Source organism: Brachyhypopomus gauderio, chromosome 6, assembly GCF_052324685.1.
Source record: "Brachyhypopomus gauderio isolate BG-103 chromosome 6, BGAUD_0.2, whole genome shotgun sequence".
Taxonomy (NCBI): domain Eukaryota; kingdom Metazoa; phylum Chordata; class Actinopteri; order Gymnotiformes; family Hypopomidae; genus Brachyhypopomus; species Brachyhypopomus gauderio.
This window is the reverse complement of record NC_135216.1, coordinates 27,723,519-27,793,932: the sequence shown is the minus strand read 5'-3', so window position 1 is coordinate 27,793,932 and position 70,414 is coordinate 27,723,519. Positions and strand designations below refer to the sequence as shown.

The 70,414-nt window shown below is 40.8% G+C and overlaps 6 protein-coding genes and 1 long non-coding RNA gene across 9 annotated transcripts in view; 4 read left to right on the top strand and 3 right to left on the bottom strand.

Moving 5' to 3' along the window:
• Window positions 1-19,302: 19,302 nt before the first annotated feature.
• On the top strand, window positions 19,303-30,618 carry LOC143516377 (uncharacterized). The gene is made up of 10 exons (XM_077007928.1): window positions 19,303-19,792; window positions 21,247-21,315; window positions 21,456-21,608; window positions 21,897-21,989; window positions 22,223-22,318; window positions 28,672-28,872; window positions 29,284-29,352; window positions 29,493-29,645; window positions 29,936-30,028; window positions 30,263-30,618. The coding sequence occupies exons 1-10, from the start codon at window positions 19,643-19,645 to the stop codon at window positions 30,365-30,367; spliced, it is 1,182 nt and encodes a 393-aa protein (XP_076864043.1). The 5' UTR covers window positions 19,303-19,642; the 3' UTR covers window positions 30,368-30,618.
• A 14,527-nt stretch (window positions 30,619-45,145) lies between these two features.
• On the top strand, window positions 45,146-47,029 carry LOC143516376 (interferon alpha-4-like). Its single transcript, XM_077007927.1, has 5 exons — window positions 45,146-45,280; window positions 46,140-46,223; window positions 46,322-46,474; window positions 46,621-46,710; window positions 46,820-47,029. Exons 1-5 carry the CDS (start codon window positions 45,146-45,148, stop codon window positions 46,907-46,909), a joined length of 552 nt encoding a protein of 183 aa, XP_076864042.1. The 3' UTR covers window positions 46,910-47,029.
• A 2,581-nt stretch (window positions 47,030-49,610) lies between these two features.
• On the top strand, window positions 49,611-50,700 carry LOC143516300 (interferon alpha-1/13-like). The gene is made up of 5 exons (XM_077007859.1): window positions 49,611-49,736; window positions 49,839-49,925; window positions 50,124-50,270; window positions 50,377-50,475; window positions 50,586-50,700. Exons 1-5 carry the CDS (start codon window positions 49,611-49,613, stop codon window positions 50,676-50,678), a joined length of 552 nt encoding a protein of 183 aa, XP_076863974.1. The 3' UTR covers window positions 50,679-50,700.
• Window positions 50,701-50,850: 150 nt separating this feature from the next.
• On the bottom strand, window positions 50,851-52,942 carry LOC143516301 (interferon alpha-4-like). Of its 2 annotated transcripts, XM_077007861.1 has the most exons (5): window positions 52,816-52,942; window positions 52,650-52,736; window positions 51,832-51,978; window positions 51,628-51,729; window positions 50,851-51,501 (listed from the first exon to the last, which is right to left on the bottom strand). In XM_077007861.1, the coding sequence occupies exons 1-5, from the start codon at window positions 52,939-52,941 to the stop codon at window positions 51,397-51,399; spliced, it is 567 nt and encodes a 188-aa protein (XP_076863976.1). In that variant the 5' UTR covers window position 52,942; the 3' UTR covers window positions 50,851-51,396. The 2 variants fall into 2 exon arrangements, with proteins under 2 accessions (XP_076863976.1, XP_076863975.1); XM_077007860.1 differs by having other exon boundaries at window positions 51,628-51,978.
• A 3,371-nt stretch (window positions 52,943-56,313) lies between these two features.
• Window positions 56,314-60,881, bottom strand: rdm1 (RAD52 motif containing 1). Of its 2 annotated transcripts, none has more exons than XR_013131986.1 (7): window positions 60,628-60,881; window positions 60,264-60,443; window positions 59,763-59,888; window positions 59,387-59,549; window positions 59,205-59,303; window positions 58,802-58,916; window positions 56,314-56,691 (listed from the first exon to the last, which is right to left on the bottom strand). XR_013131986.1 is itself a non-coding variant. In XM_077010248.1 (7 exons), exons 1-7 carry the CDS (start codon window positions 60,730-60,732, stop codon window positions 56,602-56,604), a joined length of 843 nt encoding a protein of 280 aa, XP_076866363.1. In that variant the 5' UTR covers window positions 60,733-60,881; the 3' UTR covers window positions 56,315-56,601. The 2 variants fall into 2 exon arrangements, 1 of the variants encoding a protein (XP_076866363.1); XM_077010248.1 differs by having other exon boundaries at window positions 56,315-56,691; window positions 58,802-58,881.
• LOC143517570 (uncharacterized) overlaps window positions 59,887-70,414 on the top strand; it is a 14,891-nt gene continuing 4,363 nt past the window's right edge. The window contains exons 1-4 of the long non-coding RNA XR_013131987.1: window positions 59,887-60,401; window positions 61,770-61,814; window positions 62,914-63,052; window positions 63,336-70,414. The exon at window positions 63,336-70,414 is cut by the window's right edge and continues 4,072 nt beyond it. This is a non-coding gene — a long non-coding RNA (uncharacterized LOC143517570). The remainder of the gene's footprint in view (window positions 60,402-61,769; window positions 61,815-62,913; window positions 63,053-63,335) is intronic.
• On the bottom strand, window positions 61,217-63,652 carry gh1 (growth hormone 1). Its single transcript, XM_077010250.1, has 4 exons — window positions 63,509-63,652; window positions 62,920-63,036; window positions 62,420-62,551; window positions 61,217-61,967 (listed from the first exon to the last, which is right to left on the bottom strand). The coding sequence occupies exons 1-4, from the start codon at window positions 63,521-63,523 to the stop codon at window positions 61,764-61,766; spliced, it is 468 nt and encodes a 155-aa protein (XP_076866365.1). The 5' UTR covers window positions 63,524-63,652; the 3' UTR covers window positions 61,217-61,763.

Below are 70,414 nucleotides of genomic sequence, written 5' to 3'. Positions count from 1 at the left end.
ATATCGTCCACAGTCCCAGGTTTGAGCTGCGTTCTGCGCTCTTGGGTCACAAAACCAGCGGAGGAAAAATCTCTGACTCGCAGCGCTGGATGCGGGGATTGAGAGGACCGTAAAAATCACGTGACTGATGACAAACGAGGCCTCGGATTCAGTGGGCTACGTCATCGTTTCGTTTTGAGTGTCACAACCACATAAAGCGGGTTTGAGCCAGAGTCCTGCACGGGTCCGTTTTTTGAGACCAGAGTACAGCACCCACCCACCCACCCGCGAACCCGTGGCTATTTCAAAATTAAATCCGTACCCGCCCGGACCCGTTAATATTCTACCCGTTACCCACCCGTGCCCGTGAAAAATCACACAAATCGAAAGTATTCCTATAGAGCACTTTATTTTTCAATGCGCCTCTGAAAAAAACGTCAGTACAACACAAAATAAAATCTAAGGTTGCTGTGCAGAAACAGTATTCCTATCTAAAAGTAGCAACTGGTAAACGCAAGAAAATTTATGTAGCCAACCGGTGGCATAACACAGCGCAAAACGAGAGGGAACAAATGCCAGTATAACAACTAAATAAAATTGCATAGGTTCACAAATCTATCCTAGGTTACTGTACAGTAACAGTATATCGTCCACAGTCCCAGGTTTGAGCTGCGTTCTGCGCTCTTGGGTCACAAAACCAGCGGAGGAAAAATCTCTGACTCGCAGCGCTGGATGCGGGGATTGAGAGGACACTTCGGGCAGTTGTTGCCAGTTTGGGGAAATCGTCTTGGTCAGGGGTGCCCACAGTTTGCAGCTTGCGAGCTACTTATAAGATGACCAAGTCAGAAAGATCTACCGGGGTGGCGGCGAACGTAATTTGTTGAGCGGGAGGGGGGGGGGGGGGTGGCGAACGTAATTTGTTGGGGGGGGGGGGGTGGCGAACGTAATTTGTTGAGCGGGAGGGGGGGGGGGGGGGGGGGGGCGAACGTAATTTGTTGAGGGGGGGGGGGGGGCGAATTTGTTGAGTGGATTGCAGATTGGCTACCGTGAATGTCAATCAAAATACAACCGGCAGTGCAGATGTGCGATTCATCTACTACTATTTTATGTGACGCGATCTACGCACATTCCTTCGCGATCGACCGACACTTCCTTCGCGATCGACCGGTCGATCGCGATCGACGTAATGAGCACCCCTGGTCTTGGTGTTCTTTCCACCACAAAAGAACATCGAACGATTCGTCCTTAGGTGGCTTGAGTTCGATGTATGCTGAAAGTTCATCCTCGTTTGGCTCAATTTAACTTACCCGCCCGCATACCCGTAAAATTGCGGTATGTGTAAAACCCACCCGTTTCAGCATCTATTTGCCCGTACCCGTACCTGACCTCTATCAGAACTCTAGTTTGAGCCTTGCAGCCCTTTGTGGGTTTTGAGTTGGTGTTTGGTGTTGTGAGAGGTGTGCATTGGTTAATTAGTTGGAGTTAGTGGTTAAAGGTCTGTTATAAAATAGATTATATCAGCTATTATTTATTATTCGTATTATTATAGATGGATTGATAGTTTCCTGTTTTTCAGTTCCATAAGCACTCTTGTACTCCGAGTTCCACAAGCAAAATAAGTATTTATTTTACGTGTTCAACATCACATCACTCAAATAATAATATTTCCATGTAAAACACACTTTTATATCCATTGGGACGTGGCAAAAATATTTTATTTTATACACAGACATTCCAGGTAATGAACCTTTTAGATGGAAAGCCCCATTGGTTCATGAAGCCTCGTTTTGCCATCACTACCATAAAGCATATTCAGCGAACGGCGAAAGCGTATCTAGACGCTTCGCTTTGCTTCACTTCACTTTCTGATTGTAATAGGTTGGGAAGACTGGCTGCACGGTCCCCGCGCACGCACGGCACCTGTTTACCTTTATAAAATAGGTAAGATTAAATCAAAATTTTATTCAGATATGTATTTATCTTCGTAATAGCCTGTCTTTGTTCGTTCTGTCATATTCGTTCTTTCTGAGTCGTAATGCTTATGTTACATTAAGTCGTAATGTTAAGCATACACGTCCACTGACAAGAAAGAAAATGTAGGTGATTTTAAGTGTTTTATAAAAAAGTTGTCCTCTTTTGGATATGTTTGTCATTTTTATCCTCCCCAAAAGGACAGAGAGACATCGGTTGTCTTTATCGATGGTGTAACGAGTATCCACAGACCGGAAAGCGAAAAGCGAAAACGATTAATACTCAGGGAATTTCAAACATCGCTTTCCTTTTCTAGTTCTCGGGATTAAATCTAGGATACGGCAACATGTCTCCACAAAAAAATATTCAGCCAAGAACGGCGAAAAGCATGAACGCCAAGATGAACACCAAACACGTGTGGATTTGCCTTTTTCTTGTATTTTACAGCGTGCAGCGCCAGTGCGCCGCCTGCAAATGGATCAAGAGCGGACAGTACGAAATGAAAAACGAAGAGAGTCTGTCACAGCTGAAGGAAATGGTGAGACTACTGCATTGAGCCTTGTAACTTCAAATATGTGAAATGTAAATGTTATGTTAAATGATTGGTAACTTTAGAGTTCTTTTAATAAGAGATAGCGCCTGTATTGCGTATGATATTGCATTTAGGAATATTTACAATGTGTCTGGCAAACTTGGCTTTAGTAAAGCTATTCATGAGTTCAGGTTGCTTTGTGACTAGAACTTAGTCTATTAACACGGAGAGGGCAAATGTATTTAATGCAGTGGCGGGGAGAGCTTTCTCGAGCTTATAAACCGTTTCCGTTTACATTATATGGAACAATTAACGATGCAAACCGAACGCTCTAACCTTATCAGTGTTGACTGTGTGTTTTATTAGCTCCGGTATTTGCACTTACTGTGCTCGGAAATGGCACCGTTATATACGTGGGTTTTTATCCTGCACGCGCTTAGCTACTGGAACTGCGCGAGCGGCTGCACGTGGATGAAGACACAAAAGAAAGGGTCCATCAGCAATTTTCACATTTTAAGCAATAGCTCAATTTCGCATCTTGAGCTGGCGGTAAGTAAATATATACTGCAGATCTGTAGTAAAAACAGAAAAAATTGTGTTCAAATAAAAAAAAAACATTTAAAAACCTAATATTTAATATTTACACGATTTACTTTCAGTGCAAAAATGCTATACGTGACGAGGTTGCTTTGTGACTAGAACTTAGTCTATTAACACGGAGAGGGCAAATATCGTTACTGCAGTGCCAAAATCTGACCAGAAAGTTGCAGTTATACCTGATGCACCTCATAACATAAAACGTACAAGTGGAATCTAGGTTAAAAAAATCTTAAAGTTGGATGAGTTGAGAACTACTGCATGTATATTGAATATTCCCATGTTACAATGTTTTTAATATCTCTTTTTTAGGGGGGAGAGCTTTCTCAGACACAGAACAGCACGATGGTCTTTGTTACTGTATCATGGCTGTAATGAGATTTCGTTGCTTGGTCGCGTCACTTCAAACACTAAACCACAATATAATAACACTTACCGCTTTTTTCAGAATCTTCTTTAACTTTCTGAAGTGTTTTCTAAGTGTCGTCTTGATGGATCGTTGTTGTTTTGTCTGTGGGTAGGTTGCGGCCTGTTGTGAGAGAGCCGTTTAATATTACTGAAAAGCAGGCGACTTTGTGCACTATAAAGTTGTGCCTATACACCAGATGTAATATCAGTCTAATTTACACGGGAGTAACAGCCCGGCTCGTGTTCGGTCTTGTATATATGGTACATTCAGTGCCGGCTGTTATGTATTGGTTAAACTTACATTGTTGTTACATAAGTCATCCTGTAGATGGCACTAGCATTGTGTTAGTTCAGGTGAACGTTTCAATAAAAGCGTAGAGTTCCAATGTACCTCTATGCGGTGTGAGTCACATTATTGAATGCAGACTTTGCACAATGTTTTTCTGTATGTTGTCTTAGTGAAGACATAACATATTTGGCGACGAGGTGTTTGAATTGCTTTTGGACCCGACAGAGTGAGTGATCTGCCTCAAAACAATTTTTTTAAGGGATGTTACCGCCCGGTCTAGGTCAGACGGTAACAGAGTGTAATTAATGAAACGGCTCGTTGAACGACGTTAAAGGAGGAACGGACAACGACTTAACCAATTCAAAATGATGTGTATTTGACATGTAAAGACAAAAGATGAAACAAGCATGGGCTTAGCACCGCTGACTTCAGGTAGGCCACGCTGAAAAAGGAAAAACAAACGACAAAACGACAAAACAAGCAGCGGCCTACCCTACCTGGTGCTAAGCACTTTTTGAAATTATAACAACAACATACAAGGAAACACTACATAATTGACACACAGTTCGTCACACACACGAACAAGGGCAGTATGACCACTCTTAACATCCGTAGCTGATGTATAACAATCTCTAAACATCCGTAGCTGATGTATAACAATCTCTAAACATCCGTTAGCTGATGTATAACAATCTCTAAACATCCGTTAGCTGATGTATAACAATCTCTAAACATCCGTTAGCTGATGTATAACAATCTCTAAACATCCGTTAGCTGATGTATAACAATCTCTAAACATCCGTTAGCTGATGTATAACAATCTCTAAACATCCGTTAGCTGATGTATAACAAGGGAGAACAAGACGAGGAGAGGCTGCCACTCTCTCCCTCCCGTCTGCACTTCCAGGAAGCCTTTTGTAGCTGTTGTCAGGCACCGCCCAGAACCATGTGACTTCGTTATCCCGGGTGCACCTGAAAGAAATCACAACACCACACATTCCACAACTCATCACGCTCCCGTAGACATTATATCAGGACCTAACACAGGACCTAACAAGGGAAAATTAAAAAGCAATTAGCACGGCTGCTACGATTGGCCACATTGAGGTTTTTGATGAAAATATGGAACAATGGACCACTTACACTGAAAGATTTGAACATTTTGTGGAGGCAAATGACATCGAGAGTGCGAAGAAAGTGCCTGTTCTACACGAGGCTGAAGTTGGTTACTTATTCGCAGTTTGGTTTTCGTTTGGTTACTTATTCACAGCTCCGTATTCGGCGGCTGAAGTTGGTTACTTATTCAAAAAGGTTATGTTCACGATGCGTGTTTGCTGCGCACTTTATTTAAAAGCGATAGATTAAACGTTACATTAAACGAGCGTAGGAGCAGACATTTAAGAGGTTATTGTTTCCCATACTGATTTTGTGAATGTAAAAAATAAAAATATAATGAAAGCATTTCATTTGTAAAATGGTTTCTATTTCAAGTCGTTTCAATTGTATGCAGTTTGTACATGGTGATTGAATTCGTCAAAATTTCTAACGTAAGTAAACATATTCTTAGATTTGAAAACTAAAAACACAGAAATGCTGTTCTAGAACACATAATCGGAAGAAGAAATACCAGCACACAACATGGCATATTGAGCAGTGGGCATATAGGTGAGCGCATTTTAAAGGGGCAGTTTCAGAGGATTATTGAAAGCCTTATTGATGGTGGGCCAGAGAAATAACAAATGCATCATGAAGAACAGGTCACTCCCTAAGAGAGGAACCTGATTTTAGCCTGATCCAACATTATTTTATACATTAAATCTAACTGGAAACACAGCATATTGAGTAGTTAAGTGCACAGAGAGCGCACTGAAATGGTTCAGAGGGGCAATTTCAGAGGTGTGCTGTATGCCTATAAGGCGTCGGGCCAGACAAATAACACATGCATCATACATAACTAGTTCCTATATGTATGAGCAACCTGGTTTTGGCCTGGCCCAGAATCATTTTATGTGTCAAATCTAACTGGAAACATGGCATATTGAGTAGTTAAGCGCACAGGTGAAATGGTTCAGAGGGGCAAGTTCAGAGGCCTGCTGTATGCCTGTAATGTCTTGGGCCAGGCAAAACTCAATTGTATCATACATAACTAGTTCCTTTATGTATGATGAACCTGATTTTGGCCTGGCCCAGAATCATTTTAGCCCTCAAATCTAAATGGCAAAATGGCATATTGACTAAGTGCACAGGTGAAATGGTTAATGAGGTGGATTTCAGAGGCCTGCTGTATACATGTAAGGCATTGGGCCAGGCAAATAACATATGCATCATACATAACGCTTTACTATATGTAAGAGAAACCTGATTTTGGCCTGGCCCAGCATAATTTTATGCTTCAAATCCAACTGGAAACATGACACATGGAGTGGTGCGCACAGGTCAAATGATGCAGAGCAGCAATTTAGGAGGCCTGCTGTATGCCTGTAAGGTCTTGGATCAGGCAAAACTCAAAAGCTTCATAAATAACACGTTACTCTATGTACGAGAAACCTGATTTTGGCCTGGCCCAGTAACATTTTAGCTCTCAAATCTAACTGAAAACGTGACACATGCAGTGGTGCGCACATGAAATTGTTCAGGTTGATTTCAGAGGCTTCCTGTATACCTTTAAGGCGCTGGGCCAGGCAAATAACATATGCATCATACATAACAGGTTCCTATGTGTAAGAGAAACCTAGCTTGAGCCTGGCCCTCAGATCTAACTGGCAATATGGCATATTGTGTAGTTTTGCACAAGTGAAATGATACAGTTCAATTGCAGATGCTTGCTGCTATATTCCTCTAATGTCTCAGGCCAGGCAAAAGTCATATGCATCATATTAAACATGTGCCTATCTATTGGATAAACTAGACTTCAGTTTGTATAATAGTATTACTAATGCAATTAAAATATTATATAATGTTAATAGTGCAGTCTATTAATATTGTATTTAGAGAAATTTCAACTACATACTAGTAGGCCTTATTCATTCATTCATCACACAAATGAATACTCCAACATAGAAACCAGGTTTCTCCCTAAAAGAAAATCATCATAACTCCAAATTCAATTTCCATTGGTAAATTCAAAGCTTGTTTCAGCTCTGGCCAGGAATAGCCCTTTATTCTCAAGAATCAAGCTAGGTTTCTCTTACACATAGGAACCTGTTATGTATGATGCATATGTTATTTGCCTGGTCCAGCGCCTTAAAGGTATACAGGAAGCCTCTGAAATCAACCTGAACAATTTCATGTGCGCACCACTGCATGTGTCACATTTTCAGTTAGATTTGAGAGCTAAAATGTTACTGGGCCAGGCCAAAATCAGGTTTCTCGTACATAGAGTAACATGCTATTTATGAAGCATTTGAGTTTTGCCTGATCCAAGACCTTACAGGCATACAGCAGGCCTCTTAAATTGCTGCTCTGCATCATTTGACCTGTGCGCACCACTCCATGTGTCATGTTTCCAGTTGGTTTTGAAGCATAAAATTATGCTGGGCCAGGCCAAAATCAGGTTTCTCTTACATATAGTAAAGCGTTATGTATGATGCATATGTTATTTGTCTGGCCCAATGCCTTACATGTATACAGCAGGCCTCTGAAATCCACCTCATGAACCATTTCACCTTTGTGCTTAGTTAATATGCCATTTTGCCATTTAGATTTGAGGGCTAAAATGATTCTGGGCCAGGCCAAAATCAGGTTCATCATACATAAAGGAACTAGTTATGTATGATACAATTGAGTTTTGCCTGGTCCAAGACATTACAGGCATACAGCAGGCCTCTGAACTTGGCCGTATGACCCATTTCACCTGTGTGCTTAACTACTCAATATGTCATGTTTCCAGTTAGATTTGAGGCATAAAATGATTCTGGGCCAGGCTAAAATCAGGTTCCTCATACATATAGGAAGTAGTTGTGTATGATTCAATTGAGTTTTGCCTGGCCCAAGACCTTACAGGCATACAGCAGGCCTCTGAACTTGCCCCTCTGAACCATTTCACCTGTGTGCTTAACTACTCAATATGTCATGTTTCCAGTTAGATTTGAGGCATAAAATGATTCTGGGCCAGGCTAAAATCAGGTTCCTCATACATATAGGAAGTAGTTGTGTATGATTCAATTGAGTTTTGCCTGGCCCAATACCTTACAGGCATACAGCGGGCCTCTGAACTTGCCCCTCTGAACCATTTCACCTGTGCGCTTAACTACTCAATATGCCATGTTTGCAGTTAGATTTGACACATAAAATGATTCTGGGCCAGGCCAGAACCAGGTTTCTCATACATATAGGAACTAGTTATATATGATACAATTGAGTTTTGCCTGGCCCAAGACATTACAGGCATACAGCAGGCCTCTGAACTTGGCCGTCTGACCCATTTCACCAATGCGCTTTACTCAATATGCCATGTTCGCAGTTAGATTTGAGGGCTAAAATGATTCTGGGCCAGGCCAAAATGAGGTTCCTCATACATAGAGGAAGTAGTTATGTATGACACAATTCAGTTTTGCCTGGCCCAAGACATTACAGGCATACAGCAGGCCTCTGAACTTGGCCGTATGACCATTTCACCTGTGTGCTTAACTACTCAATATGTCATGTTTCCAGTTAGATTTGAGGCATAAAATGATTCTGGGCCAGGCCAAAAACAGGTTTCTCTTACATATAGGCACTAGTTATGTATGATTCAATCGAGTTTTGCCTGGCCCAAGACATTACAGGCATACAGCAGGCCTCTGAACTTGCCCCTCTGATCCATTTCACCTGTGCACTTAACTACTCAATATGCCGTTTCCAGTTAGATTTGAAGGCACAAAATGATTCTGGGCCAGGCCAAAACCAGGTTGCTCATACATATAGGAACTAGTTATGTATGATGCATGTGTTATTTGTCTGGCCCGACGCCTTATAGGCATACAGCACACCTCTGAAATTGCCCCTCTGAACCATTTCAGTGCGCTCTCTGTGCACTTAACTACTCAATATGCCGTGTTTCCAGTTAGATTTAATGTATAAAATAATGTTGGATCAGGCTAAAATCAGGTTCCTCTCTTAGGGAGTGACCTGTTCTTCATGATGCATTTGTTATTTCTCTGGCCCACCATCAATAAGGCTTTCAATAATCCTCTGAAACTGCCCCTTTAAAATGCGTTCACCTATATGCCCACTGCTCAATATGCCATGTTGTGTGCTGGTATTTCTTCTTCCGATTATTTGTGTTCTAGAACAGCATTTCTGTGTTTTTAGTTTTCAAATCTAAGAATATGTTTCCTTACGTTAGAAATGTTGACGAATTCAATCATCATGTACAAACTGCATACAATTGAAACGACTTGAAATAGAAACCATTTTACAAATGAAATGCTTTCATTATATTTTTATTTTGTACATTCACAAAATCAGTATGGGAAACAATAACCTCTTAAATGTCTGCTCCTACGCTCGTTTAATGTAACGTTTAATCTATCGCTTTTAAACAAAGTGCGCAGCAAACACGCATCGTGAACATAACCTTTTTGAATAAGTAACCAACTTCAGCCGCCGAATACGGAGCTGCGAATAAGTAACCAAACGAATCTCAAACTGCGAATAAGTAACCAACTTCAGCCTCGTCTGTTCTACTCAGTGTAATGGGTTGTAAGACATACGGTCTGCTGCGTAGCTTAGTTGCACCGGATAAGCCAGGTGACAAAAGTTACGACGAAATAAAAACAGTATTACAGCAGCATTTTTCTCCTAAACCTCTGGTAATTGCAGAAAGATTTCGCTTCCACAAACGGAATCAAGAGGTGGGAGACCATTTGCCAGTATGTAGCAGTGCTTAAAAAATTGTCTGAGCATTGTGAGTTTGGCGATCAGCTGGAAGATGCACTCCGAGACAGATTTGTTTGTGGATTGAAGAGTGAAGCTATGCAAAAACGACTGCTCACGGAGGCTACACTCTCATTTTAAAAAGCAGTTGAAATAGCAGCATCCATGGAGACAGCGGCTCGAGAGTCACAGCAGCTCAGTGGATCACTGAAGGTAAATGCTATCTCACTCTCAACAATCAAAGTCCCAAATAAATGCAAACGATGTGGAAAAATAAATCACAACGATGATGAGTGTTGGTTCAAGGATAAGAATTGCAATTCATGTGGAAAAAAGGGATACATAAGTCGTGTTTGCAGATCTAAAAAGACGTCAATTAAAGAAAGCAAAATTAAGCCCAAGCCTACCAGAGACACAGGCTATACCAAAAATAAACGTGTACATCGGGTGGATGCTGACAAAATGTCCAGTGATGACACAGACTCAGACCTGGCTCTGCATACAGTTTCTCAAGCAGGAGAAAACACACGCATCACAGTAAAACCTGAAATTGAGGGTACCCCTTTTGAGATGGAGCTTGATACAGGGGCGTCAGTCTCATTGATCTCAGTAGCTAAGTATAAAATGGCACTGAACCACTTATCACTACGACCAACTGATGTAGTATTGAGAACATACACAGGTGAAGCATTGTGTCCACTAGGAGTTGTTGATGTTCAAGTGAAAATGAACAAGCAGACTGCTGTACTTCCTCTTTATGTTGTTCAGGGTGAATATCCATCATTTTTTGGTAGAGAATGGTTGCGTCAAATCAAATTGAATTGGAAAGAAATAAGATCAATACAAATGCGTACGCTGGATGATGTGCTGCTAAAACATGCAGCAGTGTTCTCTAAAGAGCTTGGAGTGATGAAAGGCATTGAAGCAAATGTGTCACTGAAGTCTGAGCACAAAACTAAGTTTTTCCAGCCAAGAACAGTCCCTTATGCTTTACGTCCAAAGGTTGAAGCTGAACTGACCCGTCTCACTGAAAATGGAGTCCTGTCACCTGTACAGTATAGCGAATGAGCAACTCCAATAGTCCCAGTGGTGAAAAAGAATGGAGCAGTGCGCATCTGCTGTGATTTTAAAGTGACAATTAACCCTTTTCTCCAAATTGAACAATACCCAATACCACGTATTGAGGATCTTTTTGCATCTTTGGCAGGAGGACAGCGTTTCAGTAAATTAGACCTGTCCAATGCCTACCTGCAAATGCAAGTCAATGAGAGTTCACGGAAACTCCTCACAATCAACACACAGAAAGGTCTTTTCTGTTATAATCGTCTTCCTTTTGGAATTGCCTCGGCTCCAGCCATTTTTCAAAGGGCTATGGACCAGATCTTGCAAGGGCTACCCAATGTCCACTGCTATCTGGATGATATATTGGTGACTGGCTGTACTGATCCTGAACACCTACAACAGGTATCACCAAATGGCGGACCGCGGTCCGGATCCGGACCCGAACGCCGTCCTGTCCGGACCCAATCACATTCCTGATTAACTGGATACGGACCCAAATGCCAAAAAAATTTTAACGGGAGACTATATTTTAAAACCGGAGAATTTATTTTCAGACGAGTGTTACGTTCACCACCCATTTGAGTGTTACGTTCGCCCCCCCCCCCCCCCCCCCCCCCCCGAATGCCCTGTTGTGTAAGGGGACACGTTGGCACTGGTCTGTGGAATGTGAATCTGCTTTCAGGAGGGCAAAGGAGCAGCTTGTGTCACACAATGTATTGACGCATTATGATCCACAAAACAGCATTCGATTAGCATGTGACACTTCACCCTATGGTATTGGGGCAGTAATCTCGCATGTGCTACCAGGTGGAGAAGAGAAGCCAATAGCGTTTGCATCACGAACACTCAGCAAAGCAGAACAAAATTATGCACAAATTGAGCGTGAAGCTTTGGCAATTATTTTTGGTGTGCGAAAGTTCCACCAATATCTATATGGACGGAGGTTTACACTTCTCACAGACCATCGCCCCTTGACCACCATCTTTGGAGCACAGAAAGGTGTGCCTTCCATGGCAGCAGCACGCATGCAAAGGTGGGCTCTACTTTTGTCTGCACATAACTACACAATTGAGAACAAAAAAGCAGCTCATCATACCAATGCTGATGGTCTCTCGAGATTACCTTTGCAGGTGGAACACAGAGACAGACAAGACACTGTTGACATATTCTATCTAAAGCAAATGGAAACATTACCAGTCAGTGCCACGGAAATTCGTCATGAAACACAGGCAGACCCAATCTTATCTGCAGTCTTGACATTGGTCACCCAGGGAACAAGAGGATTGAGCAATGCCAATACCAGTAATTTGTCACCATTTATCTCCAGACGTAGTGAGTTGTCAGTGCAGCAAGGATGCCTAATGTGGGGCATAAGAGTCATTGTTCCATCTATACTGAGACAGAGGGTCCTTGAAGAACTGCACAGTGGCCATCCTGGCGTGGTGAGAATGAAAGCTATAGCTCGTAGCTATGTATGGTGGCCTGGTCTTGATAGTGACATTGAACAGCAAGCAAAAGGCTGTCTATCTTGTCAGCAGATCCTGAAAATGCCATGCCAAGCCCCTCTCCACCCATGGGTCTGGCCAAGCAAACCATGGCAACGGATACACATAGACTTTGCAGGACCAACTAAGGGTAAAATGTTCATGGTGGTGGTTGATGCTCATTCGAAGTGGCCGGAAGTGCAGATTATGGAGTCCACAACTACTGACAGGACTATTCGTGTTTTGCAGAATCTCTTTAGTCGCTATGGAATTCCTGAAGTCCTTGTCAGTGATAATGGACCTCAGTTCACAGCACAAGAATTTGCCACATTTCTAAAAGCCAACCATGTCAAGCACATTCGCTCAGCTCCGTATCATCCAGCCACTAACGGGCAAGCTGAGAGGTTTGTGCACACTTTGAAAAATGCCCTGAAGTCCTCAAAATACTCTGAAATATCTCTTCAGCAAAGGTTGGATACCTTCTTATTGACTTACCGTAATACTCCACACTCAACAACAAAAGAGTCTCCATCCATGCTTTTTCTGGGTCGACAACTACGCACTCGTTTGGATGCTGTGAAACCAAGTGTTCTGTCAGCTGTGAGGCATACTCAGGAGTCACATATCCTTCGCAGGGCCACATGTTCCAAACAGAGACAGTTTGCAATTGGTGATGTTGTGTTGGCTCGTGATTACAGAGGAGGAGCTAAATGGGCAAAAGGAGTCATTACCACCCAAAGCGGACCAGTTTCATACACGGTAGATGTTGGTGCAACAGAATCTTGGCGACGTCATGCTGATCAACTTCTACATCATCAGAAACAGATTACTTCAGAAAAATCTACAGAATCTGACACAGTCGTATCATCTAGCATGTCCATCATGCCTTTTACAGTCCAGACAGCTGCTGAGACAAGTTCATCCCCAGCAGCTGAAGAATGTACAATGTATGTCCAGTGATGGGCCAAGTGAGACAACGCCTACTGATCTGAACTTACAGGATGACTCCCTTGCAAAAGAGCATATCAGACGTTACCCTACACGAGTTATTAAACCACCTGATCGTTTGAATCTGTAGTAAACTGAAAGGGAAAAAAACCTTGGACTGTATGTAGTTATGATAATGGACCATTTCTTCAAAGGGGCAGAATAATCCCCTGATTTGGTTTGAGGCAAGGGACAGTCTACTCCCTACCTCTAGATTAGGTCAGATATATAAAAATAGATAAAATTTGTGTACATTTCTAGTAAAGTGGGAGGAAATGTTATGTATTGGTTAAACTTACATTGTTGTTACATAAGTCATCCTGTAGATGGCACTAGCATTGTGTTAGTTCAGGTGAACATTTCAATAAAAGCGTAGAGTTCCAATGTACCTCCATGCCGTGTGAGTCACATTATTGAATGCAGACTTTGCACAATGTTTTTCTGTATGTTGTCTTAGTGAAGACATAACACCGGCCCTGACCAATGTGGTGCCCTAGGCGAGATTTTGGTTGGTGCCCCTGTATCATCAAAACATTGTGTTGATTGTGTCACTATTAAAGAAACAAATAAAATGCAAATGACTTAAATATTACCATATAACAAGCAATAAATATAAAGGTGTTGCACAAAAAATATTTTAAAACTATTTTACATAACGTAGTGCAGAGAACAACTTTTAAATATTAATAATAAATAAAAATAAATAAATTAAAAACAACAACTACCACCAGTGCAAATCAGGGCAATTTGCCTACTGCAACATTATTATTTCAAAAGTGCATCCGCAATGAACAGAGGAGTAGTATATATTTATTTTAAACTAAGCTAATCATAGCACCTACTAGGATTGGGCAGTATGATGACAGTGGCGGTTTTCACTAAGATCATACAGAGGGGAAAAAGCCACAATGACGATTGAGTGTTAGTTGTGAGTCAAGCGAGCTGGTTTCAAAGAAAAACACAACAGCTACAGATTGGCAACATTTTGGATTTGTTTCAAATAAAAATGAGAGACCATTGGAGCACGCCCCCACGATTCTAATTCGATAATATGATTGGTTGATAAAACTGCCAATCTATAATAAAAGCTCTCAATGTAAAAGGGCCTTTTTCTCTTTTACCTAGAAACAACGGTGTGAAATATTCTGATTGGTTGATTTTTTATTTCACCGCTGAGGTTTTTTTCAAGCACAAGTACGAAAAGTGGATTTGAAAGCCGATTTATAGGAAAAATACAAATTATTGGTGAAGCGTTATTAACATATATTACATATAATAGATAAATCATCCTTTTTAAGATCAATTAACCTTCAGAGAAGGCGTTGAAGTCCCTGACGGTATATATATATGGTATATATGGTATATGGTATAGTGTTAATTCACCACATATTACCATTATATCACCTGTTTTTTGACGCCTTTCTTCCTCCAATTTTCTCCTTTTACTACCCTGGGCACCAGAGGATTTCTGCCTTTTTGACATCTTTATGAGATGTCACTCAAAAAAAAAAACCACGCATGCACGCGAGCGCCCCCCTGGACAGCCGGCGCCCCTAGCATTTGCCTATATCGCCTAATGGAAGGGCCGGACACCAGGGGCGGACTGGGACAAAAAATCGGCCCTGGCATTTTTGGACCAGACCGGCCCACTCACACTCGATAACGCTTTTCACACTTTTCAGTTTTTTGAATGTGTATACCAACAGTTTACACTCTTTAAAACCGTGTACCCTAAGCCATGCCATGAGTTTACAGGAATTAGTGAGAGTGAAATTAAATAATTTTTAAATCATTAAATACTTTCAAAAAGTTTTGTTTATTAACAGTATGAAAATGCATATTGAACCACTCCATCACAGTAATGAATGCAGCATTCATCCAACTGGGTGTGCCTATGTGTTTCAGGGAGGAAGACAAGAGAAAGAAAGAATAGAGATGAAAAATAAAAGATCAGATGCTAACTCTTCCAAGAGTAGTACTCAATAAATTGTGAACTTACCCAGTCAAAAGAATGAATGTATGTTTTTTTTTTATCTCAACATAAGGAATTAATTATTGTTGTTTTATCTGAAAAACAGACACACAGCTGCATTTGCATAATACTGGCAAAAAAATTGTCATTGTAAAAAATAAGATTTTCTTTAATTAGAGCCTACATTTTCTTTAGCCAGCTAGGCTAAATGGCCCCAAACACATCCAGGAGAAAAAGTAGCTAAACCTAGGCTTACAAGTTAAACAATCAATGGCCTAATAACAAAATCAGAAAACTGCCCAGTAACTCAGTTTAATTGAATGGTGGCTTTAAAAATACACCTAGAAATACTGGATTTATGAAGATTTGTGAAGAGGCACACAGCAGCATTGGCATATGGCACAGGCAATAAACAAAATTGCCATTTTAAAAAGTGTAATTTCCTTTAATTTCTGTACATTGTCCCTAAACACCTCCATAAAAGCTACCAAACATTTCCCCTTCCTACCAAGCATAGCCTTAGCCTAGCCTACTACTCACCCCACAAATATTAATAGTATAATAATGAAAATAGAATGCTGCCTGCTGAGTGACTTAGTACTGTTTTTGTTGGTGAATGGAGGTTTTAAAAGTGTTCTCACATTTAAGACTATTTAGTTCAGAATGGAAGACATAAAAGTACTAAAATAGGCTTATTTTCTCATTCAGTCAGTGTACACAAAGTCTTATAATAGAGGTAAGGACGTTATTCACTTATTTTACCTTTTGCATTTACAATACAAACTAACTCGGCCATAGAACATTAGCCAAAATGATTTTATTGATGTTTTATCAATTTATCAGATTTGGCAAAGGGTTTGGTTGCTTAACCCTACTCATTTTATAGCTGCTCTGAAAGGAGTCAGGCTTACCGCACGTTCAGTACATGTTTCTGTCCACTGGCCACCGTCACCACTGTCATCAGCCACGGGAGCTGATGAAGGCCCTGCTGTGGCAAACATTTGAGTAATTTTTATACATTTGGCAGCGTTTACTTGAAGTTCAAGCTTCTTTTTTGTCGTAGTTTCTCTGCACCTCCTTTGCGCTTTTTCTCCATCTCAGATACTCACATACGTTATGTTAATCAACGTTAGATTGCACTACGCACCGGCGCATGGAGGAGGGGGTGTTTGATGATATGATTGGTACAGCTCTGTGTCAGTAAAGAAAATAACCAATGGGCTGCATACCAGCGTGTTTAAGGACCGGTAAACTCTCGCGCTGACTTTTTTTTTGCCAAATGCATTATGCAGGCAGCAGGAGCATCGCGAAAGGTGTGTTAATGTGATTCGCCAGACAAGTGTCAATCAGCCAGCCTCCATCTGAATCGGCCCACTGATCTACTTGTTTTATGGGCCGGTCAGACCAATATATAAATAGATAAAAAAAGTGTCAGGACTGTCGGCCCAAATAGCACGTCGGCCCACCGGGAAAATGCCCGGTATGCCCGATGGCCAGTCCGTCCCTGCCGGACACCGAATTCTGCGACCGTCGAATTTTGTGACCGCAGAGGGCGCTATTTCGCAGTTTCAGTTAGTTTCAGTTCACAGGCACGAGCGCTTTACGAATGCTGCGTAAGCTACGCCGCCGCGCTTTCTTTTCTCGTTTTGCTGCTGTCCACGAGCCAAAATATGAGAGATGCGTGTATTTACATTTTATGTCGTCTGTTAACAAGAATGTTTCATTACAACATTTTTACACGTGACGACAGGAGTAAAGTCAGCCAATACATACGCCTGACAATAGCAAACTTTTCATAAGTAAGTTATGTAAGCTGCTGTCATTTGGACCTCATTCCGAATGGTAATTATACACTTCTGAATAAAATGTTTAAATATAGTCTACTAAAACGTTTTTAAAACGACCTTTTAATATTTTTTGAAGATACATTAAAGTCACAGATCCAGTTGGCAGCTGTCAGAATGGGTGACCCCTATGCCACGGTCAGTCTGTCCACTCCATTCATGAATGTTTTTCTTTGGCTAACAGGTGAAGGGATGGTAAGTCACCTGTCTGGTTATGTTTTTGTATACTGCGGCCGTTGTGTTTCTCTGGTGTATGTTCCGTTTGTCTTTTCGTTTGTGTTTGTTTTAATCATGAATCTCCGTGTTGGCTATGTGACCCTGGACCGTGACCACGATTCTGTTTATGGATTTGTCCTGAATAAATCTCGCTTTTCTCAGCATGCGTCCGTCTCTTAATCGCTCTACAACGCCTTGTTCGGTGGAGAATTTGGTGCAGTTTGCATCTGCTAGAAATACAGTAATGTCTGAGGGCTATCTTCAAAAAGAAAAACAATAACCAATATTAATCAGTAGAGTTAATACAGTAAAACTGAACATGGATGTTAGGGATTTGTCTTCATTAAGTAATAGGTAAAAATAAGCGAATGTAAAAGTCTGCTGTCAGCTGCATCATCTTGTCTAGAACTGCTTAGCTGACCCTGATGGTAAATGTTGGCAGCAGAGCTGATAATACTGACTTAAACATGCCGTAAAGTAATACAAATAACAAATGTGCAGAAAAGTGTATACAAGTGTATTCAAATGCACTTAAGACTTAAACTGAAATAAAATTCTTATGAAGTCAAGACTAATTATTGATGAATATTTTGCCTATGTATATTATAAAAAATGTGTCTGGCTGCAGTAGATCTAAAATATTCTCATCAATCACCTTTAATTAAATTTGACTATGTTCAGTACTGATAGAGGTTGCCTCAGCCCATCTAAAGCAGGTTACCTACCATTATGTGCACCGGTAAATTGGCAGTTCATGACAAATTCTCTCTGAGTGTGTGTCTCTCTCTGTTCAATAAAAAGCAGTTGTCTGAGTGTGTGTGCATGAATGTGTGTGTGCTTGTATGCCCAGTGGTGGATGGTGCTCTGCCACTAGGGTCTGTCCTCTCTCCCCTTCCTGCACCCCATTCAGTCCCCCAGGGGGCTGTGGATCCTGGTAGAGAGTACGCTGTGCGCAATTGGCTGCCGCTTCTCGCCGGTGTGTGTGATTGGTTGTCTGATCTGTATCCTGAAAGGCGCTATATAAATTGAACATTCATTCATTATAAATCAGTAATATAGAAGACAGACATATTTATATCGTGTCTAGGGACGTTCAGGCCGTGATCTGACGTGGAGGCGCCAGCAGATGAGGATCAAGTTCAGATGATTTTTTAAATCAGAAAACGATGGATTATACGTTTACTTCAGCTAAAAAAACCGCTAAAAAATTAAGTTCCTAAGATAAACAACAAAAATAATAAACGTAAGAAATATCAAACAATAAATCACCAAATTTATCGTGTGAATTTGATTTTAAACTTGTAAAAGTGTTAAAAGTTCACTAAAAGATAGCTGGCTACATCTGTTTGCATAAACGATTAGACGCTGTCTACTCTTCTGAGCTGCCTAACCCTAATCTGCACTTTCTTATGCCGTTCAGAAATAAGTAAAGAAATAAATCTACACCGACCAGCTAAAACACATTTTTGTGATTGGTTCAGAGAGAATGGAGCAAGTTTTAAATATAACATTCGCTTGCTTTGTGGGTGGCAGATAGTAATTTATTGTAATAGTTAAATGTAATTAACATACGACAGCGTACTCTCTACCGGGATCCACAGCCCCCTGGGGGACTGAATGGGGTGCAGGAAGGGGAGAGAGGACAGACCCTAGTGACAGAACACCATCCACCACTGGGCACACAAACACATGTAAATACACGTATCTCACATCTTTTGTTTCGCGGACAGTAGCAAAAGGAGAAAAGAAAGCGCATCGGCTTACGTGGTATCCGTAAAGCGCCCGTGCCTGTGAACAGAAAGGGCGAAATAGCGCCCTCTGCTGTCACAGAATTGGCCCTGCCGCCAAACACGCAGAGAGCAGCTGACGCAACACGGTGTCAGTTACGTCAGTGATTTACGTCAGGGAATTCCCAGCGTGGGGAGCCTCTAGCACTTTCATTTCACTTTCTGATTGGGAAGACTGGCTGCACAATCCCCGCGCACGGCACCTGTTTACCTTTATAAAATAGGTAAGATTAAATAAAATTTGTATTCAGTTATTAATTTATCTTCGTATTAGCCTGTCTTTGTTCGTTCTGTCATATTCGTTCTTTCTGAGTCGTAATGCTTATGTTACATTAAGTCGTAATGTTTAAGCGTACACGTCCACTGACAAGAAAGAAAATGTATGTGATTTAAATTGTTTTATAAAAAGGTTGTCCTCTTTTTGGATATGTTTGTCATTGTTATCCTCCCAAAAAGGACAGAGAGACATCGATTGTCTTTATCGATGGTGTAACGAGTATCCACAGACCGAAAAGCGAAAGCAATTAATACTCCGAACCGGGAATTTCAAACATCGCTTTCCCTTTCTAGTCTCGGGATCACTTTCTAGTCTCGGGATTACATATAGGATACGGCAACATGTCTCCGCAAAGAATATTCAGCCAAGAACGGCGAAAGCATGAACGCCAAGATGAACACCAAACACGTGTGGATTTGCCTTTTTCTTGTATTTTACAGCGTGCAGCGCCAGTGCGCCGCCTGCAAATGGATCAAGAGCGGACAGTACGAAATGAAAAACGAAGAGAGTCTGTCACAGCTGAAGGAAATGGTGAGACTACTGCATTGTGCCTTGTAACTTCAAATATGTGAAATGTAAATGTTATGTTAAATGACTGGTAACTTTAGAGTTCTTTTAATAAGAGATAGCGCCTGTATTGCGTATGATATTGCATTTAGGAATACTTACAATGTGTCTGGCAAACTTGGCTTTACTAAAGCTATTCATGAGTTCAGGTTGCTTTGTGACTAGAACTTAGTTTATTAACAGGGAGAGGGCAAATGTCTTTACTGCAGTGCCAAAATCTGACCAGAAAGTTGCAGTTATACCTGATGCACCCAGGGCCGGAGTGGGCCACTTTTCAGCCCGGGAAATTCATGTCAAAATCCGGCCCAAATTTTTTTTCCCTCCTAATCGGTCCAAACTAGAGATTGACTTGAGTCGGCCCATCGGGAATCCTCCCGAATCTCCCGATTAGCCACTCCAGCTCTGGATGCACCTCCCCAGCTGGCACACGACCGACCTTCAACGTTGAAATGTGGTTGAAATATAGTTGAAATACTGTCCGTTGTTGTTTCAACGTTGAAACAACGTTGAATCAACGTTTAATGTTAAATGGTTGCGCAAACGTTGAACTATTAACGGTGAATCAACGTTGAATATTAAATGGTTGCGCAAACGTTGAACTATTAACGGTGAATCAACGTAATATCTTCAACATGCCTTTGTATTACCATTTCAAGTTCAAAAAACACATACAATAAAAAAAGTACAAACATCTCTTTGGCATTGGCTGAGGGTTATGAAAGAGGTATTAATTATTATTAGTAGTAGTAGTAGTAATAATAATAATAATATAATTTTTATTTATTTATTAATTCGTCCAAAAACGTCGTCAAAAACAGGCAGGTATTAACCAGGAAGACAACATCAAGCAATGAAACAGTTTGAAATGTTTTGAGGCAGAAACAAAACTTCGCAATGACAAATCAACAGGTTTAGGGCAGGGCAGTCGTGGCCTGGCGGTTAGGGAACTGGTCTTGAGACCGGAGGGTCGTGGGTTCGATTCCCAGACGCCGTGACTGAGGTTGTGTGGTGGTTCTCCGAGATTAATTTTACAGAGAGAATAAAAAAATAAATAAAATTGTTCTTTTTTCATTGTGGCATATGCCTACAGTTGTTTTTGTCCTCTCTCCCATGCAATTTTGAACATCATGAACGTGAATTTTATGGTTTATTCAAGGTTGAATGTATGACGTTGAAACGACGTTGGCTTATCAACGTTGAATCACCTTTCAAAATCGACACATAATCCAACGTTGATTCAACCATCAAATTCGACGTCGATTCAACGTCGATTCAACGTTGAAATGCCTGCTGGGTCATAACATAAAACGTAAAAGTGGAATCTAGGTTAAAAAAATCTTAAAGTTGGATGAGTTGAAAACTACTACATGAATATTGAATATTCCCATGTTACAATGTTTTTAATATCTCTTTTTTAGGGGGGAGAGCTTTCTCGATCTTATAAACCATTTCCGTTTACATTATATGGAACAATTACGATGGCCCAGGTAATCAACAATTTTAACAAATCAAGCACAGTCTGAATGGTTTTCCACAATTACAATAATGTTAAAGTTGAAACATATTTGGAGAAGCTCTTGTAACTTTTGATGTTCTCACACAATCAACACAATGTATTCTGCTACAGGCTGAAGACCAGGTGAGGTTTCTGGCTGAAGTCACAGTGCAGATCGCCGAACTCTTCCATGCCGATTTAGACGCTGTCAATTGGGACAACCGAGCAGTGGATAATTTCCTAAACATCCTCAATACCCGCCAGCTGAAAGAGCTTAAAAGCTGTGTAAGTGTTGAATAGAAATATTACACTGTCAAATGTAAACCACAGTCTTTGCCACTCCACATATATATACTGTAGATACTGTAAATACTGCGAGCTCATCATCAGTGTATCATGTCTCGTAGTCAGACCAGAAGTACCGTTAATGTACCATATATACAAGATCAAACACGAGCCGGGCTGTTACTCCCGTGTAAATTAGACTGATATTACATCTGGTGTATAGGCACAACTTTATAGTGCACAAAGTCGCCTGCTTTTCAGTAACATTAAACGGCTCTCTCACAACAGGCCGCAACCTACCCACAGACAAAACAACAACGATCCATCAAGACGACACTTAGAAAACACTTCAGAAAGTTAAAGAAGATTCTGAAAAAAGCGGTAAGTGTTATTATATTGTGGTTTAGTGTTTGCAGTGAAGCGATGGAATCTCATTATCAAAGAGCCATGATACATTAGCATCCTGTTGGTCTCCTGTTTTCCCACGTTGCCTCATGTCATTATTTATTCACTCGTAGTTTTAATGAGTAGTTTTTGATAGGAATGGCAAATGAAAAGGAAAATGAAGATACTCAACATACACACATATTAATTATTATAATTTGTTTTTGCAGAACTACAGCGCTGATTCTTGGGAGCAAATCAGGGGACTAGTGCGTTCCCACCTCGTGCGGATGGATATTATCGCTTCCAACCTGAGGAGACTACTGGCACACTGAAACGTTAAATGATGACCAATTAAAAAGAACAAAAGGACTATTTTAAAACAAAATAAAAAAATTCCAAAATAACAAAATATGTATGCAAAAAAGCTGTGCAAACTCAAATACTGACTGTCTATGTATTTATTTTTATGTATTTATTTATCTATTTATTTGAATTAATTATTTGTCATTGATAAGCTTAGATTTGTATGTTTGTATGTGTTATTACGAAGTGTTACAGAATTAGTGCGTGTTGATTTATTTATTAATTTATCTATTTAATTATTCAAGCTTTATTTTATGTTTATTAGTATGTGTGCATGTACGTTATTTTATATCAATATGTAATTTAGCATTTCATCAAATCTTATGATTCAATTATCTGAATTATTGTTAATAACAATTTCTATGTATGTTATATTTTGTTGTAATAAATGACTATTTTTCTATTTCTTTGGTTAATTCTATATTTATGTATTATCATTTGATGTTTACTTGATGTACTTCTTTAGTTTAAAAATACTGTCCCTGGTGACAGGGTAAAAACAAAAACTCTTTTGTTACACGTTGCAATGCGAACCCGCACACAATGCATGTAATGTTGAACAGGGAAGACCCAAATGCCAATCACAAAATAAAACAGTGAACTGAAACCTCCGCCAAAAGGAATGCGGGAAAAGCGCCAAAAGAAAAAACCTCCGTGAAAGGGAAGAACGGAGGAAAACTCGAAACAGAAAGAGAAACCAAAAAGATAGCGGAAAACTCAACGCGAGGAAACCAAAACAAAAGAAACGAACTGAAGACGCCAGGAGAAGTAGCTGGCTCTCAAACCACAATGGGGAGCAAACGAAAAACCCTTCTCAAAATAACAAACAAAACTGGATAGAGAAATAATAGGGCTGGAAAACTTGAGAATGGCCAGAAGTGGCGAAGAGGTGAGCGAACTCGGAAAATGACAGAGAAAACAGCAAACACATTAAGTACAACGAGGAAACATGGAACGCAAGGAGAGGCTGGCTGAAAGCACGTAGAAACGGCAACAAACAACTCAGCAATGAGACTGCAGCCGTCCTCCTTAATTGACATATAAAGCGCAGATGGCGCACACAAAAACAGACACTTAGCTAGTTAGGTAGCTATTTAGTGTGTATCTGGTGTGTACCGACATACAGCAGCGAAACGGGTTGAGACAATTATATCACAGTCCAAACCAGGGGCGGACTGGGGAGAAAAAGTGGAGTTCCTGACAGACTGGCCCACTATATATATATATATATATATATATATATATATATATATATATATTACACATAGTGGCTTTTAAATAGTCCATCATAAGACCACCAAACAAGTTGTTTTACGCAAAGTGCATCCTAAAGAACAACCTACAACTCTAACGTGGGTATTTCTTCCTCTTACCTATTTCTGGTGGTTAGTGGTAATCTAAGAATTTCAATAGCTTAAAAAAAACAGTGCCTTTAAGACCGCCACTTGCGTCCGTGTTAACCGTGTTAAGGTCATTTGTAGATGGTGCCTTAGACGTTGCAGAGGCGACAGCAGTACGTTTAAAATAACATGTTATCTACAATTTAAACTGCTGTATGTTTTCGTAGTACGGCCCGGAGTTTCTGGGACAAGTTGGTTTTTTTCTGATCCGGTGCATACCGTCAGCCCGCATCAGCTGGCCCAGTCCGCGGCCGCGGTCCAACTCGTTCATGTGTTTACAGGCCCAGTCCGCGGCCGCGCTGAGCAGGTTAGTCTGACTGGAGCGGGAGAGGTAATAACACCGTTAAACAGCAGCGTGACTACGGGCCGGGGCCGCAGTGTGTGGCAGTGGCTCCTCCACGGGCTGAGTTAAACCACCGGCGGCCAGCGGCCCACTAACTAGTGATGCGCGGATCGATACTGAAATATCGATTCCATCGATACCAGGTCTTTATGTTCTAAAATCGATTTTCAAATCAAAATATCGATACTTTTGATACTTCAGTCATTTGAGGTAATACAAAGCACTAACAGGAACACTGTGGAAGTAACTAAAATATTGAGATCTTGTCTAAATGATATGCGGTTGGTGGGAACTACTTTTTCTTCCGCCTGGGTCAGTGCATAATGCGTAAGTACTGCGGCACGCTCACACACACAGACGCTCACTCAGTCTACTAGGGCGCTGTACTATGGCGGAACGCAAGAGAAGTCATGTGTGGAGCTATTTCAGCCCCACAAACAGCAAAGATGCTGTTTGTGATTTGTGTAAAAAATCTATAAGGAGTTGTGGCAATACAACAAACCTTGTAAAACACCTTAGGGTAAACCACAAGGCCCAATATGAGGCTTTCACGCTTAGGCGGACAGAAGAGGAGAGCACTGTGTCAGATGCTGCTAATGCTAGGGCAAGACAGACATCTCTAGCGGAGTCCTTCGGCTTCGGTGCCGCAGGCAGACACTATCCAGGTACAGAGGGAGAAAATGTGAAGCCTTAAGCAGCACTAAGCGCTGTTACTGTTAAGAGTTGTTCAAATCAATACCATAAATATAGTTATGAAGTAAATAACGAAATTAATACGATTCAACAAAAAGCTGCATAAGTTTAGCTTAGAGTAAAAAATACGTGCATCACCGATTATTTATTCAGGAAAGGTTTGCTAACGAATTGATAAGTATTTATAATTGATAACTATAAATTATTTAAAGTAGATTACATATACAAGGTGTCACTAAGTTATAGTAATTGTGATAAAACAGCCATGGTGAACTTTCAGTGAACATTTCATAAAATGTATCTATTATTATGTACAGTCAGGCTAATTTGCTGTTAAATGAACATATAAAAATGTAGGTTTTGTCAACCTTCTGCAATTATTGTGGCGTTTATTTATTTAACTAAATATTTTACTGCCAATTTCAATTTCAGTTACACAGTATTATAAAACAGCAAGTATTTAATTTGTTTTGCCCTGTGATTTTATATTGTTTGAAGATGATTCCCCAAGAGCAGCAACACTCACAAGATGCTTGGGACAGATGATTGTGAAGGATCTCCAGCCTCTGTCCATAGTGGAAGACCAAGGTTTCCAAGCATTTGTGAGACCCTAAATATCTTTCCCCTAAATATAATCTCCCAGGAAGAAAAAAACTGACAGAGACTCATCTTGTTAATATGTTCGATGAATGCAAAGGCAAAGTAAGGGCGTCTTTGCAAAATGCTTCTAGTGTTGTACTGACCACTGATATGTGGACTTCAGTGTCCACAGAGGCATATTTAACTGTAACATGCCATCTCATTGAAAACTGGCAAATGAGGGGATTTGTTTTGGAAACCCACACTTTCAAAGGGCAGCATACAGCAGATAATATCTGTTTAACACTTAAACGAATCACAGATGAATGGGGCATAACTGACAAGGTTGTTGCAGTTGTGACAGACAATGGTGCAAATATGGTTGCTGCAGTGCACAAGGCTGGATGGAGGCATCATCCATGTTTTGCACATACACTAAATTTAGTTGTAAAGGACAGTATAAAAACTGTCCCAGAAGTGGTGAAAGTGCTGGAGAAATGCAGTGCGATCGTGTCCTTTTTTCACCACAGCACACAGGCCACACAAAAGCTCAGGAGTATTCAACAACAGTTGAAAGTGGCAGAGCACAAGCTAATCCAGTCAGTAGATACCCGCTGGAATTCAGTGTTTTACATGCTGGAGAGGATATGTGAACAAAATGAAGCTGTGACCACTACCCTATGCCTTTTAGGGAGGAATGCACTGTGCTTAAATCAGGGAGAACTATCCCTCATCAAGCAAACAGTTGATGCATTAAGACCATTTGAGGAAGTGACACGGGAAGTTTCGGCTGATAAGTATGTTTCAGTCTCCAAAGTTATTCCACTTGTATCACTCATTCACAGGGCTGTAGCAGCCTGTGAGTGTCAAGGTAGCTCACTTGCTGCACAACTGGCACAGCAATGCCAGCGCAGATTCAGGGGTATTGAGAGCATTTACTGTCTAGCTGCCAGTACATTTCTGGATGTTAGATTTAAACATCTTGGATTTCGAGACAAGGACAATGTGGAAGTCATGAAAAAACGTCTCCTCTCAGAAATGCAGGAAGTGTATCAGACAAGACAGGCAGCTCCCACTCTAGCCCCAAGCTCAACAGCTACTGTTAGCTCTTCCCCATATACTTCCACTTCAGGGCCTTCTACTTCAGAGCCTAACCAGAGTCCTGCCCCCTCAGGTTCAGCTGTATCAAAAGGAGGCATATGGACTGATTTTGACATGCAGGTTTTGTCAGGACAACATCACAGGTCAGCTGCCAGTGATGTACTCATTGAAATACGTCGGTACTCAGAAGAGAAAGTGATTCCCCGGGATAGTGATGCACTGGTTTGGTGGAAAGAACATGAACCAACCTTCCCAGCCTTGAGCAAACTAGCAGTGAGATACATGGGAATTACTGCCACTTCTGTCCCAGCAGAGAGAGTCTTTTCAAAGGCAGGAGAGGTTCTGAGTAAAAAACGGAACAGACTAAAGGGGAAAACAGTAAATATGATATTGTTCCTCAACAAAAACCTGTAAATTAAGTGTTATTTAGATATTCAGTATGTTCATGTTAATGCAATATTTCAGGAGTTCTATATAATTAAACACTAATTTATTTTAAATGTTTTATTATTTTACTTATTTATTTTTTTGCATGTTTGAAAACAATTTGTGTGAGGGTTCTCTGTTTTTTCTGTTGAATTAGTTCTGTTATATTGTAAATGAGGCTGCTACCTCAATATACTTTATTTAAAATAAATAAATAACTCTTATATCTTATATATTTTTTTATGATGCTATGACTTGAAATACACTACTTTTTTTAGATTTACGAGACACATTAAGTGTAGTTGCACAAGGTATCGGTATCGGATCGGTATCACCGATACCAGCCTGAGTTTTACTCAGTATCGGATCGGAAAGGAAATCGCTGGTATCGAACATCACTACCACTAACCCATCGGCCCACCGGGGAAATCCCCAGTAGCAATGTATGCCAGTCCGCCCCTGGCTTGCTTTGTGGGTGGCAGATAGTAATTTATTGTAATAGTTAAATGTAATTAACATACGACAGCGTACTCTTTACCGGGATCCACTGAATGGGGTGCAGGAAGGGGAGAGAGGACAGACCCTAGTGACTGAGCACCATCCACCACTGAGCACACAAACACTTGTAAATACACGTATCTCACATCTTTTGTTTCGCGGACAGTAGCAAAAGGAGAAAAGAAAGCTCATCGACTTAAGGCCCATTCACACCCCACGGTAATTACGGATACGGACCCTTTCGTCCGGTTCCGGAGGTCGTTTCATCCGTCAGTGGGTCCGTTGCCAGAGCGCTTACGAATCCGTAGCAACGGAGCAATATAAACCGGAAATCAGGGGGCAGTAGAGAGTCAGAAGCATCGGAAGTACACCAATTCGGGAAAATCAATGAAGAAGAGTACTGGCCTTTAAAAAATGGCGCTCGAGTTAGAAGAGAAACTTTGCGAGTTGGTTAGAGGCTACATTCTGCTACGGAAATTTGACTATCCTGCCCTCTAGAGGATGTATTTTAAAACATCATAACAACGTTGGAACCGGAAAGAGGTATAGTGGCCCCCTACGGAGGCTACGTTTGGTACGGACGGACGAAATTCGTCCGTGTCCGGAGGTATAAAGCAGGCTTTACGTGGTATCCGTAAAGCGCCCGTGCCTGTGAACAGAAAGGGCGAAATAGCGCCCTCTGCTGTCACAAAGCTCGACTGTCACAGAATTGGCCCTGCCGCCAAACACACAGAGAGCAGCTGACGCAACACGGTGTCAGTTACGTCAGTGATTTACGTCAGGGAATTCCCAGCCTGGGGAGCTAGCACTTAGCTTCATTCCGCTTTCTGATTGTAATAGGTTGGGAAGACTGGCTGCACGGTCACCGCGCACGGCACCTGTTTACCTTTATTAAATAGGTAAGATTAAATAAAATTTGTATTCAGTTATTAATTTATCTTCGTATTAGCCTGTCTTTGTTCGTTCTGTCATATTCGTTCTTTCTGAGTCGTAATGCTTATGTTACATTAAGTCGTAATGTTTAAGCGTACACGTCCACTGACAAGAAAGAAAATGTATGTGATTTAAATTGTTTTATAAAGAGGTTGTACTCTTTTTGGATATGTTTGTCATTTTTATCCTCCCAAAAAGGACAGAGAGACATCGATTGTCTTTATCGATGGTGTAGCCAGTATACACAGACCGGAAAGCGAAAAGCGAAAGCAATTAATACTCAAGCGAACCGGGAATTTCAAACGTCGTTTTCCCTTTCTAGTCTCGTGAATAAATCTAGGATACGGCAACATGTTTCCACAAAAAATATTCAGTCAAGAACGGCGAAAGCATGAACGCCAAGATGAACACCAAACACGTGTGGATTTGCCTTTTTCTTGTATTTTACAGCGTGCAGCGCCAGTGCGCCGCCTGCAAATGGATCAAGAGCAGACAGTACGAAATGAAAAACGAAGAGAGTCTGTCACAGCTGAAGAAAATGGTGAGACTACTGCATTGAGCCTTGTAACTTCAAATATGTGAAATGTAAATGTTATGTTAAATGATTGGTAACTTTAGAGTTCTTTTAATAAGAGATAGCGCCTGTATTGCGTATGATATTGCATTTAGGAATATTTACAATGTGTCTGGCAAACTTGGCTTTACTAAAGCTATTCATGAGTTCAGGTTGCTTTGTGACTAGAACTTAGTCTATTAACACGGAGAGGGCAAATGTCGTTACTGCAGTGCCAAAGTCTGACCAGAAAGTTGCAATTATACCTGATGCACCTCATAACATAAAACGTAAAAGTGGAATCTAGGTTAAAAAAATCTTAAAGTTGGATGAGTTGAGAACTAATACATGAATATTGAATATTCCCATGTTACAATGTTTTTAATATCTCTTTTTTAGGGGGGAGAGCTTTCTCGATCTTATAAACCATTTCCGTTTACATTATATGGAACAATTACGATGGCCCAGGTAATCAGCAATTTTAACAAATCAAGCACAGTCTGAATGGTTTTCCACAATTACAATAATGTTAAAGTTGAAACATATTTGGAGAAGCTCTTGTAACTTTTGATGTTCTCACACAATCAACACAATGTATTCTGCTACAGGCTGAAGACCAGGTGAGGTTTCTGGCTGAAGTCACAGTGCATATCACCGAACTCTTCAATGCCGATCTAGACGCTGTCAATTGGGACAACCGAGCAGTGGATAATTTCCTAAACATCCTCAATACCCGCCAGCTGAAAGAGCTTAAAAGCTGTGTAAGTATTGAATAGAAATATTACACTGTCAAATGTAAACCACAGTCTTTGCCACTCCACATATATATATACTGTAGATACTGTAAATACTGCGAGCTCTTCATCAGTGTATCATGTCTCGTAGTCAGACCAGAAGTACCGTTGATGTACCATATATACAAGATCAAACACGAGCCGGGCTGTTACTCCCGTGTAAATTAGACTGATATTACATCTGGTGTATAGGCACAACTTTATAGTGCACAAAGTCGCCTGCTTTTCAGTAACATTAAACGGCTCTCTCACAACAGGCCGCAACCTACCCACAGACAAAACAACAACGATCCATCAAGACGACACTTAGAAAACACTTCAGAAAGTTAAAGAAGATTCTGAAAAAAGCGGTAAGTGTTATTATATTGTGGTTTAGTGTTTGCAGTGAAGCGATGGAATCTCATTATCAAAGAGCCATGATACATTAGCATCCTGTTGGTCTCCTGTTTTCCCACGTTGCCTCATGTCATTATTTATTCACTCGTAGTTTTAATGAGTAGTTTTTGATAGGAATGGCAAATGAAAAGGAAAATGAAGATACTCAACATACACACATATTAATTATTATAATTTTGTTTTTGCAGAACTACAGCGCTGATTCTTGGGAGCAAATCAGGGGACTAGTGCGTTCCCACCTCGTGCGGATGGATATTATCGCTTCCAACCTGAGGAGACTACTGGCACACTGAAACGTTAAATGATGACCAATTAAAAAGAACAAAAGGACTATTTTAAAACAAAATAAAAAAATTCCAAAATAACAAAAAATGTATGCAAAAAAGCTGTGCAAACTCAAATACTGACTGTCTATGTATTTATTTTTATGTATTTATTTATCTATTTATTTGAATTAATTATTTGTCATTGATAAGCTTAGATTTGTATGTTTGTATGTGTTATTACGAAGTGTTACAGAATTAGTGCGTGTTGATTTATTTATTTATCTATTTAATTATTCAAGCTTTATTTTATGTTTATTAGTATGTGTGCATGTACGTTATTTTATATCAATATGTAATTTAGCATTTCATCAAATCTTATGATTCAATTATCTGAATTATTGTTAATAACAATTTCTATGTATGTTATATTTTGTTGTAATAAATGACTATTTTTCAATTTCTTTGGTTAATTCTATATTTATGTATTATCATTTGATGTTTACTTGATGTACTTCTTTTAGATTTAACCAATTTAAGAGAACAGAATTTATGGATAGATAGATTATGATGATGATGATGATAAATAGATTGAAGCTACAGTGAACAGTGCGATGTGCGGAGGAGATCCACATTCCCCCTCTCTCTACGCATCTAGATGAAGGTAAAGATCAAGTTCACGTTACAAAACAATTCAATTCAATTTTATTTATAACACAAGGGTGGAAAGTAACATAAATTACATTTACTCACATTACTGTAATTGAATACTTTTTATGAGTAATTTGTAATTTTCTGAGTAGTTGAATTATGTAATTTTTACTTTTACTTGAGTACATTTTGACCCAAGTAGTTTTACTTCACTACATTTGAACCCCCTCACATTACTGAGTAAAAAAATATTGATGGTGAAAAATTAAATGCAGGCAGAAATTTAAACTTCTGAGTCCCAGAACTGAAGGCCAATTGCGTGGCCTTGCCTTGCGCGCACCCTTTCCATTGTCTCATAATCAGGTCATAATCTGGTGCACTTTTTTTCCAAAAGGATGAGATTGTTCTATCTTTAAATCTTCTATCTATCAGGTTCTGTGGGATCCTGTGGACATTTTATTGTGAAAAGTGGAATCCTGCGGGTACTGTATTTTGAATAGTTGGATCCTGTGAGCGTTTTAAATAGTCGAATCCTGTGCGCATTTTGTTTTATTTTGACATGAGGGATCCTGTCTTCATTTTATATTTTATTTTGAGTTGTGGCAACCTGTGGGCATTTTATTTTGAATAGTGGGATCCGGTGGGCACTGTATTTTGAATAGTTGGATCCTGTGAGCACTTACTTTTAAATTGTGGGATCCTATGAGCATTTTTTAATTTTTGATGTGGGATCCTGTGGGCATTTTATTGTGAGTAGTGGAATCCAGTTGCATTTTAGTTTGATTTGTGGCATCTTGTGGACACTTAATTTTGTGTGCATTTTGTTTTTTGAATAATTTATCATTTAAATTTCTTTATTCTTATCATAGTGTTGCCCGTTGAACAATAGGACTGAAAATTGTTTGCACTTTATGGTACAGGTTGTGACTGTCCTTGTGCTGTGAGGAAGTATGTTCCTGAGCCCAGCTGATCTTTTTGCAAGTGTGGATGTGCACTTAAATACACTTTGAAATCTATTAAAACAACTTGTGCTGAATTTGGTTCATGATTCATCCATGCATTAAATAACTGAAAGTAACTAAGTAACTTTTACTCAAATTACATTTTAAATGAAGTAATTTTGTACTTTTACTCGAGTAAATTGTGAGAAGGGTAATTTTACTTTTACTCTGAGTAGATTTTAGGCAAAGTAATGATACTTTTACTCAATTACAATTTTCAGTACTCTTTCCACCTCTGTTTATACAGCACCAAATCACAACAAACAGTAACCTCAAGCTGTGTCAGTGTCTCCAATTAACAGCAAAACCATGTATTCTGGGACAAATACAATAATGGGATAAGGGAGCTACAGTATATGGCCTTTAAGCAAACAAAAGAAAGTATAAATCAAACTCTCTCACTGCATCCAGCAGTAAATAACCATGTGCACACAGAGTTCCATTGAGCAAATGGATTAGTGTTTGCTGGCCGGTATTATTCTGTTATTTATTATTATTTATTTTGTCTTCGTGTGTACAATATGCCCGGTAAAAGTCATTCACAATAGCGAACTGGTGAAATTCTCAATCCGCTGCAGCGCCAGGCTGCTGACTAGAACTGTTCTGAGTTAGGCTAGCATAGAGTATAAATTGTGATTTCAGTCTTGAACTGTCTTAAACTGATATTAGCAGGTGGCTAGCGCTCATAACGTGCTGCTTAATTGCCGCAGTAAACATACTCAGTTCAAACAGAAACAAAGTAGGCTACAATAATACTCAAATACCCGTCAATTCACCGACTTTGATGTAATGTGAGACGTGGCCTATTTGACTAACATTATAAGCTAACAAACATGCTAACAAGTAACGGTAATTTGCTGAGAAAAAAGTGCCAGCCGAAATGGTATTGAAATGGTGTCTCCTGATACCCCTCACCCATGTAGAAACTCACTTAAATCAGACATTTTCCGTCCACAGGTTGGTTCACCAACTGCACGCCTCTACATGTCTCTGTCATTAAGCTGATGACTTCTAAGTACCCACAATTCCGAGAAAAAGTCAGAATTGTGAGATTAAAGTCAAAATTGTGAGATTAAAGTCACAATTGTGAGAAAAAAGTCAGAAATATGAGATTAAAGTCAGAAATTTGAGAAAAAAGTTTTATCTCCAAATTCTGGCTGCCCTTTTTTAAATTTTTTTTTATAGTGGCCCTAATCTTCTTCTGTAGAAAACAGTTGACAACAGCTGAAAATTTCACTTGAAACAGGTTAAACCCATTTGAGGGGGACTTCACTAATGAAAAAAAGAGAAAGTGATGACATAGATACTTTACAATAAAATAAAAGAGAAATTAAAGAGAATGACATTCTTATCTTTATGATGCAATAGCCACAGGACATCACCTATATTTATCTGGGGCGAGTTTCCCCAAAAGCCTCAACCCACGTCGTACTTAAACTCGTTTGTAACTCTACGAGTGGTCTGACCCTGTCGTAACTCGCTAGGTTGTTCCTAACCATGAATTTCACGCTCAGTTCTGTCTGAAAAACGATAGAGGCCGCTGATTATCCCTTTAAAAACGCTCCGAACTACGCACGCTTGTGTGTACAAACCAGTGACTGTATATATAATGGACGGTATGTCACCGTTGACTCCCATTGTGAACTTTTGAAGCCACCAAGATGGCCGCACGGACACCGCCATCTTGGATGCGCTTGCGCAGTAGATGAAAATTGGAGCCAGAGCATGCGCATTAGAACCGGTAGGCAGGACAGTTTCTCCGCCAGAGACCGTATCTCTGCCCCAACATTCGTTAGGATGCGCCCACCAGTATAGACACTTTTGACGTTTTACAAAATAAACAAAGGTAAAAGGTTTGAATACTGCTGTCGAGAGTTTTGATAGAGTTTTGCTATTGAGCGCGTTCTCGTTTGAGCGTCTGGTATTAGATGTCAACCAACGCAGACCCTTTCAAAGTTTGTATACAAAGATGACGTCACGAAGATGCGCGCGCATATTGGCAACGGAAGTGTAGCATTTTATCATTGACTTGCGTTAGCATCAGCGCTGTTTTTTTTTAATATGTAGTGTTGTTCAAAATAGAGATGTCTGGTTGTTGTGTATACGGCTGTTCGAACCGTTATTCGTCGGATAAAGGTTTAAAGTTTTATCGAATGCCATCTGGATTGCGTCCATTTCAGAGCAATAGGAGACGGCTATGGCTGCAGGCTATTAACAGAGTGGACTGGACAGAGGACATCATAAAGAATGCCCGCGTCTGTAGCGCCCATTTCATTTTAGGTCAGGTGGATTTTCATACATTTATTTAATTCAGGACGTCTGGTTATAACTCTCAATTACTCGGCGAGGGCTTAAAATGAAAATGTGCTTGTCCGAAGTGCTATTGCTAACTAGCTAGTGCAAGCACTTTCGGATTTCACGTATGTATTTCATACATTGTATATGCATTGTCTATTGTATATACACATATGAGATTTATAATTTCATTTGCCACGTTTATTAAACTGAGTACAGTAACAAATAAAATATTTTTCTACAATATATGTCTCTGTACTTTTTTTTTAATCATTGTAGCATGTTCACCAAAATAATCACCTCATTTCATCCAGTGACTTGTAGGCGCGCAGTTTCTCTTTAGTGTAAACGCTAGGTTTCTCAATCAAATAAGTAAAGATATCTGGCCACTGAACTGGAGGCCATTCTGACAAATCATTCTCCCATTCTAATATTTTGTAAGGATCTGGAAGAATTTCTCCTGTCGGCAGGGTGAGTTTGCTCATATAAATGATACGATCTTGATTATTAAGCTGACTGACGTAGAGACTTACAGTAGATTCGGCTATTATTGAGAGACTTTTATTTTGAAAGATCATTATTAAATATCATTAAATATCATATTAAAATATCATTGTGTGAGGATAATAGTGCAATAATGTCTTGCTACACATACATACAGTGCTTGAAAATAGTAACGTTTATTATCTTGTTTATATGGTAAAGAATTTAGATCTGCACTGTGGTCCCATGGGACAAATCTCCACTTTCGTTGCCAAAATGCGCGCGCATCTTTTTGGTGACGTTGCTCATGAAACCGTCTATTAACTGTCAATCACCTTATCGCCACACCCCTTTAAATAACACTTAATAACTTCTATAAAATCTGTTTATCGTGGAGAGATATGCAATGGGGTGTGTAAAAGTTTTGTTTCTCAGTAGAAAGCCCTTTTCTTGTGTTCAGCAATGAGCGGAGGGTGATGGAGGAACACCAGTACTAATCCTTAATAGATGGTAACACTCTGCAGAGAAGTGTGTGGTTGAGAGATCTCCCGGAACAAATGAAGGAACAAACCACTCTTGCAGTAGAGAAGTTTATTCGCACAGGCAAGCTGTACCCCAAATGTTCCAAGATGAGTGGGCAGTCCTCTCATTTATACATACACAGACCAGCCCTGTGCGTGCAAGCAACAGGGTGGGCTCAAGGAGGCTAGTCTAACATATGTAATCTATGCTACCATATGTGGAAACAAATACATTCTTCTTAACCATTGGAGGGGGTTTACTTCTCAAGCAGGTTGAACGACAGCAGTGCATAATTCATACCTGTACAGCACAATGCACAGGAAACACCTAACTGCAGACAGGAAGCACCTAGGTAGGAGGTGATAATGTTCTCTGGTACACACACAGAACATACAGAGGGGGGGGGGGGTGTGAGACGGGGTGTCAAAAAGTCACAGAGAACATTGGAGGACAAAATGTTCCTTCAATCCCCTCTTTTGTGATTGAAATACAATAAGATCACAATACAATTATTCCTCATACAAATACAAATACAAAGCAGGTCCCCTCTCAAGATTCAGCACTCTGCCAGGGTTTCAGGAGCGGATGATGCATGGCATGAGGGCGAGCTTGTGTCAAGGCATCGACCATAGCCCACATCCGATTCATCAGACACCTAAAAAGACAGGGACCACAACACAGCAACAGCAAAACAACGATAATGACAGGAATTGCTATGGCAATATAGGGAGTCATCCAGCCAAACAAGGTTCCCCACATAGGCCAAGAATTTTTTCCTGTTTCATTTCATTTTCCGGGCTCTATCCCTCTTCAGACAAATCAGCTCATTACCATTATGCTTGTTACACCAACGAGTCGACTTAAAATCTAGACAGCGATCTGCTAAGCAACCCTCTGCCACTGCCTGAAGTGTGTCAGTCTCGGAAGGGACGTCAGGACTCACTGAAGACGTGGAGGTAGTGGGCATGATGTCACACACATAGCATGACTCATTAGTGGTCAGTCGGGCGGTCAAATTAGCATATTGCCAGAAGCTATTATCATGTGGAAAAGCGATAACAAAATTACACATCAAAATAAGCCAGAGTAGGCCCATGATCATAATCGTACTCTGCAGGATCAAATGGCATCCCAAAGGCGGGGGCTCCCTAGAGCCATCAGGTTTTCGGGGTATACGTACATAGCGTTTGATGCACGAGACTGTAAGAGGGCTCCACTCCGGAAACTCTCCCCAATAATAATACGAGAAGTCGACACCTGGTACTTGTGAGGGTTCCAGCCTCAGGACACAGGCACCAATACTCAGAAGACTCACTACCACGTTCTTGACAAGGAACAAACCACTCTTGCAGTAGAGAAGTTTATTCACACAGGCAAGCTGTACCCCAAATGTTCCAAGATGAGAGGGCAGTCCTCTCATTTATACATACACAAACCAGCCCTGTGTGTGCAAGCAACAGGGTGGGCTCAAGGAGGCTAGTCTAACATGTAATCTATGCTACCATATGTGGAAACAAATACATTCTTCTTAACCATTGGAGGGGGTTTACTTCTCAAGCAGGTTGCACGACAGCAGAGCATAATTCATACCTGTACAGCATAATGCACAGGAAACACCTAACTGCAGACAGGAAGCACCTAGGTAGGAGGTGATAATGTTCTCTGGTACACACACAGAACATACAGAAGGGGGGGGAGGTGTGAGACGGGGTGTCAAAAAGTCACAGAGAACATTGGAGGACAAAATGTTCCTTCAGGGTGTTATAGAATTGACAAAATATAATTGCTCAAAAAACTTATTTTACGTGTAATAAAAATTCAAAGTTTCTCGTCCGGCCCGTTCTCTTACATGTGAATGGACGGGGTTAAAAGTTGTACTGCAGCCAGCCACTAGAGGGCAGCTGACACAAGGAGGCTTCACTTTTCACTCGTGTCGTCCAGTATGCGGTCTCTGGTACAAACACGAATCCATGAACAGTTAAATGTACTTTTGAAAGCGTAATTGCGTCACATAAATTAGATCCAACGTCCTTAGTTCAATACTGCGCATTAATATACATACTAAATTGAAATTATTGTTTTCACGAAATACAACATATTAATATACACATATAAATGACATAAATGCGGACGCTCTTTTTCTGTCTGGAGCCTTTGGCCTTCAATAGAAATTAACTCCTCGCTGCATCTACCTTCATTGTCGGGAACATGTGAAGGTCTTTCAATATGTTGGTCAGAGGAAGGGCCAGAAGATGGGACAGGACTGTTGGAGGGAAAAGAAGGTTGCACAGGGGATGCAGGTTGAGGTGGGGTAGTCGGGAACTCATTTGAGGCTACATCTATCCCCCCAGTGATAATTTGGGTTGCAGTTGGGCCCAGTATTCGCAGGGCTTTGTCCTCTTCTGGTGTGAGGGCTGTTGTAGATGACTGACCCCCACCAGTCTTAGCCCTCTCTTTACTAAGAGACTTTGCATGACTAGAGAAGTTGTGCCATTTTTTGAGTATGTCCATTGCAGATCTGTTGTATGCACTGCAGGCACTTATTGAGTTTTCTATTGGAAGAATAGCAGGCTCTTGTTTTCTTCAATTTCTTCCAGCATTTGTGTTAGTTCGTCCTGAGAAAAAATTGTTTTGCGTGGTCGGTTTGCCATGCTGCTCGATTCCTTCTAAAAGTTATTAGAATAGATTAATTGCCTATTTATAGGTAGGCAGTGTTAATTTCGTTGACGAATAATTTTCGTCATAGTTTTCGTCAACGAACCTTTTTTCATGACGAAAACGAGACGATAACTAAATAAAAAACTATGCGAAGGGATAAAAACGATGACGAAATTAATGGACATTTTCGTCAACGAGTAAAAACGAGACGAAAATATTGGCCAGCGACGACATCTAATCAGACCTGATTTAGTTTAGTGAAAGGTAGGGATAAGTTAAGAAGAGATCCAGCTGTAACTACTTTAGCGTACACGGATAGGCGGGACAAACCGGGTAACCGTCCAATCAGAACTAACGTCTTCACATCGCACAGAACCTGGTAAGAACACACCAGCCTGTGAACTGTGGCCACTCATGAAATTCAACTCGATGTTAACTCGACAATGTCAGCAGGGAGAAAGATGAGCGGCGATATATGGACACATTTCTCCTTTGACTTTGAGAAAAAGAATACGGTGTGTAAACCATGTGGGACGATGATGTCGGGAAAATACGACAAATGAAACGACATCAGCGGTCTATGGCATTGTTGTTTTTACGGCACCCAGTTTTATATACAATGTAATATGCATTGTTCATAAACTACATATGCTTCTACATATGCTTTTCAGGTAGATCGGACCTACTGGTCATCAATGGTTTATTATTGTTATGGGGTGGGTTTCCCGAAACGTTCGTAACTCTAAGTACTTCGTAACCTCGTACTTACGAATATTCTTAAATTTACGAGTGTTTCCCGAAACTCTTCGTAACTTACGTCGTTCTTATAGTCGTTCGTAAGTTAAGAATCTCCGGACCCATTCGTAACTCACTAAGTACTTCTTAACTCGAAGCTCTCGTGCAGTTCTACTTCAAAAATGATAGAGGCGCTAATTTCACTCGCGTGGGTTTTAATCACGGCATTACTACATTTGCGTTTATGTGTATAATTAGCCTAGTAGCCTATTTTCTTTTGAAGTATTTACATCGCATATACCACAATGTGTCAACAGAAATCAAATATACTACTTTGAATTATTTAGCATTAGTTTATATCTTCCCAATATTTAATTAAATCTCTCTGTTCGTCATCGTGCAGTCAACAGCGTTTCAGACTCAAAATTAATGTATTCTTTGCAAAGAAATGGATACAAGTTGGCCTATTAAGCTTGTTTTAACTTAACCAATAAAATGGATTGATTAATCCGCAGCACATATAAGTAACTTGGATTAAGGCTAGCAATTGTGCTTGTGTGATGAACATGGCAGCTCTTCAGAGTACTGGCTTTGAATAGAAGACATAATTTAAGAAGACGACGTAATCCACGAAGCAATGTAGTTCGTCTGAATACAGAATTTTGCCCTTAGCTCCACGACGCAGTTACTGACCGCCCTCCGATTTTATGCCACAGACTGTTCTGCAGACTGTTGGTGATGCCCACGGACTAAGCAAAGCTGACATAAATGTGTGCATGCTACTAAAGCATTGCTTCGCCATGCAGCAAAAAGATATATATATATATGTATGTATGTATGTATGTATGTGTGGTGTGTGTGTGTGTGTGTATATATATATATATATATATATATATATATATATATATATATATATATATATATACTAGCTGACAGTGGGTATCCACTCTGAAGCTTGTATCAAATCCCCTGGTGTCCCTTCAGTAGCTGTGGGGCCCAGTATCCCCAGTGCCTTCTCCTCCTCATCAGTGAAGGCACTTGTGGACATTTGACCTCCACCAGTCTTGGCCCTCTCCTTTCTGAGTCCTGCCCCCTTATTTTTGACTTGACTACAGTTTTTTTTGTTTTTTTCTGAATTTGATGAACTTCCTCGAGCTATTGAAAACAGTAGGCTATACTTTTGTTTTTGGCCCAGTTCACTCGACAGAAAGTTTCATTTTCTCTGCTTGTTTGCCATGGTTTTGAATAACGTGTGAAAGGTTAATTGTGTGCCCTATTTATAGCCTTGATAAAAGCCTACGATCGGTCAGAATTGCAAAGGTAATAATATGTTCTACTCATTTTTTCCTTATACTTGAAATGTCAACACTTATTAGTTGTTAGTTTTTATGATTGTCATTTTGCCAATGATGCTTTTGCGGCGTAATTATGAAAAAATGTATGTAAATCGGTGGTTCGGTTTTCGACTAGCGGAGATTTTCCAGTGCAGATGCAGAGGCGGAGTCAACTAAGAACTACTTAGAACTCATTCGTAAATTTGGAGACTACGAAGGCTTTTGGGAAACACTCGTAAATTTGGCGTTCTTAAAGTTACGTCGTTCTTAAAGTTGTTCGTAACTTTCTAAGATCGTTCGTTATCGGGAAACCCACCCATGCTCAATAACTATAAGTTCAGGTCAAAAAAGTTGTTTGGAAATTTGTTTTTGTATATATTGCAAATACAAACAATAATATTCTGTAACTGGTTAATAAATGTTTCATTTTGTGCAAGAGTATATAATGACTATTACACCATATATATTTTAGTCAACTAAATTCTTTGAATAATTAGTCAACTAAATTCTAATGATAATTAGTCGACTAAAACTAGACTAAGACTAAAACAAATCCAAAGACTAAATTATGACTAAAACTAAATGACATTTTAGTCAAAAGACTAAGACTAAAACTAAATCAAAAATTGCTGTCAAAATTAACACTGTAGGTAGGCTTGGCATGCGATGGACAGCATTTACAAATTAACTTTTTTTTACATACATGTTGTGTAAATACTTTTTGACCAAGTCAAAATGATCTAACTACTATAAAAATGCAAAACAATTTTATTTCTTCTATATTATCATTATTTAAGTTATTATTATTACTATTTGTATAATAGTAATAATAGTATATTCTTTCTTTCCTTCCTTTTAGTATAAATAAAGTATTTTATTTATTTATATTTATAAAGTATTTAAAGTATAGCTAATTGTAGCGAGAAACACTCGCATTCTGCAATATCCTTCCAAAGTTTCTGGGTCAAATCCTCGTCCATGGCTTCAGAGCGCCGTGTAACTGTATTCCTCGATAGCTGAGCTTTGATTGAAGATAGAATTTCCGATTTGTTTTTTAAAGTCTCAAGGAACAAGGAAACAGCGGCTTCAACAAATGCCTCTTTTATCATCTCTCCGTATTGGAAGGACTTCTTTTGATTAACAATTAAATGACTCACCCGAAATGATGCTTCAGTGGCCGCCTTCGCTTTTTGTGGTCAAATGTGAGTAAAATGACTGCTGTCCGAACATCTGGGATTTTAATTCACTTTTCTCCTTCTCAGCTCGCTTTTTAGAGGAAAGTCAATGTCATAGTTTTTATGAACAGTCCGAAAGACTGATCTTAGAAGTTTTACGGTGTTATTAAATCTCTGTGGTATTTCTCAAATTGTTGTTTTCGTAAATATTATTTTATAACTCCAGATATTAGCAAATTCAGAGTTGACCAGCACAACCATGAGAATATAACCAACGACTTAACCTACAAGAATGTGCTGATCTGTTTGCAAGAAGCCAATTAATAATATTGTAAAGCAGTAAAAACACTGAATGGTGATAATTTGTTGATCTGTATTTAACAAAAATGTATAAATAAAATGATTGGAATAGTATTGAATGTTTACTTCTGCTTATAAAATGCCAGCGCCATAAGGTGAGTAAAGTAAGAGACCCCTCTAACAGACCTACTGGTCCCTGTCTGGCCTTTCAAGGGTGAAAAAACAATCTGGACCAGTACTTTCGAGAAAAAAGCATAATTCAGGATGAATGGATCGGGCTGCCGTTTGCAAGCTACCTCTTTGCGTCAGATGTGTGCGGGGTCTTTTGCGCTATGTAGCAAGTACGGCACAGTGCTATTTTCGTAACGTGGTGGTCTCTGTGTTCAGTTTCATGACATGTTACAATAGAAACTAGTCAGAACTACCGAACCACCGTGGCGTCCTCGTGGCAAGTAACAATTATGTAATTATGCCCCACACGCGTTGGCAAAGTTAAACGCAGAAAAGCGCGTGCAGTTCCGCCCACCCACATGCACGTGCGTCACACGTTCGTTTTCACTTCCACTTCCACCACAGCATGGCAACCTGCAAAGGGATACTTAAAACACCTATCTATCTATCTATCTATCTATCTATCTATCTATCTATCTATCTATCTATCTATCTATCTATCTATCTATCTATCTATGCACACAAATTGTACAGATATGCTGCAGAAATAAAAACAAACTTACATATAAAGATAAAAATGTGAAGAAAATGTTAAAATCAGTTTTCTCCTTTCTTCATTCATGAAGCAACCTTCCCATCACTGGTCAGGATTTGTGCTTATGCTTTATTTGGGTGAAGTGGACCGTTTCAAATCGAAAACGTTTTTAATCTATATTAGCTGAGCCACTGCGAGTATTTAAGGCGTGTGTTTCATTTTTTGAAGAACTTTAGAATAGACTTAAGCGTTGTGACACAAGGGGAAGACAACGTGCGACAAGAGCACACTTTAAATAGCGCTTTAATTCAATGTGTGCTAAATAGCGCTAGCACGCGTCGTAAACACTTAAAAACACGCAGCTACACACCCAGGCGAGACTCTGACACAGAACAGCGACAAGCACAACATGGACACACACTAAACACTTTAAAATAAACAAGACCCAGGTGAAACACATAATGAGAACGAGACAATCAACAGGTGCGACGGATGAATGTCCGTCTGTCTATGTTGTATGTCTGTCTATGGTTATTTGTGCTTCTTGGCAAACGTCTAACTTGAAAAACACTAGGTAATGATACTGACTCCTGTAGTTTAGTAGTAGTCTGACTCAATGGTGTCTTGAATTCTGGCCTATCTGTACTATTTCCTAGGATGTATTCTGTGATCAGAAGCAAAGCACTTTGTAAGTCGCTCTGGATAAGAACGTCTGCTAAATGCCGTAAATGTAAATGTAAATGAACACACGCACATAAAACCACACACAAAGGGCTTTACCGTGGCAAGGGTGCATTTCTAAATGAACAAATGAACAGATAAATAAAACCACAAATCAACAAAATGTATAATAATAACGTAAAATACTGAACTAAATCAAAAGAAGCAACTTGGAGTCAAAGGAGATAAATGTAATATAACATTTATGGAAGAATGTTGTGATGGAAAATAATTGACATGTGAATAAAAAAATATGTACATTGCTTCTTCTCATTCAGCAGGTCAGTGTTGTTCTTAGGAAACAGAAGATCAGGAAAGCTGTTGGACTGGATGGTGTGTCACACTCAGATACAGCTCTCACCCATCCTCACAGACCTCCTCAATCAGACCCTGACCATGTCTGCTGTGCCGGCCAGCTTCAAACCCTCTGTCTCCACACCGGTACCTAAAAACAGGTCTCCTGCCTGAACGACTACAGACCAGGGGCCCTAACACCTGTAGTCATGAAGTGCTTTGAGAGGCTTTGTCTTCAGCATCTCCAAGCTATGACTCACGCCCTCCAGGTCCCCTCCAGTTTGCATACAGAGCCAACAGATCTTTAGATGATGCTATTAATCCAGCTCTCTCCTGCGCCTTGCAGCAGCTGGACGGTCACAACACTTACGCCCGCGTGTTGTCTGCAGATTTCAGCTCTGCCTTCAACACCATCGTCCCTGACCTTCTGGATAAACTAGGACATATCTCTCCTCTGTATGAAGAAGGCCCATGCACCGTCTGTTCTTCCTGCCACCGCTCAGGACGTTTGGGCTGCCACAACCAAATGTGTAAATGTAAATGTGCCGTATTTTTGTCAATTGTGATTTTTACACCGCAATTGAAATTTGTCCTCCGCTTTTAACCCATCTGTGCAGTTAGAACACACACACACACACATTAGTGATTACTAGGGGGCTGTGGATCACACGTACCCAGAGCGGTGGGCAGCCCTAGCCCGGCGCCCGGGGAGCAGTTGGGGTTAGGTGCCTTGCTCAAGGGCACCTCAGTCATGGCCTCAGGCCTGGGAATCGAACCCACAACCCTCCGGTCACAAGACCAGTTCCCTACCACCAGGCCATGACTGCCCAGTACCGGTCCAGTTCTACACAGCTGTAATGGAGTCCGCCATCACATCCTCCACCCGCGTATGGTTCGACTCTGTGTCTCTGCACATCAAACGCAAGCTACAGCAAACAGTGCGATGTGCGGAAGAGATCAACACTCCCCACCCTCGAAGATCTCTACGCATCTAGATGAAGAGGAGGGAAAGATCATGGCTGACCATTACATGCTGGTCACTCTTCAGCGGTTTCCATCTCTGACCCGGACCAGCCGCTACCCCCACAGCTTCTGACCGCAGGCCATCATCCTTCTACACACGGACCCGTCTCACACTTCCCTGATTAAACTTTAATTTTAAACCATAACACTTTCACTTTATCATACACTTTGGTAACTTGTACTTGCTACGTAATAGTGCCATTGCACATAAATTATATTTATATAATTTAATGGATGTAAGTAAGTAAGTAAACTTTATTTATATAGCACCTTTGATGTCTGCTCGTGTATTTTGTATTTCGTGTTTCTTTTACTCTCTCATCTCTCTCTCCCTCTCTTGTATGTATATAGTATGTATATATATATATATATATATATATATATATATATATATATATAATATATTGTGTTTGTGCGTACACCTGCACGATGAAAAGATTCTGATTCTGATTTTGTATTAACCTTTTTTATAACTACGTTAGAAAAATGCAGTGAAAACAGTTGACAACTGTCAAAAATTTCACTTGAAACAGGATAAACTAATTTTAAGAAGTAAGGGGACTTCACTAATAAAAAAAAAAGAGAAAGTGATGACATCGATACTTTATAATAAAATGAATGAAAAATTAAACAGAATGTGATGACATAGAGATTATGATGTAATAGCCACATATGACAACAATAAGCGCCCATTGAAAAATAAATATTTAACAATGTAACTTTACAGTACAGTAGTTTGAACATGCACGTTTTTCCCCCAATACCCACCCCCCCCCCCCCAAAAAAAAAAAAGTTGTAATAAATAAAGACCCAGGACCGGTATTCATTCACAGCATTTCAGACGATCAACGAAGACATTCATTAATTGTTCATAAACTGCTTAACATTTTAGCACATACTAGGACTCAGTAATGGATGGGCTGAAAGTGTTGAGCGTCGTACTGGCGGTGTTCAGTTTGGTGGACGCTGCGGTGGTTCCATGCAAGTGGACGCAGTTCAGACTTGAGTACTTAAACGAGAAGAGCGTTGAACTGCTGCTGAACATGGTGAGGCTCTCTCTATATATCTCCCTCTCTCTCTATATATATATCTCTCTATCTCCCTTTCTCTCTCTCTCTCTCTCTATAGTTCTCCCTCTCTCTAGCTCCCTCTCCCTCTATCTCTCTCTTCCTTTCTCTCTCTCCCTCTCTCTCCTCCTCCCTCTCTCTCCCTTCCTCCCTCTCTCTTCATCTCTCTCTCCCTTCCTCCCTCTCTCCCTCCCTTTCTCTCTCTCTCCTCTCTCCCTCCCTCCCTTCCTTCCTCCCTCCCTCCCCCCCCCTCTCTCTCCCTCCCTCTCTCCTCCTCCCTCTCTCTGTAGAAAGATATCACCACTGGTGTTGCCCAGAAAAAAATATAGTCAAAAAAGGGAAACATTTAGTCTATTGAATTTCATAGTTCCTTAAATGTTGGTTATATGGTATTGGTTTTGTGAAAGTTACATTTGGTTATAACTAAAACAAAACTGTGACATTTGCAGGGGAAAGGAAACGAGCTGAGTGGCAAACCATGAGTTTGTTCTGTGTGAGTGGCCAGTTGGTGTGGGCAACTGGTACGTCAGTGGCATGACATGAGAGAAAGAGAGGAAACAGGAAGAGAAAGAAAGAGAGGACAGACTGGTGGAAGAAATGATTGAGTAATTAGTGAGTGTTTTAGACCAACATGGACAGAGAGTGCCTAAATATTTCAGATGAGTGTCCAGACTTTCACACAGAGAGTCAACAGAGAGTTTAATTCTCCAAAATGTCCTTGCTAACTGGATAGGGGTAACGCATAGCTGTGTCCAATGCCCATCCGGAGCTGATGGCCATTACACTGGTGTTAACTGATGTTTGTTTGTTTGTGTGTTTAATCTATTTGGATTTGCAGAGTGCTCCGATACCATTGAAGTGTTTGGAGGAGAAGGTGAAAATGGAGGCTGGTTTTCCAGACGATGTGTTCCAAGAAGCACAGGTATCAAAATGAGAAGATAACAGACTGATGCTAATGAAATCGATAGTTTCATTTGAACCAGTAAACCCTAATTGGCACATTTTGCCCTCGTTTTGCAGAATTTAGATGTGGCACTGGTTGCCCTGGAAACTCTGAGAGGTGTTGGGAGAATCTTCCAGAACGACCACACATCTGTCACATGGGACCAGGAGACACTAAAAACCTTCAAGCATATTGTGTCTTCAAGACAAGTTGAAAACTTAAAGAAATGTGTGAGTCAAGTATTCTCTACCTCTGTGCACCTGTGGCCTGTGCTGAATGAATCGAGTAATACACAAGCAAATCCCCCAGATATCATGCGAGGTTAAAGGTTATGTATGTATCTCTGTGATAAACATGACGCTTTTGACCTTGCAAGGTTGGACAGGACGCACCTCAGGATGCAGCCGGCAGTCTCGCTAAACTTGGCTCCTTCTATGACAGGCTGGAGGAACAACTGAGGCTGAAGGTTAGTTGTCGCTGACGTGACGCTCCACGCCGGCAGCCGCGTGCGCCACCACAGCTAACGAGACACGGCACATGTCGATTAACACAGAATGTGTACGTCTTTCTTAAAGGAATTCAGCGAGTGTGCTTGGGAGATCGCCCGTGAAGAAGTTAAAGTTGTTCTCATGAAGTTTCACGAATTTCTGAAGAGCCGATCTTGAGGAAGGCGGCGAAGATTCAACCATTTATTTATTTATCTATCTATTTATTTATTTATCTATCTATTTATTTATTTATTTTTATATTGCTGATCTTCTGATTTAAATAAATTCTGAATAATATATTCGATGAGCTCTGTGTGGTAATTGAAACACCTTCTCTATGCTACCCTCAATGATGCAGCAAAAGCAGTAATGATCAAATATACCAGCACTCAGTACACTGGATTTCATTTGGTATTATCAATATTCACACTAAACATTTATTCGAGAAAATGATGTAGAGCACAAACAAGCTTTGCTGCTTAAAATGCTTTTATTCAGTGAATGATCAGGTCTTAGGTCTAGAAAACTAAATCTATTAAACAATCAAACTGAAATAAATGACCAGTGTTTTTTGCTGAAGGACAGCTGAAACTTTAATGACCGGATCAAACAGGCCATCATATGAATAAAGACATACGAATAAATCTCACTGATGCTCTTTGTGTGATCCAACAGAAAATTCATGTCCATGTGCGTGTTTCGTTTGTGACTCTTTCCGGTTCTATTTTATATCATGTTGGAGCAATTTACACCTTAGGATTAAGTGCATCTATAATTCTTCTGAACATCTGTGTGGCTGTGTTTCTCTGTGCCATGGTGCAATGTGCACAGTCTCCAAGGTCAGGAGGAGATAAAACTCCCATGTCTTCCTTTGCAACTTCATCCACACCTCTATCTCTCTATCTATCCCTCCCTCTCTCCACTCCTCTCCTCCTACTTAAGTCTGACCTCGTTCCCGAGTAGTGAAGTGATAAAAACTAATATTTGTAGACAGCCTTAAGCTGTCTAAGAATAAGAATAAGAAACTGAAACACTGAGAAGGAACACTGATAATATGAAACCCAAATGGAAAACGTCCAGGAGTGAGATGTGCAGGCCTCCATGGGTCTGTGGGTACAGAGTGGGAACTCAAAGCTTCAAGGCCACTGTGCAAGTGCACAGTGAAACAGAAACATAACCGTCAAATGACATCATCCTTTTAAAAAAAGGAAAACCTGCCACAGGGACACAATTGTGTCAAAATTCAATTTGCATGATGTTGAATTATGAATGTTTTGGATGTAATGGTAGTTGGATGAATGGAAGTTTTCAAAGACTGGAATGTTAAAAAGGGAGGATCGGTAACCTAATCACCCCTGTGAGAGGAAGGGCAGTGACTCTGCAGACGGGCCTCATCTCTAACCTACAGTAAAGAAACATACAGGAGTGAATGGGGCCACCTGTTCTCTTCAGCTAATACTTGAGTCTGCATCTTTATTTTGTATGCATTAAAAAAGTAACACTGACAAACTGAGGGGTTTAGTCACCACAGTGGATTGTAGACTGGTTATTGCTGGACTTATTATAGTGAAGAATATGGACCATATTCTTCACTCATCTCCAATGGAGTTTTCTAGCAATTTCATGATGTGACACCTATTTGGTGAGTGGTGCCATTAATGTGATCCACAATAACTAACTGTCTACAATTCTGTCTGTCAATCCGATCTGCCTTTTTCAAAATGCACTCATCCTGTAAACCCATCGTTGTGGTTTCTTCTAATACAGATGTGCAGTGTCTGAAACACAGATGTGCACTGTCTGAAACAGAAGTTGTATTGAGGCTTCTAGCTGGTGCCCTTACGCTCACGTGACTCACCAGTGGCGATCAGGCTATATCTAAAGATTCCGTTAAACAAGATAAACAAAGATCGAAATATCTATGTTTTAATGTGACAATAACTCTGATATTTTATGTTGCGACTTTAGGCGTAGGCTACTGCAATTTATGACACGAGCTATTTAGGCTAAATAGGCTACTGCGCGAATTAAATCATTATGATTGTCTATGATAATCAAGTAAATAGGATACCAGAAGCTTACCAAGGAAGAAGTTTCTACGGCTGACAGGTTCTGTGGTTTCGGTCAGCGGCTTAAGAGAAGATCTATTTCGGTTTCGGTTCAATACGGGAACTTAGGGGAAATATAATTTTGGCAATGCCATTACCACACCTGCCAAAATTATATTGCAGTGTCATTAAAATTTCATTTATATATGTGCCATGTTTTGATGTGTAGGTTATAGCATGTAGCCTACATTTTTATATGGTTATAGGCTACCATATAAAGCACATGGAGTTTTGGCAACGCCATTACAACCATACTGAGATCATTTAATTTTAACCCATTAAACACATTTACTTGTAACCCCGTTAAAATCCCCCTTGTTGAACATAGAGACGTTTGTTTTATTTGTGTAACGTTTCGAGGTGAATTACATGATGTCGATGCGAGTTACGTGAAACACAGAGTTCTTAACGAAAGTTAATGACGCAAAGATTTTCGATTTTTCCATTTATCTCTTAATCGTCTGCTCATCAGTTATGTAAGAAACTGGTAAAGACACGTGCGCTGTGCCACTTTCCTTAGAATCTACTACATTAATGCACTAGAACTGAAAAGTGATTGCGGAAAGCCCATTTTCGCTTTTCAAACATCCACAAAAATTGCACGATGGGCACTAGAATGAGCATATATATTGACAATATTCCTAATACTTCATCACAACTTCACAGTGCACTTCTGATCACAGCTTCTTGTATTTACCGCACAAATCTAAAGGACGCACCGCACGTTCTTGTTTCCCCGTATACAGCAGCGTCTACAGCTCTATTTAAGCATGACGTTTCAGGGTTTGGCCTGGATCAGCGCCTTGATCTGCCTTGCGCAGGTTTCGTCGATGCCCACAGATTGCCGGCTTCATTGGACGCTTATAACAAGGACGCACAACCTACTTTTGAAAGTGGTATGTGCGCCTGCCATGCTGATGAAGTTTACTGCCAGTGCCTCTGTTTACCTTCTTCGCTGTTTTAATGTTGTTGTTTGACATTATCTTGTCTCCTAATAGAGTGGCCCGTTTCCTGCTCAGTGTCTGGACGACAAAGTTGAAATAAGTTTGCCAGAGTCGGCATTGCTGTACGACGACTCAGAACAGGTTAGTTCTTAAAAGAAATTAATATGGTACATTTTTAAATAAGATATTTAGTTGTGTCCCTAGTAATGTTAGAATAATGAGAAAAATATAACCCAACTGCACAATTAAAATTAAAAGCTGGAATATCTGTGGATCTAGTTTCTAATAAATGTTAGAGTATGTTAAACTTATTTAACATGTCTTTTTGGATGTCAACAGGGCGTGGGTTTTACAAAAGTTGTTTATAAAGCTTTAACGAAAATAGACACCCTGTTCGAGAACGACGGATTCCCACAGTCCTGGAATGAACAAACGACTGAAAACTTTCAGAACGTCGTGTACCGGCAGATTGAAGAGAGCAAATGTGTAAGATAATTTAAGTGATTTTCAAAATATATTACAGCAGGATGTCCACTGGACGAATGTGCACTGGACGAGTGTGCATTGTATTAAACTTACCAACTTGTTGCAGATTTTAAGGAAAATGCAAAAAGGTGAAAACGACTTTTCTGCGAGAGATGCTGCCCTAACAGACTATTTTGAGAAACTGACAAAATTATTGAAAGACAAGGTATGCGTGCTCTCAAATGAAGGCACCGATTAACGTGATGTTTAATTTATTTAGCAAACTTTGTGATGTACCAAATCAAATGTCTTGTTTTTTCCTCTGATCTTTCGCAGGAATTCAATGACTGCGCGTGGGAGATTGTTCGACACGAAATTCTGCGTATTCTGCAGTTCATTGTGGTGGAGAGTTCAGACAAACTGTTCTGATCGAGATGTGCGTCGCCACCGGGAGACCAATTTTGTTATAGGTTCTTTCATAAACTATTTATGTATTTATATATTTATAATTTATTTATTCGCTTGTTTATACATTTGTACATTTGCTATATATTCAATACATTAAATTCGTGTGCTTGATTTACGTTGATTTTGTGGAACTTATTTTCTAAAAGTGTTTGTGCATTTCCACATCATTTCCATGTCATTGATCTATAGCAAAGGTTCGTTTTTCTTCATGTTAATGGGTATTAAGCATGGTCTCCTTGTTCTTTGCGACTGCAGCCAGATACACGGCTGGTTCTCTGTTCGTCGGTGAGCTATCCAGTGCTGAACCTTGGAAGCTGCATCTAAATAGAAACCTAGATTACAGGCCTTAAAAACAACATCTTGGGTTGTCGAAATAGCCTTCAAAGGAGCGTCTACAAAACAATCAAACCCAAACGCTTGTTTTCTTTGCTGTAATTGCTCACTTTAAGCTTGCTTGACCTGCTCGGTGAACCGACCAAGCAACAAAAGGTGTTTACAATGACGATTGTGTACACGCAGGACACGGAATAAATAAAGATTCTGAATTTAGTTTTCAAATTAGTAGATGTAATTTCCTTATCATGCGCAAAATTAGCAAATATACAAGCAAATAGCAATTATTTGGATCAGATTATACATTTCAAATATTGCAGCGTATAAGCAGCACTGCCGCCAATCTTCAGCCTCGGCCGAAGAACAGGCCGTCAAGGTCTGTCTTCAGTATAAACAGTAACACGTGTTGTATCTCATTTCGCACGAACTCCCACGCGCAGTATTGGAAATCCTGAAGGAAAAAAGAACCGAAACTTTGATGAGAAACAGTACGATTTAACAGTACGATGTAATGTCACTATCCATAACGTCCGATTCGATCAAACGCAAACGTGCCCGACAGCTCAAGAAGTCCTACCTTCTCTTTTAATACGGTGGTGAGCTTCCCAAAGTACTCTCGGAGCACAGACTCTCGGTTATAAAAGTCCTCCAGTGACTCAATTTTTTTGTTGATCCTGAACTGAAATTGTGAACGAAAACAACTGTTTTGTTGAATGATTTGAAATGGCAGCCTAAACGGATAATCTTTAATATTGGGACGACAGTTTGATTTCGTCCTTACACATTCGCTTTCCTCAATCTGACGAAACATAATGTTCTGAAAGTCTTCGAACTGTTGCCCGTCCCATTGTTCCGGAACTTCATCGTTGTCAAACACGGAGTAAATGAACTTGAGTGTTACATAAACAGATTGCTTGATGGCGCCGGCCTGTTTTGTTGAAACAAAATAATGAACCTCAACTTCATAACGAGCACGAAGAAGAATAAATATTGTAAATATTTACAATAAAGAAGTGGTATCATTGATCAAACTATCAATCTATCTGTCTGTCTGTCTATAGATAGATAGATAGATAGATAGATAGATAGATAGATAGATAGATATTGTCAGAAAGGTGAAAGCGGGACATTGCTTGGACGCGTAAAAGTTTGGAATTATGTTCACCAATGTCTTTGTCTTGCAGTACAAAACCGCATGGCAGGCAATCGTACGATACGTCCACGAGTCTCTGTTACATTCCAGCATAATAGATTTTACTGAATATAATCCTGTCATTTCTGATGTAACCACAGACGAAATCAAGAGTCTGTATGCTGGTTAGTACAATTAAGCGGTTCATACGCGGTTTTTGCACATCACATCAATTTGGCGCACCCGTATAGATTCAGAGCGCATACAGTTACCTCAGGGAACAAATTATTAGTCATTATCTCCACTGAACGCATTACATGTCTGGAAACTGCGATGATACAGATACTGATGATACTGATGATTGATCAAATTGGGAGTTGATCTAAAAAAAAGGACGAAACTGCAAATGCCAAGCAAGCATAAATCTTACAAACGCTTACTCTAGATATATGCTATATATATTTCACCTGGTGGCTGGTGTTGTACTCGAAAGCGGTCTTGGGAAATGGAACCAAAACTCGGTCATCGATACACCGCAAAGGAAATCTGTCCCCCTGTCATAACAAATGAGGAGATGTTTTGGGAATCTTTCTTTTCCAATCAGGAAATGCCTGAATTAGAGCTTTATCTTACCATGCTCATCAGAAGGTTGTGACAGGTCTCCACGAGTCTCCGTTTAAGCCGGCAATTTGTGGGCATAGAGCACACCCGCGACAGGAGGAGACCGGCGCTCAGCCAGGTGAAGCGGTGGGTGATCATGTTTTTGATTCCCGGGAGAATAACAAATCTGACGCAGACAACGGTCCTTAAATTTAGTTAGTCCGTTTTGATGCGTCATTCATTATGAGCAATCCTATTGGTATGTCCTTATCTTACCTTATACATGCATCTTTATTACCTGTTCAGTAGTCTTGGGAATCTGTTTTAGTCTTGGAATCGATTTTAAGGCTAAAATTATTTTTCAGATAAAAGGAAAAGTACCTTCACATTTGCTGCATCCGAACGAGGTTCAGAAACCTCTAAAGATAATTCTCTAAAGAGAATGACAGGGTAGACTATCTCCATCACAAAGCATGTTATTTCTGCAATATACTATAATCATATAATAATAATAATTAACATGTAACATATAAGAATAATAACTATAAACATAGTGTGCTATATAACTATATAATAATAGTAAATAACTGACATTTAATAAAATCTAATAACTATAATCATAGTGTGCAATATACTATGATCATATAAGATTAACTAACATAAGTATAACTGCAATCAGTATGCAATAAGCTATAATCATACATCACATATAATAATAACTAAAGTCATATAGTGTGCAAATCCTATAATAATAACTATAACATAATAACATAGAATAGTGTGCAATGAACCCTTACATTTAGCTCATACACATTTATTTGTGGTTAATGGTTTACCTGTTTCCCTTGTCCTAATGATGCTGTCCACCATTGTTGGAGTGGGTCTCTGTCCAGTGGGTCTCTGCCCAGTGGGTCTCTACCCAGTGAGTCTCAGTGGTTCTCTGCCCAGTGAGTCTCTGTCCAGTGAGTCTCTACAGTGAATCTCTATCCAGTGGGTCCAGTGGGTCTCTGTCCAGTGGGTCTCTACCCAGTCTGTGTTCCTTTAGAAAGTTTTCACTGGTTTTCACTGGTTTCATTTAATGCTGTGTAAGTCAAACCTTTAGGGCTGTGAGATTTTCTGAGCTATTTTTAATGGTTTTCTGTAATCATTTAATTATGCAGCATGATAATTAGGATTAGAATAATTATTATAATATATTACTATTATTATATTATAACATGGATGAATAAGCCTAATTATGCAATTTGGTTTTCTTTCTTTTTCTTTTTTTGGTGTATTTATGCTGTAACGCAGCGTGCGCTGCGGACATATGCAGTGATGTGATAAGAGATGTTAACTCTTAGCAACAGTGGAAGTTAATCTAAAAGCATATATCACCATGGACAATAGTCTTGATTTCAGACACCATGAACTGAAAATGTCTCTCGTGATGGTGTAATGAGCAGTTCGTAGTAGGGTAATGAGCACTACAGGGGTACTGTAACACACAGCTGCCGAAATACAGCACCACAGTCCCACATCAATCAGAGAATCGTCTGCTTTAGTCCTGTGCTTTTGACAACATGTCAAAACATGGAACATTTTAATCCAGGTGCCTCAGAGAAAGAGGAGACACAAACACTCATTCTCTTGAAAATTTCTTTCGGTTTGAAATCAAATTCAAATTTAATTTGAAAAATTACTTACCGAATTTATGTAATTTGCCATACTCTTTAAACATGTAAGGACATATGCTCACCCTGAAGCCAAGTTTTAACAATCATTCCAGTCTTGCACGCGAGAAGGGCCCTGTCCTCACAAGTGTCTAAGAAATACATCTGTGTGTTTTTTTTTTATCTCTAAATTTCAACCTGCCCTCATCTTCACAAGCTACTAAGCATGCCTGGTAAACAGATCTGGGCATTTTGGTTGACGATCAAGACTGACAGTGGGTGTGGACTCATGCCATGGATATATCTATTTATAACAGAACTAAATATGCTCAGTTTAAACTATGCAACATGTTGCATATGACTCTATGCAACTATGCAACAAGAGTCAGATGGATCCCACAGTGTGTACTGTAAAAGTCATTTTGAGCTGGGTGACTGTATCCACTGCTACTGGTCATGGATAAAGCTGCAAAGCTATTGGTCTGATATTGTGACTGGACTACGGAAAATCTTCAGCGTTGCAACAGAACTTGACCCTACGTGTCTCCTTCCTGTTGTTCCAGATGGTTGAGACTTTTCAATCTGCTGCCCGTTGCAGAGAGGAACATTTTGCACTTCTGGATGAAGATATCGTGGCAAAGTTTTAGAATGGCGTGCATTCCTGATGAATACGTTTGATGAATGTGGACACCTTCTAGAAAGGTCTGGGACCCCTACCTAGGGCATACTGGGACTATGTCATCATCCCTGCTCACGCATGGGCTTCCTAAACTGGCCTAGTCTGTCTGTCAAGAATCTTTTACATTATCTTGTCAATATACAACATTGTGGTGAGTAGTGAGAGCCTACTGCTGTTAATTTAACGTATTTATCCATATTTATTTATTCTAACGTATTTATCTTAACAAACTGATCACTTTGTCATGTCTGTGCCGGTCTTTTTTGTGTTATATATAGAAAATGCAATGAACCCCCCCCAACACAAACCTTACAGGTGAGGTCAATCAGAACAATGAATTGCTTTCTATGAGACATCTGTATTCACAGGTGACACACACATCCACACCTTACATAACAACACTACCGTTTCTCAAGGTAAAAACACTTGCATGAGTAGTCTTTGAGTCACCTACTTTCTGTTTAGCCCTCAGGGATAATGGCTAATGCTGCTATAAAATAGAATACCTGTCAGTGCAAACTAAGGTAAAACTGGGTCACTCTGAAATTCTTCAAAAGCACGAGAAGATCCTGCAGCGGTCTGCACTCAACACTTGGACGTATGCCTTACCGACACAACAGTGTCTGCAATTACAAACACAACAGAGCAGCTAAGCACAGACGTGTCTGTTCCTGCCCACACAAAGAGACACATTTGTTGATTTAAAAAAGAGAACACTGTGTAGACGACTGGGCATTTACTCTGGTTCAACTCCTGCGACCTCTCAGTACAGCATGGGGAACATGATATATTTCATATTTCATGAATACAACTATTTCTTTGAAGTCAGGTGTTAGGCCCAGACTACATTATACATTTCAAATGAAATTAAATTCTGAGCAGGACTGATGATTAAGAGAGAGAGAGAGAGAGAGAGAGAGAGAGAGAGAGAGAGAGAGAGAGAGAGAGAGAGAGAGAGAGCAGAAACTGTTGCTGGAAAAGACGGGTCTGGTGATAGGGAAGCGAAAGCTGTGCCTGCGGTTAAATCTGGAGATTAATAAGCAACCCACACACACACACACACACACACACGTTTGTGCAGGTTTAATACCCGATGGGTATTTCTGAGTACAGACTCATAGATCATGCAGCTGCAGTTTTTCATGATTCACAGGTAATCCATAATTTTGGTGAATTGACGAATGATGAATTGTGGACCACTTTTTTTGCCAGAACGTTTATTTGGATATAAAACAATCTTCAGGACATAAATATAAAACATATTTACATTTGTGGTGTAGCAATTGCTTGAGATCTTAACAGGTTATTGTGATAATTTTTTCTACTTTTTAAATTACTCACCTAACAAAAACTATATAAATAAATACACAAACACACTGCTTGCGTTCATAGGTAAGTATCTTCTCTCCCGACGCTCGAGGTTTGCGAGTAGAGCTTCCATCTTATGACCTACTGTGATGATAGTACCTGAAGGTTAGTGGGACATGTTTATTGTGACATGTCTATTGTGAAGTCCCAGGACAACTCTTCATCCTCCAAGTGATCAGGTCCCAAATCATTCCAAGAGATGTCATTCACCTGTAGGACAGAGTGTGAGGGGGCAGTGTGGACCCATTAACCCAGGAGACAGCAAACCTGGTCGTTAATAACCAGAAACACAGCAGAAAACAACTGCTCTCTTCAGTCAGGGCTAAAACATCAAACTGATGAATGACGAACATGCTACAGTGCCTTGCGAAAGTATTCAGCCCCCTTCAACTTTTCAACCTTTTGCCACATTTCAGGGTTCAAACAAAGATATACAATTTAAATTTTTTTGTGAAGAATCAACAACACGAGGGACACAATCGTGAAGTGAAATGAAATTTATTGGGCATTTAAACTTTTTTGACAAATAAAAAACTGAAAAGTGGGGCATGCAAAATTTATAATAATTAATTAATACTTTGTAGCGCCACTTTTTGCTGTGATTACAGCTGCAAGTCGCTTGGGGTACGTCTCCATCGGTGTTGCACACAGAGAGACTGAAATTCTTGCCCATTCTTCCTTGCAAAACAGCTGGAGCTCAGTGAGGTTGGACGGAGAATGTTTGTGAACAGCAGTTTTCAGCTCTTTCCACAGATTCTTGATGTCTGGACTTTGACTTGGCCATTCTAACACCTGGATATGTTTATTTGTGAACCATTCCATTGTAGACTTTGCTTTACGTTTTGGATCATTGTCTTGTTGGAAGATAAATCTCCGCTCCAGTCTCAGGTCTTTTACAGACTCCAACAGATTTTCTTCCAGAATGGTCCTGTATTGGTCCAGAATGGTCCTGTGGGCAGTCATGGCCTGGCGGTTAGGGAACTGGTCTTGTGACCGGAGGGTCGTGGGTTCGATTCCCAGACCTGAGGCCATGACTGAGGTGCCCTTGAGCAAGGCACCTAACCCCAACTGCTCCCCGGGCGCCAGGCTAGGGTTGCCCACCGCTCTGGGCACGTGTGATCCACAGCCCCCTAGTAATCACTAGTGTGTGCGTGTTCTGACTGCACAGATGGGTTAAAAGTGGAGGACAAATTTCGATTGGGGTGTAAAAATCACAATTGGCAAAATATGGCACATTTCATTTCATTTGGCTCCATCCATATTCCCATCAATTTGAACCATCTTCCCTGTCCCTGCTGAAGAAACAGGCCCAAACCACGATGCTGCCACCACCACGTTTGACAGTGGGGATGGTGTGTTCAGGGTGATGAGCTGTTGCTTTTACGCCATATCATATCGCTTTGCAATGTAGCCAAAAAGTTCGATTTTTGTTACATCTGACCAGAGCACCTTATTCCACTTTTGGTGTCTTTAAACGAGACTTTTTATGGATATCTTTGAGAAATGGCTTTCTTCTTGCCACTCTTCCATAAAGACCAGATTTGTGCAGTATACGACTGATTGTGGTCCTATGGACAGACTCTCCCACCTCATCTGTAGATCTCTGTAGTTCATCCAGAGTGATCATGGGCCTCTTGGCTGCATCTCTGATCAGTCTTCTCCTTGTTTGAGATGAAAGTTTAGAGGGACGGTCGGATCTTGGAAGATTTGCAGTGATCCGGTACTCCTTCGAATTTCAATATGATCGCTTGCAGTGCTCCTTGAGATGTTTAAAACTTGGGATCCAAATTTTTGCATCCAAATCCGGCTTTAAACTTCTCCACAACAGTATCTCGAACCTGCCTGGTGTGTTCTTTGGTCTTCATGATGCTCTCTGCACTTTAAACAGAACCCTGAGACTATCACAGAGCAGGTGCATTTATACGGAGACTTTATTACACGCAGATGGATTCTATTTATCATCAGTCATTTAGGACAACACTGGATGATTCAGAGATCTTCACTGAACTTCTAGAGTGAGTTTGCTGCACTGAGTAAGTAAAGGGGCCGAATAATTTAGCACCCCCCCACTTTCCAGTTTTTATTTGTTAAAAAAGTTTAAAATATCCAATAAATTTCATTCCACTTCAAGATTGTGTTCCACGTGTTGTTGATTCTTCACAAATAAATTAAAATTGTATATCTTTGTTTGAAGCCTGAAGCTACTTTCTCAAGGCATTGTAAATCTAATGTTAAATGATGTGACAAGCCTAAAGGCAAACACAAGCATGATTTTTTTTTTATTTCACAGCTAACCAGAACAGTTAGTAATTGTACTCACCTGGATAATTCCCTCGATATTATCATCCGGAATAATTTCATCCGGATCAAACCTGCATTCAACTGCTACTTTTCCATTGCCTGGGAAGCCCAAGGTGTAACAGTCTTTATTACTGCTAAACAATGGAAAGTCATGAAGATGCAGGAAAGGTGTTACATAAAGTCCCTCTTAATGACATGTAACTTGTTTTTTCTTTCTGCAGTATGGGGGATGTCCACTAGGGGGCTCTCTATCTTCTGTACAAGAGTGTGGTTCTTTGGAAAAACCCTCTTTAGAATGAACAATGTGCCACATGCTAGTCATGGTGTTAATGCCATTTAAACATTGTAAACCCAGCACGTCCCCAGCATGTTTATGTGTAAAATTAAATAACATTTTTACTCTGCGTAAGCACGATACCCACCCAGTAGTATTATTACCACTTTCTCAAAGGCCCCAGCGGCCGCCTTGTCTCGGGCCCACCTCATCAGTTTGCCCCTCTTCCACAGCTTTACTTCTGGGCCTGAAAAATGACCACACCATCAATGACCTCTCAAACAGGGAGGCCACCTTCAGACAGTCACCTGGCCTCATAGGTCCCCAAACCTTTTTCTGGATCAATGACTTCCTCAGCAACACCTACGCCACGACACGTCACCCCATGCTGGGGAATCGTGAGCTCCACCACGCAGCCGAACTTCAGCAGCTCTCCCTGAGCGTGGGCGTCCGGGCTACAGCTGACGCCCGTGCAGTCCGAGAGGGCCTTCAGCTGAGGGTGGAGGGATGGGTGGAGAAGAAGAGTGTCGTTCACTGTGAAAGGCTCTCGAAGATTAAGAACACGACTTGTCTGCCTTGTGGGAAGCTAACAAATGTGTGGCATGGAAGGCTTCTGATTGTACATATCCGAGTATAGCTAACGGCCCACCATGACTGGCAGCACCACTCAGATTGGTTTTGCTGTAACTTAAGTTCAGATACTCACAGTGACGGTGCGAATGGACCAGCCGTTGTAGCCCAGGTAGTGGTTAGCCAGGTCCAGGCACTTAGCATGACTCAGGGCTTTAGCTCCAAACGTAAAAGCCGGGTTTTGTCTTGTGCTCAGACACACCTGGACAGAGCAAAGAGGGTGTTCACTCGAAATATCTAGAAATATAGAACACTGTTACTAAACACTGAAATAAATGTCTCCTTAATAATAGCACTATTACTATTATGATAAACCTCTGCTAAATTACTTATTCCTAAGGGCGACCTCTCACAAGGGAAAAAGTTTGGCTGACATCTAGTGGGGATTACGAAAATGCCACAACACCATTGCTTATACATTTAAAACACATTTTAAGACTGACAAGAATAAAAAAGGTTACACGTTTTACACTAATTCTAAAAGGTGTATAACTGGTAATATGCAAACCTAGAAAAATAACATTTATGACTATATTAACGTGGTCTGTATTATGTATTTCTGAAAGCCGCGGCGTACTTTGAGGGGCGTGTTCTGGAAGAGACACTGTTTGTCCGTGGCACGCTGCGCTCTGCGCGCATGCGCGGAGGAATAGAATTTCACCAAGGCGTAGAAGCCGGGAGCGGCGAGCGGCGCGTGGGGACACACCTTCACGAGGTAGAGTGCTCCGAACGCTCCGAACGCGCGCGACACGCACTCCTACGAGGCACGAGAGAGAGAGAGAGAGAGAGAGAGAGAGAGAGAGAGGGGCAAGAGAAACATCACATTCACACATTATAGTTCTTGCTCTCGCGTTTAGCGTGTTAACTGGAGAACAAGGCATCCGGAACCATGAACGTAAATCACATTATATTGTGCACGTCCCTCAGTCTCAGCTACTTACATAAATATACGCCTCCGAAAACGACGGCTGTATGTCCCAAATAAAGAGGGTTTTGTTGTTTTCAACGGGCACTTTGAACTCGATAACGTCAACCTCCATGTCCATTGAATCACAAAGTTAAGCCGTCACATCTGTCCACATTTGATTTACGTTCACTGCCACACGGACGGTGTTCTGAATGCGGACCCATCCGCTCGCGAGCTTCCGCGAGCACAGTGGCGTTTCCCGCGCTGTTGCGTAACACAGCGCACGTGTTTTACGTACGTAACGTAACGGACTGATCCGGAGTCGCGCGTGAGTGTTCGCAAGCGGATGTGTATGTCTTGTTTAAAAGTTTAAAGAAAAGTTTTAAGAACGTTTTCTTTCTTTTCTTATACGTTATCTTGATATACAGTAAAGTGTGTAACGCCTTTGAATATCACGAGAATTGCAGCGAGTCTTAAACTGTTTGTTCTCTCATAATCAGACCGCATGTAGGAGCCGTTTGTGGAATAAATCACACAATATAATACTGCAGACAACAGCTTTATTGGAAAACATCTAAAACAATTTTACATAGGTTTATACATAAGAATAGGCGGAGGTGATTAATAAGTTAAGAATAGAGCTTATGATAAGAAAATAAAATTTGAATATGTTACACATTCATTTATCTCAGAATTTCTTTTAAACCAAACAATAATATGATAGTATATTTTTCCATGAAGGCCACTTTATATTACCCAGATAATGCAATTCAGTAGTCACCCACTAAATAGATATCATCTGGTTATTTTTGTGCTGGATATTATTTGATATAAAGCCATATTTGCATAGCACCACTGTGAAATAGCTTGTCTCCTGTTTACAACCATATGGTTGCAGAGATAAAGAAGTTACATTCATTGGTTCGCTATTCTTATGAATGGACATGTCATCATCGTTACGTATAAACACCAAAACATTATAGTGAACCTTCCAGAAAGGGACAAGCACGTTTAGCCATGCCTGACCACAGTGGTGGTCAACTGGGCTTTTGCAGCTGGTCTGAGAACAGGTTTTATCTAAAGGTAAAAGTAAGAATCTGTAGAGGGAAAATCTTTGTCCTACAGCAGCAGCGCACACAGGCTGTGACTAATTGTGCTTCATCTGGTCCCTTACAGAGTGCAGTTGGAGTCTAGGGATCTCCTGCAGTTGGCCACCCTCAGGTAGGTCTCCACTTTGTGCATGTCCTTCTTGAAGCAGGCCAGCAGACGGAAGCTCTTCCTGAGGTTGCCGTCACTCAGGGACTGGTAGAAGTCTTCCAAGTGAAGGGGCAGCGAGTCGTTGTCGTCCATGTTGGGTTGACCATCCCGACAGCACTGTGACGTTTACACAACAGCCATGCTCACGCGTTTTCATGTTAGACTTTAGGCTGTCAGCGACAGCCCTAATGAAGTGTATTGAATGTAGTAGTATTACTGCTCTGTCTGAAGCAACCGTGTGAAATGGTGCGTAATTATCACACAGGGGCAAAAAATGTTTGTTTTCATATAAATCCAAAGAATGAGCTTAGCATAAAATAAAAGGGCATTCCCACAGCCTGGTAATAAATCACTGATTTTAACTGACAGTTACATTTATGTGGGTGATATCCTGTTCAACATTGTTAAATATTTAAAACACAGTGCTGCTCGTAGAGGGCTAATCTGATATAAATACATCATCTTCCTGATTGGTCCATACCAATATGACACAAGTGAAAGTCTTATAAACTCTCTCTCTCTGCACTTGGTGTGAATTCCTCTTCCCGACCGGTCACTCCCCCTCTCACCTTGATGAGAACGCTGAGCCCCAGTTTCAGGTCGGCCAGCTTGTCGGTGATCTGGTTGGGGTTTCCGAGGACAGTGCTGGGGTACTCCCACGACTCGATCAGTTGGTATGAAATGTGCAGCAGGCTCAGCACCTTACACAGGGCATCGTGCTCATGAGGTCAAGGGTCACAAAAGTGCATGTGTGCATTTTAAGCCATGGAGGCGCTTGATTGAAAAGCCATCTAGCACAGGCATTTGTTACAAGTGTTTAATAGACGTATCTAGTACATTCGTTTCATCTAGTACGGGTATCTAACAGCCATGATCAGGGCAGGACTTGCAGTGGTTAGAGCAACACCATCTCAGTTGTGGGGTGCTGTCTCCTGCTAACACCTTACAAGCCAAACGTCAGAAATGTTATCTAACGTACTATATGTGGTGTGTTCGGCATATGCGTAAGTACGGTGCGGTGCTTTAAAGGGTTAAAGGTCAGCGCTGGCGTGTTTTTTTGCAGACTCACGGAGCTCCTCTGGGTCTCGTCCTTGCCGGTGGGAGCTTCGATGGAGTCCGAGTTGCAGAACGACAGAGGGAAGATTCTGCTCAGCTGCCTGCGTTCTTCTGGTAGCAGGTCCTCCTCCTTCAAAACAAGCCGGGTGAGATGCTCAGCTTCCTCACAGCTCTCTTTTACAGGCACAAGTAAAACTGAGCAAGCCCGGTGTTGTTGATCCCTCTTTTAAACTCATAACTTTACTGTTACACACCCTTCATTGCAACGACCTACCTGGCACATAGACTCACTGTCCACTTTAATAGGTACACCTATCTTATGAGTGCATTACAGCTCTCTGTATAGTTACAGATTATAGTTGCACAGCATGTTGCTGCACTTGATTTATGACCGCTACGTCCTGATTGGTAGTTGGTATCTGACCGCAGGACTACTATTGGCTGGATATTTGTGGATGGGAGGTCCTCCACCCTGGAGCCAGCAGCTCATTCGCCCTGGTCTGCCCATTAAGGTGCACGGAGAGCCCAAGTGCAACGTAGGTCCTAGTGAAGTGGAGAGTGTCACTTTAAAGAAACGCTCGAACAAAGCAAAATGATTTTACGAAGTCGGTGATCATCTTGGCAGCCAGCTGGTGGAGGTGCTGAACACGGATCACCGCGTTGTTGAAGAGCCTCTGGGTCTCGGAGGTCGCGGCGTGGTTAACAAAGAAGCTCGCCACCACGACACACAGCAGCACCAGTGCTTTGAAGAGAAGAACGGCACCGTTAACACATGGAGCAGCCGTGGAGACTCTCCTGTAGTAATTTAGTCCACTCCTGTTTACTCAGATAACAAGGATAAAGTCACCAGAATTAATGTCATTATTTGAGCTGATCAGGACTACAGTGGTGGACTATGGCATGCAGTGTTTTTTCCTGCATCTAAACTCAGTCCGTGTGCAAAAACTAGGTTACATTTAATTGCAGCAAATGTAAATTTTGTAAGAGGTTGTAAGGTTGTCCAGCAGGTGATGGAACTAAGGTGAACCTGGATGGAGGAAATAACCAAAAACATTCACAAATGTCTCTTTAGTAAAAGCACTTCTGTTCCAGGGCAGCAACAGCTTGAAGCGGGAGACTTACCTTTAGCCATGTTACCAAATCAGCTGTAGTCTCGCAGTATCAGTTCAACACACCTGGGGCTTTGTGCCGCTCACCCTCACGGGCTGATATTTATATGTCCATCACTCATGTTTAAATGCATCTACGCGCATCTAGGAAATGCGATCCCCTCCATAAGAATACTTCATGTACTTCTGTATTCATTTATTTATTGTATTTAATTGGCAAACGCTAGCGTGTTCTGGGGCATTTTTACACATAGCTGTTTCCATGACGTGAGGAGGAGGATGAGGAGGACTGATGCTGTCACCGGGAAAACGGACCGAATGTTTGTCAGCTAGAAAACGTACACGACACAAGCTGCAGCTGTTGAAGAGTTTCTTCATCTTGTCGTGGATGTGGAAGACATCGTGTACAATTCACTTTATCCTATTTTTCAGACTCAAATCTCTCCAGACACTCATAGGCGCTTCACAGTGGTACTTATGGGCATGGCTTGGTGTAGCACTCAGGCAAGTTTAGGCTCCCTACAGAGGGGATGTCTGTGTTTGAAAGCGACATTAATTTAGCACACGCAAATTTTCAAGTTGTTGTCCAGTCCTCAGAGGAGCAGCGGAGAGGGACCTGCTGGAGATGAAGTGTGGATGTTCGCGAAAGAAGTCGGGTCAGCAGCGTATATGTTAAACGCCTTCTGAGAGGGCATGGCCTTTCACATAAGAAACCTTCTTGGGTCATGTCCACAGAAACCTTCAGCTGTAACCATCTACCCAATAACATCTGGAGTCTGGGTTTCCGTTAGTACGTTAACATCATGTGGACACACACTCCCCTCACCTTACACCTTCAGATGGTGTCACCACCACCAGAAAGGTTACTTCATCAATAGTGATGACTGTGAATCAGATCGCGTGCATATGAAGCTGTGAAGGTACAGGGTGAGTTTCTGACAGGGGTGTGATGGCAGTTCATATGTAATATTCAGTATGGAGAGGCAGGGAAAATGTCAGCACGACACTATGGAAGTAATCCCTCACCGGGAACAACACAATCCCATCTGTTTATGTGTTTTTGTTCCTTGGGACCACATCTGTGCTCAGTACCAGTGGCTTGTTTTGGGATAAATGTACTCCCGTGGAGTTGTGGATGTGGGCGGAACAGAAGCACTGATCTAGGACCTGTTTTGAATTCCTGCTGTATTATTTATGCTTGTGCTGTTGCATTGTGGGGTCATGGCAAGAGTACATTGTTTACCAGGACTTTTAATGCAATTTTAATCTGTTTGTGCAAGTTTACACGCTTCCAGAAAGCTGTGTCTGCTGTAGAGATTGAGGTGAAACTCCAGTGTGATTCATGATACAAGGCCCAAATACCAACAATTTTAGTTCATACACTAAAAGACTTATATATATATATTTGCTAAATTATATATATATATATATCTGTAGACACAGCTGTATAAACAGAGAGTGAAGGTTCTGTAAATGTAAATAATCTTTGTGAGAAATGTCATGGTGCACGGTGAGACGAATATCTACTGTATGAATGAGTGATTATTAGCTACACTCGGTACTGAATGTTGGTGATGCAGAGGGATATATATCATACCATCAGCCACACTTCCTGTCTTCTTCTGCATCTATCCAACAGCACACAGCACTTTAATAATTTGTTTCCTCTAATCCTAAGACATTATATCAAAATATGTTTTGCTGTGTTGCCCAGAGGAGTATGGGTTCCTTTTCAGGATGCCTTACAGGAGTTATTTGTTGTTCAGTTGTCAATTTTGGGTTGCTCAGTGGGACTCTAGATCTGGACTATTTATTCGTTTCCTCCTGACTGTGTTGACAAATGTAGCCACATGAGGGCGCCAAATGCACTGCATTGCTACAGCGTACAGCAAGTCCGAGTTCCAGAACAAAGTCTTGAGGAATGTAGGCTATCAATTTTTATGAAGAAATAACTAAATGAATGTTGGGTTGTTGTAAAGGGTTAATTGTGAATTATTCGTGGTTTGTTCTTGGTGAATAAGTTTGGATGATTTGATGGTTTATAGAGCTACTGAATAGTGACAAATTAAATGAAACATCTGAATGAATGAACGAACGAATGAATGGTGTAGTACATTATACAGGTGATACCAGTGGTGGGCAGTAACGAAGTAAATGTAATTCGTCACTGTACTTAAGCAAATGCTGTGTTTCTTTACTCATGCATTTCCATTTTTGCAACATTTTACTTTAACTCCACTACATTTCAAAGTCAAATATTTTACGTTTTACTCCACTACACTGTGCAAGTACTACTACTACTTTCATTCCTTCAGGCGCGCGCGTTCATTTATTTTAAAAAGTAACGTCGATACAAAAAAAGCGCGAAGCACGCGCACCAACCAGGGTTCGGTTCAACGGAAACGCGGCAGCGTAACGTTACCGGAGAACATGTCCATACATAAATATGGAAAGAAACTGTAAATCACCACGAAACCCATGGCCTTATCGGAGTGAAATTATTTTAAGTAAGTAAAATTCCCCATCTAGGAAACGTAGAGAAGTTTTTCATAGGCCAACTGGTCATTTACCTTAATGAGAAATCTAACAATATCTGGCAGCAAACCGTTTCTTTGTGTATATTAAAATAGATCCGCCATTATCATTGTATACATGGTTAGATAGATAGCTTGCTAGCAAAGTAGGCTAATGCCAGTACACAAAGGAAAACTGCCCTTGCAACGCACTTGGCATGTAGCTAGCAATGTTAACTGGCTAGTTATTTCTTTTGCTATAGTATAGTATTTAGAGCTCCCAACTCTCTAATATTGTGAAATAATAAAACACTCAACCATAGCACTTTACATTAGAAAACAAATTCCATTTTGCATGTAAAACCTGTCAAGGTGATAAATATCAGAACCTTTACTTTTAGTACTAATGTGGTGGCTAACCAGAGAACAGTGTGAGGCACCAAGGGGTTTTAGGGTAGATAGGACCCAAACGCTGGGTATAACTACAACTGGGAGAGAGAACAGGAATGGGGTCAAATAAACTGCCAGGAGGGGGTAGAGGAGAAAAACAAAAGAAAGTTATAGGTGTGTTCGAAATAGATTACTACATACTAAATACTGCATACTGGTCCTCGTAGTAGTATGCAGTACAGTTTCCAGTATGCGACAAAAGCAAAGCACACTACGGGGTCACGTGATCGTAGCGTTGCATGATGGGATGCAGTACACCACGAAGATAGCTCTGTTCGCGTACTGGAATATTTTGCGGAAGTAGTAGGTCATCCGGGTATGTTTCGCGTACTGGAAATTTTCATTTTGGTCACATACTGCATACGGCATACTGATTTGGGGCTCGATCAGTACGCCAGTAGTATGTAGTAGACTATTTCGAACACAGCCATAGTCCAAACGATTTGGGCGAGAACAACGGACGCCAGGGAAAGAATTGGCTCTCTCATTGGCGAGACAAAAAAAAACTGAAATTAACTCCCCAACAAAAATAAGCCAAAAGGAAACCGGCAGAGGAGAGAACTGAGGAGAGAACTGGGGAGAGGGAGAGAGAGAGAGAGAGAGAGAGAGAGAGAGAGAGAGAGAGAGAGAGAGAGAGAGAGAGAGAGAGAGAGAGAATGGCTCGAGAGCAAGTCCAGAAACCTCTACCAAAAGATAGCAGCTTTCTTGTATGCCAGAACACTGACCAAATAATTCAGCAACAGGGCAGGCATCTTAGATGGAGCTGCTTATAAAGGCCTGTCAAGCAGGTGTAGCTTGTTTGGTTTGATTAGCCCGTTGGCTCTCTCCGGTGGCCGCGGAAGGTATGGCACTGTGGCCAATCCTTACAACGTTTGTACTTTTACTCAAAGACTAAAGGGAGGACTTCTACTTGTACTGGAGTAATGATTTACCTTGGGTATTTGTACTTTAACTCAAGTACGTTAGTTTCTGTACTTTGTCCCCCACTGGGGGAATACAGACCTCAATGTTGGATTTAGATAGCAAGAGGAACATTATTTTGTGAAAGAGAATTCATTGCTGTGTTACATGAGGCACAGGAGACTTCAGATTCAGTGTTTTAAAGGATCAGTGACTGAAGTGATATCTGCATTTAGATCTGTAGGTAAGAAGTTCATGAACAAGGTTGGAAATCTGGGTTAAATCGAGATCAGGACGTGATCGGTAAAAACTTCATGACAGTTCGATGTTGTAACAACAGTTAGAATTGTAAACCCTGAATACAAATGTGAATGAGTACAGTGCAGTGATTCCACAGTGGGCACAGATCAAAGAGCATTCCATAGTCCTGACAAGTGAGTGTTGTACATAAAGACACCATTACAAACCTGAACGTTCGGCACCTACAGGAGTCGTCTAGCGGCACTGTTGTACTGACAGGTGTTTTTGGCTGGCGTGGTGTGAGTTATTCTGGCCAATCGCCTTTATCCAGAGCGCTCTGTACCACCTTCAACAAAAACACCAACCAAGATAGTGTCTTTAAGGAAAAGTCCTCCACACATCTCCATATGCCAGGAGGACGTGGAGGCCCCAGTCAAAATGTAGATTAGAGTTAGATTGATGATGAAATTCCTGCCCCATTTTTTTGTGAATATCAATATATGGTCATGACTAAGTCACTTCTACTTAAGGTAAAATAATTTTTTGCTTGCAGTTACTGTGTTGCTGCTCTCTGTTCTTAACGTAACCACGTCCTACGTTATGCACCATCACTCGTCAATTCAACCCAAGGGTCCCTGAATGCCACAGGGGCTCTTCCGGAGTGTTTTGTTAGAGCAGGATTTGTGAGGTGAGCCGCAGGGATTAAAATTGCAATCCCTCTACTAAGAGATCACTTCCTAATCAGCTTCCGCTATTTGATATCACCGTTGGCGCCATTTGGAAGGTGGTATTCTGAGCGTCTTCCTTGTTCTCTTCCGTTCCCCTTACACTCAACCTTCCTGTCTTCTGCCTGCCTCCTTCCTGCTTTGCTGTCCTTTTCTGTTTTTCTTACTTGTCATCACTGTCGACTGCCACGGGCCCTCCATCCATGGCTCTGGAGGGGAACCCTTCATAGAAGACCACAAGAAGACCTGATCCTTCACTGGCAATGGAAGTAGCACTGGCAGAATTTCTAACGCTCCAGATAACAACTTCATTACTGCTCTAAACCAATATAAACCAAGAGAGAGTGAAAAAATGAAGAGAAGCACCCGGGAATCAGCAAAAAGGAAGATACACGTGTGTGTAGCTGTCCTGTCGTTCCTTAGATATGGCCTGCCCTGTGAATTCTGCGGAAAGGAAGCGGAGATGCCCGTGTTGAACACTCTTTACACAAATAACATACTACTTCATTCAGCAGACGCCTCCCTTTTCTTCCTGTCTCCCCCTGAAGATGTGTGGTAATGTATGGTACCCTTCTTGGACACATCCTCCAAGGCTATTTTGAAATGCTATCATGTATCTCTCCTTTTAACATCTGAATCCCTCACTTCCGTAGCTCTGATGCCACTCATCCATAATATTTTCATACTGGTGCCAAAATAAAGGTGGAGTTGTTACAGGGGCTTGATTTTTTTATTTCATTTACACAGGCAAACGTTTTTAGGTTTGTTTGAATCTCAGTATAAGAGCTCAATATAGATCGTACTGCAGTTTTTCATGCTACTGTACAGAGTAAATAAACAATAGACAGACACCAGAAGCACAACTATCAATTAACACTGTTAACAGCTGCGCATATACAGATTAATATGAAGTCTTTGTGGAGTCACTGTGGCGTACAGCTTCTTCACTCTATTTCTGTAAACCCGTCGCACTGTTGCCTTCTACACGTTCTGTAGATCCACCATTATTCCTTTCATGCCTCTGTAAGGCACCTGCGCCCAGGAGAAATCCACAGTATGTGTGGAATCTCCTCTTAGAACTCTCCAATGACCTTTAACCTCCACAAACCACAGGATCTCTGACCCAGCCTAGACTATATAGTGCCTCACCAGGGCAGATCTTCAAATTATTACCACTTGTGGTACATTTCTGCTGACTTGTGATCAGTTTTGTCACACTTCCTAACGGCAAGCAGTTTAAATGCAGGCAGTGGGAAACAGGTCACAGATCAGCTCAGCAGTCATCATGCGGCAATCTTCTCCTCTGCCAGTTCTAAAATGACACCTTGCTCTTCGTGCTTCAGCCCAACTCCAATTTCAAAGTGGTTCGTGCTGCCAGTCAAAAGCTGGAATGTCTCCTGTGCCCCTCCCTCACCCCCGAGGCCCCGCCCCCTCCACCCCTACCATCTTTGTCACAACATTTGCACCCTCTCATGTTCTCACTCGGGCTACTGCGGCTCCCTGGGCTTGTGCACATTGTTCCTCTCACCACCTCCTGCATGCATGTGTGTGTGTGTGTGTGTGTGTGTGTG

Coding starts and splice junctions, on each gene's coding strand:
- LOC143516376 (XM_077007927.1), top strand. CDS start 45,146: ATGGATGGGCTGAAAGTGTTGAGCGTCGTACTGGCGGTGTTCAGTTTG. Junction 46,224..46,321: donor ATGTGTTCCAAGAAGCACAG/GTATCAAAATGA, acceptor CTCGTTTTGCAG/AATTTAGATGTGGCACTGGT. Junction 46,475..46,620: donor TTGAAAACTTAAAGAAATGT/GTGAGTCAAGTA, acceptor TGACCTTGCAAG/GTTGGACAGGACGCACCTCA.
- LOC143516377 (XM_077007928.1), top strand. CDS start 19,643: ATGAACGCCAAGATGAACACCAAACACGTGTGGATTTGCCTTTTTCTT. Junction 21,990..22,222: donor AGAAGATTCTGAAAAAAGCG/GTAAGTGTTATT, acceptor TTGTTTTTGCAG/AACTACAGCGCTGATTCTTG. Junction 29,353..29,492: donor GAACAATTACGATGGCCCAG/GTAATCAGCAAT, acceptor ATTCTGCTACAG/GCTGAAGACCAGGTGAGGTT.
- LOC143516300 (XM_077007859.1), top strand. CDS start 49,611: ATGACGTTTCAGGGTTTGGCCTGGATCAGCGCCTTGATCTGCCTTGCG. Junction 49,926..50,123: donor TGTACGACGACTCAGAACAG/GTTAGTTCTTAA, acceptor GGATGTCAACAG/GGCGTGGGTTTTACAAAAGT. Junction 50,476..50,585: donor CAAAATTATTGAAAGACAAG/GTATGCGTGCTC, acceptor GATCTTTCGCAG/GAATTCAATGACTGCGCGTG.
- gh1 (XM_077010250.1), bottom strand. Junction 62,552..62,919: donor ACGAGACCCAGAGGAGCTCC/GTGAGTCTGCAA, acceptor GCCCTGTGTAAG/GTGCTGAGCCTGCTGCACAT. Junction 61,968..62,419: donor GGCTCAGCGTTCTCATCAAG/GTGAGAGGGGGA, acceptor TAAACGTCACAG/TGCTGTCGGGATGGTCAACC.
- LOC143516301 (XM_077007860.1), bottom strand. CDS start 52,941: ATGATCACCCACCGCTTCACCTGGCTGAGCGCCGGTCTCCTCCTGTCG. Junction 52,737..52,815: donor ACAACCTTCTGATGAGCATG/GTAAGATAAAGC, acceptor TTGTTATGACAG/GGGGACAGATTTCCTTTGCG. Junction 51,979..52,649: donor AGTACAACACCAGCCACCAG/GTGAAATATATA, acceptor TCAACAAAACAG/GCCGGCGCCATCAAGCAATC.
- rdm1 (XM_077010248.1), bottom strand. CDS start 60,732: ATGGACATGGAGGTTGACGTTATCGAGTTCAAAGTGCCCGTTGAAAAC. Junction 60,444..60,627: donor TTTCGGAGGCGTATATTTAT/GTAAGTAGCTGA, acceptor CGTGCCTCGTAG/GAGTGCGTGTCGCGCGCGTT. Junction 59,550..59,762: donor GGTCCATTCGCACCGTCACT/GTGAGTATCTGA, acceptor CTCCACCCTCAG/CTGAAGGCCCTCTCGGACTG.